General features: G+C 32.5%; 2 protein-coding genes and 1 pseudogene across 7 annotated transcripts; 2 read left to right on the top strand and 1 right to left on the bottom strand.

Annotated features, from left to right (window-relative positions):
• Nucleotides 1-28,673: 28,673 nt before the first annotated feature.
• LOC110265021 (zinc finger BED domain-containing protein RICESLEEPER 2-like) lies at nt 28,674-32,419 on the top strand. Its single transcript, XM_088494589.1, has 6 exons — nt 28,674-28,681; nt 29,221-29,690; nt 30,204-31,452; nt 31,498-31,828; nt 31,909-32,227; nt 32,316-32,419. Exons 1-6 carry the CDS (start codon nt 28,674-28,676, stop codon nt 32,417-32,419), a joined length of 2,481 nt encoding a protein of 826 aa, XP_088350715.1.
• A 3,393-nt stretch (nt 32,420-35,812) lies between these two features.
• LOC107606953 (uncharacterized) lies at nt 35,813-43,304 on the bottom strand. Of its 6 annotated transcripts, none has more exons than XM_088494223.1 (15): nt 42,836-43,304; nt 42,117-42,640; nt 41,458-41,826; nt 41,305-41,376; nt 41,051-41,131; nt 40,861-40,898; nt 40,653-40,740; nt 40,436-40,582; nt 39,603-39,788; nt 39,448-39,527; nt 39,269-39,341; nt 39,048-39,149; nt 37,548-37,653; nt 36,747-36,834; nt 35,813-36,308 (listed from the first exon to the last, which is right to left on the bottom strand). In XM_088494223.1, exons 1-15 carry the CDS (start codon nt 43,074-43,076, stop codon nt 36,122-36,124), a joined length of 2,382 nt encoding a protein of 793 aa, XP_088350349.1. In that variant the 5' UTR covers nt 43,077-43,304; the 3' UTR covers nt 35,813-36,121. The 6 variants fall into 6 exon arrangements, with proteins under 6 accessions (XP_088350349.1, XP_088350347.1, XP_088350346.1 ...); XM_088494221.1 differs by having other exon boundaries at nt 42,117-42,646; nt 42,836-43,212; XM_088494220.1 differs by having other exon boundaries at nt 41,458-41,847; nt 42,836-43,190.
• Nucleotides 43,305-47,239: 3,935 nt separating this feature from the next.
• Nucleotides 47,240-49,254, top strand: LOC148550712 (large ribosomal subunit protein uL4z-like; annotated as a pseudogene).
• Nucleotides 49,255-72,089: the final 22,835 nt, after the last annotated feature.

Genomic DNA, 72,089 nt, shown 5'->3' on the forward strand with positions numbered 1-72,089 from the left:
AATTGGGATTGTTTAGAAACATGTTTTAGGTTAGAATTCTAGATAGAGAAGCTCTCTCTTCTCTTTAGAATTAGGATAGATTTAGGATAGATTCCTCTTAGATTTAGGTTTAATTGTTGTTTTGATTTACTTTTCTTTGCAATTTATTGTTCTTACATCTTTGCTCTTCTAGTTTTACTTACCATTCCCTTTATTTTGTTGCCTTTATGTTTATGACACTTTGTTGCTTTTAATTTCAATTAATGCAATTTATGTTTTATGTTTTTTAATGTTTAATTGAATTGTTATTATTATTATCTTGCATTTGGTAGTGTTAGATTTTATATTTCTTGCACTTTTACTATGCTTTCCTTTTATGCCTTCCAAGTGTTTTATAAAATGTTTGGTTAGATTTTAGAGTAGATTTTTGTACTCTTGGCTTGTGATTGAGGACTTAGGTCCCTTGAGATTATTGATGTCCAGTTCCATTGGTGATTTAGGGTTGTTAATTAGTTCTAGGACCAATTATGTCCACTTGACCTCCGATGTTAGAGGACAACTAAGTGGAATTAATCATTTGTAATCACCATGTTGTGGTCATTGGTCCAAAATAGAAAATCTTGACTCTTGATCCTTGACATGAGTATATTTTAGCATTTATAATTTCTTAGTTGTTAGTTTAATTTTTTTTTGTCTATCAACCCAAAACCAAAAAATACTTTCCCATAACCAATAATATGCACACTTCCCTGCAATTCCTTAAGAGACGACCCAAGGTTTAAATACCCTCGGTTTTTATTAGGTTTGACTTAAGTGACAAACAAATTAAACTTTGATTGAGGGTTTTCTATCAGTTTGGAACTATACTTCGAGGAGATTATTTTATGAAAATTTCTAATAGATGATTTCCCTTCTATCACCTATGTGATTATTATGCTTACCTGCTATAATTGCTACCTCCCGTATCTATATCCTACTTGTGTTTGCTTTGTCTGTATTGCTTGTCTGTGCACCAGAGTTGTGGAGAATTGGAGGAAGGTAAGAAGTTGAGGGAAAAGTAGAATTGAGTTAGACATAAGAACCTTAGATAGCTCACATTGTATTACAGCTTTAAACTTTAATTCTAATCTTTAAACCTGAGTGTCGGAGTTCTAGGATTGCCTCTGGCTTTCCCGGAACCTTATATCTTATATATGTAGGCACCATTATCATGCTGAGAACCTCCGGTTCTCATTCCATACACATGTTGTCTTTTTCAGATGCAGGTCGAGAGACACCTCACTAGGCGTCTGGAGTTTCTATTGCAGTGAAGTTGGGATATTGGTTTATGCTTTTTGCTTCGTTATATATATATATATATATATATGTGTGTGTTTAGACTTGTCCTTTTGTGTATGTTTCACTCCTACCTCATAGAGGCTTTTGATGGAGAACTATGGTTATTTTAAGTATTTTGGAAACTTAGGGTTGTATATACTTATGTAAATATCCTCCGGCCAACCTTTGCTTCGCAGGTTGAGCTTGGAGTTTGAATATTTGTATCCTTAACACTCTACTCTTATCATATATGTATATCTTTACCTTTCTTCGTACGCAAGTAATCGTTATCTTGAGAGGTGCGCTTTTATTTTTCACGTTTTGCTTAACCAACCTTTAAGGCTCTTAGGTACAACTTTCTTCAACTCTCTCTCTCCCTATATATATATATATATTAGAGGTTGTAATACCTCACCACCTCTGTTTACAAACTTAACTGTAAAGCTATGTGTGGTACGGTGTTATATTATGTTATCAGAGCCGTTCATTCCCGTAGAGCCTGGGAAATGGACTGACTATGTTTTTGAGCATACTCTGGCTATGTGTACATGCTATTTAGAATGCCTGTTTGATATATATAGCATAGATGTTCATGAGCACACTTGGAAAATTAAAGCACTAGACTTGATATATTAAGACTGATCACCTTAATATCGATTATTCGATGTGGACAAGACCTAAAGGGCGTCTCATGGACGCGAGCGAGGTTATACGGTTGATTTTAAAGCTACTCTGGAGAATATGGTTGCTCCTGTGCAAGCTACTGCTAAAGGGATGGAGCGAACCAACTAGGAATGATGAAGGAGGCGGTAATAGACTTGGTGGTGGAGACAACCAAGCGATTTGAACTCATGCAGCTAGAGTAAAGGTCAATGGCTTTTAGTTAGATAAGTAAAACGATTCAAAGAGATGTTTTGGTGGAAGCGAGTGAAGATTTGAATTTATAGTGATTTATAATCAGAGTGGCACTGCGAAAGCACGATGATTTTGATGGCTCTAGGGTAGTAGTGGCGAGAGAAAGGAGACTTGGAATATGGGATGGTTTTGAGGACTAACGTAGGATCGAGGAATGGAAAGTGTGAGTGTATAGTTTAGATTATAACGGATTGATCCAGATGAAGAGATTGAGGGATTGGTTGGTGTTTGACATAGTCGAGAAGGAATTGATATTTAAGAACTCTTGAAGGGTAAGAAAGTTGTAGTCGTTGAGAAAGAGCTAGACGAAGTAAAGAGTGAAATAAATGGGTATAACTTAAGCTTGAATTGGGAATAGGATGTTAAATTGATGTTGGAGAATAAAAAAATGAATAGTAAGAGGTCGGTTGAATCTAAGGGAGCGTATATGAAGATTTGAGAGCGAATTTTTTAGGGCAAAAATTTTTGTTAGTGGGGTAGGATGTAAATCCCGGAAAATTAATAAATGATTAACCAATAAATTAATTATTATTTAAAAAAATTATAAAATTAAATTTTATAGTTTAGAATGGAAGAAATAATTAAAATATAAATTTTGACACTAATTTTAAAGATTTTAGCCCAAGATTGGACCGAACAGACCGAACTGATTGAACCGGGCCCATATTGGGCCCAAAGCCCAACCCAACTCACTAATACATAAGAGAATAAGCTCTTCTTCTTTCCCAAATCAAGAAAACACGCTGAAAGAAAATGAAAGGGGGGAGAACACGAGTGAAACACCCAAACTCTCACTCAAATTTATATCCCTCATAACTTTTGATCCGGAGCTCCGATTGACGAGCGGTCAGTGACCACGCATTTGTCTAAGAATTTTCTAAAAAATTCACTAAATAATTTTTTATTAAGTCACATTTTCTCACCTAACTGCTCCTCCTATAGTTTTGAAATTATTGAGCTTTGGTGTTGAGATTTTGTTGAATTTTGATGTTTAGGAGCATTTTGACCTTATGAATTTGTTGGGTCTTGCTTCAATTTCTCTTTGGTAAGGTGAGAATTTTCAAACCCTTGTAAAATTATTGGAATATCAAACCCTATGTTAATTTATTGGTATTTATATGGTATTAGATTAATTTATGCAATTGTGAAGGAAAACTGACGAACATTGGAAGCTTGAGAGTGTACATTGGAAGCTTGAGTTGATTTTTGGTGCCTAGATTTTTTGTTCGTGTTTGTATTGAGCCTTGGATAATTGCGGAATGGTGATGCTTGTGGCGTTCCAGGCTTAGGGAGAAATCAGTCAAGGTATGATTTTGGTTTCTTATAGATAACATGTAATGTTTTGTGAAAACTTAGGCTAGATGATCCTAGGATAAGTCGGATGATATGTTTGATTGAGGATTAGAGACTTGTGGTTTGAATTGTTGAGTGAGTGATTGATATGTGTAGTGAATGATAAATGATGATTTGAGTTGAATAATTATGTTAATGAGATTGTGCCATGATTAATGATGATTATGTTGAATTATGTGTTTGGTGCATGCTTAGTGGATAAAGTTAATGGATGTTTAATGTATATGAATTGTAGTTGAAATGAGTAAGTGATATTGAAGAATTATATGTTGAGTTGATGTGGTGTAGTTTGAGTTGATGGAATTATTATGTATATGCATGAATATGGTAAATAAGATGTTGAGTTAATGATGAAGTGTTGGTATTTTGGGTACTTAAATGATTGATGATTAATGAGTTGGGTTTTGATGAGTTATGATAATGGTTGAGATGGTTTTGTTTAGGATTTGTTTAAATTTGGTTTGGAAAGCTTGAGTTTTGAAGTTTTGCTAAAACTTGATTTTTGGACCAAATTCAGTGAGCTATAACTCGCGACTTCTGGATCTTCAATTTTTTTCAAATGTTTCCAAAAGAAAAGTAGGTTCGTGAGCTTTACGCCGTTCAAAAAATGGACGAAAAATATTTTAAAATGAAAGAGTTATGCGCGTTTGAAGTTTTGTGTGCGAAAAGTGAAATCTGCAACTTTGCTGTTTTTAGAAGAAAAAGGAGGCATGCATGCGCGGACCATCATATGCGACGTGGATAGAGGGCATTGCCCAGACGTCTCGCGTATGCAGAGTAAGTTCTGCGTATGCGGACCATTGGTTTTCGGAGGCTCGTATACGCAGACACTATGTCTCGTACGCAGAACCCTGTTTCGGCAGCATAAGTGATTTTTTTTTAAGTCTTACTAATTCTCTAGTTCCCCAACTTCTTTTAATTACCCGTTAGGGTTTGATACCTAGTTTTGAGCTTAGGAAGGATAGTAGAACCATAGAGGAAGTTGAGAAAATAAGAACTTGAATTTGGAAGTTGTAAATGAATATGTATATGAGGTGAATAATAGTTAAGTTGATATTGAATGAGATGAGGAAGTGTGGAAGGCTAAGTATGAGATGTATGAGGCTGAAATGATGCCGATAAATTAAAAATGATGAATTATTATTGAAATATGATTGATGATTAAATGATTATGGTTAATTGAGGAAGTGCATAAATGTTGCGATATGCCGGAGATGCATATATAAGTTAATGAATGAATATGATAATTGAGGCCTGATTGAGATTGTTGATGTTGATTATATTTAAGTTTTCTCTCTGTTTGTAAAGTGTGTCAGACACTATATCGAATGAGTGTGTCGGGCATTATATCCTAAGAGCGTGGTGGGTGCTATATCCCAAGAGTGTGGGAGCACTTTACCCTGGAAAGTATGTCGAGCACTATATCCCAAGAGTGTGACGAGCACTATATCCCGAGAGCATGGCGGGCGCTATATCCCAAGAGTGTGGAAATACTTTAACCCAGGAAATGCGACAGACACTATATCCCGAGATTGTGACAGGCACTATATCCCAAGAGTGTAGAGGCATGTCAAAGAGACAATATCTGGGTTAGCTACTGGGTGTGTCGGGTTCTGGTAAAGTAACTGACACGTGAGCTCACGACCAGTAGGAAAGGCATACATCATATGCGTATCTGTGTTTTGTTTGATTGTGCATTAATTGGGCTTGTCTATGTGATTATTATGCTTACCTGCTATAATTGCTACCTGCCGTATCTATATCCTACTTGTGTTTGCTTTGTCTGTATTACTTGTCTGTGCACTAGAGTTGTGGAGGATTGGAGGAAGGCGAGAAGCTGAGAAAAAAGTAGAATTGAGTTAGACTTAGGAACCTTATATAGATCACCTTATATTACAGCTTTAAACTTTAATTCTAAGCTTTAAACTTGAGTGTCGAAGTTCTAGGATTGCCTCTGGCTTTCCCAAGACCTTATATCTTATATATGTAGGCACCATTACCATGCTGAGAACCTCCGGTTCTCATTCCATACATATATTGTGTTTTTTAGATGTAGGTCGAGAGGCACCTCGTTAGGCGTCTGGAGTTTCTGTTGCAACGAAGTTGGGATACTGGTTTATGCCTTTTGCATTGTTTATATATATGTTTAGACTTTTCCTTTTGTGTATGTTTCACTCTTACCTCATAAAGGCTTTTGATGGAGAACTAGGATTGTTTTGAGTATTTTGGTAACTTAGGATTGTATATATACTTATGTAAATATCCTCCGGCCAATCTTAGCTTCACAGGTTGAGTTTGGAGTTTGAATATTTGTATCCTTGACACTCTACTCTTATCACATATGTATATCTTTACCTTTCTTCGTACGCAAGTAATCGTTATCTTGAGAGTTGCGCTTTCATTTTTCACATTTTGCTTAACCAAACTTCAAGGATCCTAGGTACAACTTTCTTCAACTATATAAATATATATATATTATTTTAGAGGTCGTAATACCTTACCACCTCTGTTTTATGAACTTAAGCATAAAGCTCTATGTGGTAGAGTGTTACAACTAACGTTCTATCTTTCTCCCATGGAAGCGAATCAAAGACAGATATTAAGTTTTCCCTTTCAACAACCTCAACCAAATACCCTATTATACACTCACTCTAAGGAGTTATCTCTTCTAGACCTAAAATTTGTGGCTGGGAACACCAAAACAGGAGAAACTTCTCACTTAAATACTCGTCCTAATACAAGGAAAAATACTCGTTGACCGACTTTACTTTCAAAAATATTTTCTTAAAATCTTTAAAGGATGACTTATAAAGTTTGAAAACAACAAAATCTGAAGCATTATTCAGATTAACCCAAACCCCCTTCCAAACCCCTTTAGCTTGAAAAACATTTCCATAAACTCTATCAAAATTTTAAAACATCTCAAAAAATCTAATATTTGGGTGAAGTTTAAAAAGGCACACAGTTTAGTTGTTTTAACATATCACATTCAAAAACGATAAATGACAGTTTTACACAAATTTCTTCAAGACCATAGTTATGCTTCAAAATTTATTTTTCTAAGAAAAACACGATCAGCCCTGGTGTATAGCAGTAGCTCAACCCTCACTCCAGAATCTTTCCTAACTATTTTTGAAATGTCAATCTCACCCACACTACCCGTATCCACAAAAAGAGAACTTCGAATTTTAACATCCTCGCTAACCCACTTGTAAGAGCCATCATCATCCTTCAGTTTCTTCTTTTCCTTTTTCTCATCCATAATTTTTTCGAAAGAAAAATGAAAAAGAAGAAGAAGAAGAAGAAACGGTAGAACAGAGAAACAAATAAAGCAAACTAGTCTCTTTTACTCATAATTTTATGACTTCACAAACCGCTTCAAAGAAAGTAAAGTTGTCTTTATGAATCCCTTCAAGATTCTAATAACAACTCAAAATACCATATTTAATGAAACCATTCAGTTCTATAAAAAAAACCCTTACTGCTACTCCCTTTTCTACATCAACGGACCAAATTGCATTGGAAAATATAAACAGTACAATCAATGAAAAGACTACTACACTTTTTTGTACACGTTAACTTCAATCATCTCTCATTTTTTAATTATTTTATTTTACTAAAGTTAGTTGATCTGGAAGCTCCATACATATAACTCATATCGTCGAGTTATAACTTAAAAAGTTCAACCTACTTTATCAAAATATCACCAGGCCAAACTTGGAGGTTATGATGTGACCGTTATAACTCGGTTAAAATATTATAACTCGACTATAAACACTATAGTTCGGTTATGAAAATAACAAAACGTATAATAACGTTCTAAAACGTTATTATTCCTCATTTAAGTGAGATTTTCGGAAATATAACCGAATACATCTCATTCCAAATATAAAAGAAAGGTAAGAAAATCATTTTGAGATATTGTAATTTGTAAAGCTTATTTTATTCACTTACTAACTTGAGCGTCGGAGTGTCTTTTGTAGGTACTTACCCCCTGTTCTCTTATTACCGAAGTATAATTTATCCCGACGAAAAAACTTACAGTTACTCATCGACAGACGCGTTATACAGCGACCAACCTCCACAAGAACAGTTTTAATAATATTAGTTATAATAATGAGAAACTCTATGTGGTCATCATTTTTTTATAATTTTGGTCTTCATTTGACCATCATAAATACTAAATTATCATTTATACATGCAAATTCTGAAAAATATGGGTATAAATTGTATTGATTCATGTGTGTTGGTAAATATAAGTGTAAATTATATATTTTTTGTATTCAAACACTTGTAAATATGGGTGCAAACTATTGTTGTTAAGTGCTTGTCCAAAATCATGTGTGCAAACTTTATAAAATATAAGTGCAAATTATATTAATTCGTGTAAACTTTGATAAATATAGCTGCAAATTATATATTTTTTGTGTGTAAATACCTACGAATATAGATATAAATTATTGCTGACTAAATAATGACAAAAAATAATAAATTTTAATAGTTCTCTAGTGCTCCTCTATAATAATAGTTAAACTTGCTAAATGGCGGAAATGGTTATATTAAACTATTAAATAAAATAAAGAAGCGTGATTATTATTCGTTTAAAAATTAACAAATAAAATTTATTTGTAACAAACAAATTATAGTAGTTTTTTTTTTTTTTTTGGTCTTAAATTATAATAGTTTGATACATACTTTACCATTTTTACATGAATTCACAATTAGAAAGGGGAAGAAAAGAGCAAAAGAATGGCTTCTCTTAAAATAAAGCTTGTTAGGAGAGGTAATTTAAGAGGAGGCCAGGGAAGAGGGTTTCAACCCTTCTCATTTGAAGTTCTCATTAATAGAATCCGAACTACCATTTCCACATCCACCGTCGTGATATTTATTTTACGACTAGTTTCGTAGTCGTTTACTTGACGTCTAATTCTGCTCAATTTAATTTTTATAACAAATTTTAAATATTTAAAATTTATTAATTGTTATATCTTTAAATTAAATATTAATTATTTAACTTTTTTTGACAACTAAACATACATTAACGTTTAGACATTATAACAAATACCTAATTTTATATTGTACAAATCGATAAGGCTTCAAGAGTTTGTAGAGCAGCACAAAGAACAAAATTAATGCACCTGTTCCATTTTTTCATAAATTAATGCAAGGTGGTAAGTAAGCATTGATTAAAGCTATGGGCCAAACAATCCCTACACACTCTAAGTACTTTTACATGAAGTTGGAAATTTGTTATGCAACTTTTGTTGATCTTGCTACTTAGCAAATAAAGAAAGGGTGATGACTTGTATGCTATCTTGATTTGCTAGTGACATTAATAGTGGGAAATAAAGTTTCAATACACCTGGAAGAGTATCATGGAAGGTAAAGAAAAACTTTAAGAATAGAATATGGAAGGTAGAATCTGGCCATACCTTCGATATCTTACACCTACCCATCAACTCCTACTAAACAAAATCTTACAGTTGCCGAACTAAAAAGCCAAAAATTTATTTATAATAATATATTACATAACCAACCAAATTTATTATTCTTTTATCAATATTTGACAAAATTTGTTATTTTTTATCAATATTTGACCAATATATTCTAAGTATTAAATTTTAAATTTTAAATATTAAAATTTAAAATTTAAATTTTAATAATATAAAAATAAAATACTGACTAAAAATATTAATAAAAAATATTGACTCTTAGCATTTTTCGTTTATTTATTTGTGTGTTTCCCAATTAATGCAGGAAAGTGGGACTTGATATTGAACAAAAAAATTGTTTATTAATCATCAAGATGCCTAAGCTATCTTAAGCATTCCATTAAAAGGACCCAATCTGAAGATGTGCACATTTTTGGAAGCCTGATTTCTAAAGGTGTGTTTTTGGGTAAAAGTGCTTATATATGGTGGCTTTCTCTCATCGTGCTTATATATATGGTGTCTTTCTCATCATATTTGAGAGAAGCTAAGATTGATGAAGTGAGAGTTAATATATTAATTGACTATATTAAAAATCGTCGTTATCTGGTTCCATAACTACTGTTGCAATCTATCGAGATTCTTGTAATGATATATATTGTCAGTCAAAAATATTATCGCATACAAAAAATCAGTTATTATTTATTTTTATATATATTATTTAATTTATTTTTAATATATATATAATATTTCGTATTTTAATATATATTCTATATACATGACCGCTCATCGTAAACATAAAAAACTTAAAAATATGAAAACTGATGATATGGGAGAGAATTTGGGGCCATGCAAACTTGCATGTGGAAAATACGTGTATTTGCATGGAGTATATGTAGGGATATTCTAATTCCACCAACTCAGCGTGGAGTCTTAAAGCAATGGGGGTCGCAGTTGTGTCGAATGCTACCTTAACCAAGGAAGAGAAGAAACGATCCAGGATCAAATCCTAGAGAGTCTACTTGTGATAGACTCGAGAATGAAGAGGCATGGCATAAAGCTCTAACAAGATTTGTGTTTTCATGGCCAATATTGCTTTTAATTTTGAGAATAAAATAAGATAAGATATTAAATAACATAAAAAAATAAAATTATAAATAATTAATATTTTTATATTTTATTTTTATTTAATGATAAATTAAATATAAAATAGAACAAAAAATAACAAGTTTAATTTACTTTTATTTTTCTTTTCTCATATAAAATTTAGAAAAAAAAATAGATGGATAAAAAATATAATTATAAAAAATTGATAGTGATAATAAAAAAAATAAGTTGTATTTTCGTGTCATTTTTTACAGAAAGAACACAAAATACATTAATTTAGTATCCCAAAACACAATATTTCTATTTATGTCTCATCTACTAAATACGATTTTGTATCTGTGCTCATGTCTTAGTGTCATGTGCTAACAAATACATCCTTAAGAACTAACTAGAAAAATGCTTTATCACAGTGTGACGACATAGCTATGACTAATGCAAAAATAAAATAAATAACCACGTTAGATCGGTCAACAATGGATTCTTTAATAAACCAAACAGAATCAGTTTATTAATTATAGGGAGGAGAGGGAGGCAGAGGGAGACAGAGCGGAGATGGAGGCTGGCGAGCGGCACGGCAACAAGACGAAGGCTGGTGAGTGGCGCAACGATGACAGAGAAGGCTGAGGCTTTGTGCCTCTGCCTCTGTGTTTGAGTGTGAGAGACTAGGTTGGGGTGGGGTATGAGTGGCGCGTCACTGAAACGGAGGCCCGCGAGAGGCGACGGCAGCGATGGTTGAGGAGAGCTCTTGTGAGTGTGAGAGTATGGTTGGGAAGGGGGAGGGCGTCAGGTTGGGAAGAAGAAGGAGAAGGGGAAGGACCTCAGGTTGGGGAAGCAGAAGAGGAAGGGGAAGGAGAAGGCCGTCAGGTTGGGGAAACAGAAGGGAAAGGTGATGACTGCACATCATGTCATATTTTTCTATGCTTTTTCACACAAGAAATTAATGATTAATGCTTAATTATTGAATGTTTTTGTGCTTAAATAGTATATTTCTTTGATCTTTTGATTTTATAAGCTTTGTAGGAAATAAGTGGAAAAAGAAGAAAAAAGCACAAAATAAGCTAAAAAGGAGAAAAGAGAAAATTTGGGGCACACTTTAAAGCTGGAGTACACTTTGGAGCCTTAAGCCATGCTTTTAAAAGCGTGGCCCATGATTTAAACAAGGAGAGGGCTAATTTGCAAAGAGAACGCTACGTTATCTGAACGAGCGTTTTCGAGCAAGCTTCGAAATTGGGATTGAAGATTTGGTATCGACGCGCACGCGTGCATGACGCGCACGCATGCATGACGCGCACGCGTCGATGTGACAAAGTGGTGGTTAGCGCAAACGCGTACATGATGCTGAAGCATAGAAGTGGTGATTTACCATCCACGCGCACGCGCATAGGACGCGCACGCGTGAGGAGCATTCATGGCACGAACGTAGCGTTCAATTAATGAACGCTGCCAAGGAATGCACAAGCATGGATGAGGCAGTAGTATCGACGCGCACGCATGTGTTACGCGTACGCGTCGATGGAGCAAAACTGCAAGGGACGCTCACGCATAGGTGACGTGCACGCATGAATGGGCCAAAACGCAAAACGGACGCGCATGCATATGGGACTTTCTGTTGACTAAATCTCTCTCAATTCACCACTGTTAGCTTAACTAAACTAATCACCTCACTAAAGTTGCTTGATCCATGAATCCTCGTGGGATCGACCTCACTCTAAGTGAGTTTTACTACTTGATGCGACCCAGTATACTTGCCGGTGAATTTGTGTGGAATCATTTTTTCCTCATCAAGTTTTTGGCGCCGTTGCCGATGATTGATCTAGATCGACAATGATTAAGTGGGTGATAAGTCTAGATTAAACATTTTCTTTGTTTTTGTTCTTTTAATTTTCTGTTTTAGGTTGATACCAAGGTGTTTGAGTTATTGCCTCACTAAGAAATTCTCATCTGTAACATGAGAAATTTCAATTTTTATTGGTGATTGTGTTTTACAAAATTCAAATGGAGTTCAATTCATCTTTTGAAGAAAAAAAATTTCATGGGATATTGCCCACCATCACAATATGATTCAACTCATTATCCTAATGGTAGCTGGGAGTATCACCAAGAAATCACAGAATCTAAGCAATCCAATCAATGGGGATATGCTTCAGAGCCACAAGATGAGCAAGACAATTTCATGAGATATTGCCCAGCACCACAAAATGATTCATGTCATTATGCTAATGGTGAATGAGAATATCAACAAGAAATGATAGAGTATGAACACCTCCCAGAGACACAATATGACCCAGATTTTGATGAGTCTAACAACTATTCATATTGTGACTGGGAGGGTCAAAACTTGATGAGGGAAAAACGATTCCAAACAAACTCACCGGCAAGTATACTTGGTCGCATCAAGTAGTAAAACTCACAGAAGTGAGGTCGATCCCACAGGGATTGATGGATTAAGCAACTTTAGTATGGTGATGAATTTAGTTATTTGATTAATTTGGTGAAATTTGATTAACAGAAAGAAAAATTGCAAGTAAACTAGAGTGCATAATGAAAATTGGCAGAATCTTAAAGTGCTGAAGAAGTAAATTGCAGAAACTTAAAGTGCAGAAAATTAAATGAGCTGAAACTTAAAGTGCAAGAAAGGTAAATAACTGAAACTTAAAGTGCAAGAAATTTAAATTGAAGAATCTAAATTGCTAAGAAACTTAAATTGCATGAATGATAAAAGGATTTGGGTACTGGAAATCAAAACAGAACTGGAAAATATAAATTGCAATAAATCAGAGACTCTAAGGTGAAGAACTTCAAGCTTATACCAAAACAGAAAATAAACAATTGTAAAAGAAAGGAAAACAGAAAGGAAATTTAGATCAGATCTCAAATTCTTAAAACTCTGAAAAGGAAAAAAAAAAGAGAACTCCAAGGTGAAGAAATTCAGAAGAATTTATCAATCAGAATTCTAATAATAGAACAGAAAAGAAAAGTTGCAGAAAAAGGAAAAACTGAAAGGAGACTTATATCCGATCTCTAAATCTCAAATTCTAGAAAATGAAGAAAAATAAAAGAGAGCCCCATTAATGAAATCAAATTCTTCTCTATTTATACACTTTCCAATTATGGCATCCCGTATTTGGAGTGGGCTTTTCGGCCTTTTATGAAGTGGATCAGAATGGCACTTGGTTGCAGCTTCCAGGAGAACGTAGCGTTCTGAAATTGAGCGCAGCGTTCATTTACCCACGCGTACTCGTGCTTCGCGCCCGTGCATCTCTCGTATTTTTGCACATCGACGCGTGCGCGTTGTCGTTGTCTTCAGCCTCAGCCATGCTTGCGCGCACCACTCACATGTGCGTGTCCTTGATAGCGTTCTTTAAACGAGCGCTACGTTGGCGCCATGAACGCTGCTCACTCGTGCGCGTCCTTTGCGCATGCTCGTGGATAGCAAAGTTGTAATTCCAAGCTTCTGCGCCGACCACGCGTGAGCGTGCTTCATCCCAGGTGCTCCATCAACGCGTGCGCGTCATGTACGCGTGCGCGTCGATTGCAAAACTTCACTTCCAAATTTGAATCTGCCCGAAAATGCTCACTAAGCCAACGTAGCGCTCTCTTTGCAAATGAGCGCCAATCACTTCCACGCATACTCGTCATGCACGCATACGCGTGGGTTTTCAAAATTCGTTGCCCGATGCATAAGCGTCCCATACGCGTGCGCGTCAATTGAGAGCGTGGCGTTCTCTATTTGAGCGCAGCGTTACTCTGCACTGCCCTTCTTTCTCTTCATTTTTCACCTGAAATCAACCAAACAAGAAATCAAAGTCTCACCAAAATCACAAGATTTTTGCATCATTCAAAATAATCACATAATTCTTGCATAAATCTCATGATTTTGTATAAAGTTAATGATGTTTGATTGAATCAAGGTAAACATAAGATTCCACTCCAATTACTTACTTATTGTGCAAGAAAGTGCATAAAACCTAATGAAACAAATGAAAATTGCTTGTGAAACTAGCATAAGATGACTTGTCATCACAACACTAAACTTAAATATTGCTTGTCCCCAAGCAAGCACTAGAACATGAGATGAAATGAAAGAAAACAGAAAAGTATATATGTTCTTATTTAGCAGGTAATTGAATTTCGTTCATGGGGTTTATGCAAACAGATTGCAGCTCAATTATTATCAACTTCCAACTGTGAAATGTCTCTTTGAGTATTAACTAGAGTTGCTGCTATAATACTTAATTGATCCTTGTTAACTTTTTCATTCTTTCTCCTGTTTCAGAAACTTATTTCTCTATTGTAGCTCAGTGTCAAGTGTTACAGGTAGCTTTTTGGCTCAATTTTACTCAACACATTTTCACTACAGACACTTGACTCACAATTCTTCTTAGGAACATTGATGCACAGCACCTCTTTGGGTTACTAAATGCTTTGTAACTAGGTTGCTCTTGATAATGGACTTTCGGTTGGTAATCCCGGATTAGTTAATCCAAGTTAGCAAATTTTAAAAAGACTCCTTAGAACCTAATTGTCCAAGCAGATCCTAGTACAAAAAGCACCACATGCATATGTCCTAAGGTCCAAGCTATTGGTGTCTAGCCTTATTATTTGTTTCTTTTATTTTTGCTGCCAATTCTTGGCTTTTCTTTCTTTCCTTCTTACTTCTTCTTTTTCCAAGGATAATTATTAATTGAAGGCTTTACAACAGCAACTAAGTCCATACTTGAAAGAGGTATTCTACCTTGTAGCTTTTATTATTGAGCTCACCAACTAATCAAGCAATTACCACTACTGAACTTTATTTTTATTCCTACCACATTGGACAATTACTTTCTATTTCAATCATCTTCTCTTATTTATGCAAAGGGGAACAAGCCATAAATTCAAGTAGGATGAGTGAAGCAGACATTCTGGCTAGATCACTTAATTGAATAATAAAAGGATAGTAAACTAACAGAAAGCAGACAAGGGTAAGCTAATCAGAAAGGGGTACAATTAATCTTCCAACTAAAACACAGTAAGATATAAACAGTTGAGTTACAATACAACCTTTTGGTATCTTCTTGCTTAGTCCTTCATCCTCCTTCTTAGCTTTTGTGCTTTTCTTGCTGATGATGTACAGTCCTTCTAAAAAGTTAAACAGTTTTCTGCAATGGTAGTGGAAGTTGCTTGTCCCCCAAGCACTTGAAAAATGGTTAGCATGCATGAATGTTTGTGGGTTTTTGAACTTACTTTGGTGTGTGAACACCAAACTTAGTCCCTTGATAATACCTCTTATACAACAAATTAATCGTATACATGAAACATTGTGCCTTTGCTAAAGGGAGCAAAACTAAAAACTAGAAAACAGACAATGGTTGAGTAGTTTTCCAAATTGTTTGGAGCTAGTAACCATTTATGCAGAGGGTTGAAATGTGTTTTTAAATGAAATTTTTGGTGGGACACCAAACTTAGCATCCTTCATTCACCCTTAAATTCTTTTGGTGTGCAACACCAAACTTAGCTCCTTGCAATACAGATAATTCTACTTAACCCTTTTATTGAAATAGTTAGGAAAAGAAAACTACCTTTGGTTGGGTTGCCTCCCAACAAGCGCTTGTTTATCGTCATTAGCTTGATGTCTTCCTTCTTTGTTCATCCCAACTCCTGAACATTCTCTTCTTTGTTCCAAGATCCTCCCAGATAATGCTTAGCTCTTTGGCCATTTGCTGTGATTATATCCTTTGTGGCTTCATTCAGAAGTTCAAGGCTTCCATGTGGGAGAACCTTAGTTATCAGATAAGGGCCATTCCATTTGGACTTGAGTTTGCCAGGAAAAACCTTGAGCCTGGAATTATATAGGAGCACTTGTTGTCCTGGTTTGAACTCTCTTTTCAAGATTTTCTTGTCATGCCACTTTTTAGCTCTCTCCTTGTATATCTTTGCATTCTCATAAGCTTCTAATCTAAATTCCTCTAGCTCATTGAGTTGCAATAGCATTTTCTCTCCTGCTACTTGAGGGGTCAAGATTGAGGAGCTTAGTGGCCCAGTAAGCTTTATGTTCTAGCTCCACAGGAAGGTGACATGATTTTTCATAGATTAGCTGAAAGGGTGACTTTCCAATTGGGGTTTTGAATGCGGTTCTATATGTCCATAGAGCATCATCCAACTTTCTGGCCCAGTCCTTCCTTGTGATCCCAACTATCTTCTCTAAGATTCTCTTTAGCTCTCTATTTGCCAATTCAACTTGCCCATTAGTTTGAGGGTGATATGGTGTAGCCACTTTGTGAATTACTCCATATTTGTGGAGTAATTTTTCCATTTGTTTGTTGCAAAAATGGTTGCCACCATCACTAACAAGGCCTTTGGGCACCCCATATCTGGTAAAGATGTGTTTCTTCAGGAATTAGAGGAAAATTGGTGCATCACATGTGGTTGTGGCTATAGCCTCCACCCATTTGGAGACATATTTCACTGCTACCAGAATGTATTTGAAGGAATAGGATGGAGGAAAGGGGCCCATGAAATCCATACCCCAGAGATCAAACAGCTCCACTTCCAAAATGAAGTTTTGAGGCATTTCGTTCTTTTTTGTCAACCCTCCAGCTCTTTGACATTCGTTGCATTGATGCACAAACTCTCTGGCGTCTTTGAATATAGTTGGCCAATAGAATCTACTTTGAAGTACTTTGACTGCTGTTCTTTCTGGCTCAAAATGTCCATCATAAGCTGAATCATGGCAGTGCCACAGTATGTCTCTCATCTCACTTTCAGGGATACACCTTATAATCATCCCGTCTGGACATCTCTTGAACAAGAAAGGCTCATCCCACAAGAATTTTTCGGCCTCATTATGCAGCTTCTTCACTTGTTGCTTGGTAAACTCTTGAGGAATCTTTCTTCCCACCTTGTAGTTTGCAATGTCAGCAAACCAAGGTGCTTGCTGGACTTGGAGAAGATGTTCATCTGGGAACTTTTCATTCACTGGTTGTGGTGTATCCTGGTTGGCCTCTTGTGGCAATCTTGACAAATAATCTGCCACTTGATTCTTGCTTCCCTCCCTATCTCTCACTTCAATGTCAAATTCTTGTAGCAGCAGCACCCACCTGATAAGTCTTGGCTTTGCATCCTGTTTAGACATAAGAGTTGCTCTATCTTGAAACGAAATTTTTTCTTTTTCATGCTTGGTTTTGAAATCTTTGAAGACTGTTCGAATAACTTGAGTTCTGAAATGTTGGTTTAACATACACAAGTGAATTTGAATAATCTTTGGACTTGTATTGATAATAACACTTGAATCATGATCTGGTGCTTGATTTCATTGCTTGGGTACAGTTCAATGCATGATATTATTTGTACAAGCATGTGTGCGTTATCTATATGGATATATGAACAGGGAACTAAAGATAAGCACAAAGTCAGGGGAGCAACCATTGAGAAAGAAAGGGGGAGCACATTAAAACTACTAGATGTCATAAAAGGGAAGTGCCTAAATTTTGTCTAATTAAATCCTTTATTCCGTCTTTTAAAATTATGTTTGTCATCATGGGAGAGATTGTTGAGTTGAGAAATTAATTAATTTAATGATGATGACAAACATTGTTTTATTGGGTTAAATACTCAATTGGGTTTGATTACTTTATTGTTTGATGCAGGCCTAAAAGAAAGATTGGAGCAGCCCAACCATTTGGAACAAAGAAATTAAATGTGCTGAATGGAAAATTAATTCAAACCAAGCCCAAGTCCTTCCAACCAAAGGAAATCAAATCTCAGCTGAAGCTCACAAGTGCTCTTCGATCAAACAAGAGAGAGAGAGAGAGAGAGAGAGAGAGAGAGAGCTTCATCCTCAAGCTCACAAATATGCATATACATATACCCAATTTCTTATACAAGTAACTTACAAATGTTAGATACATACACATCATACAGCTCTTATCCCTCTTACAAAATTATAATGACAAAGGCGAAGGAAAACTATGACGAATATATGTACAAACAAAAACAGTACAGTTAAGGACTTATCAAAAAACGTCATCAACTTCCTCGTCCGTCCTAAAAAAAGAAGTCTGTAGGGGAGTGAGAACATCGTCCTCGAAAGGGTTCTCAATAAGGGGTTTTTAAGAATTGTCGAAAGAAGATATTTTAAATAAAACTATTTTCAAAACGCAGTGATTATCAGTTTATTATTCAAATCTAAAATTTGTATTTTCTTACAAAAATTTCATGCAAAATAACATTTTAAACAAAACTTACCATTGATTCAATTATTCATGGCCTCCAGTGTAACACCCTAATACTTTTAAACTGAGTTAAGCTTTATTTGGATTATATTTAGTAGTTGATATTCAAAACCTTACGAAATTTTTCTTTTAAAACAAATGTGAAATAAAATAATTTATAAATAAAAATATTGAATAATTAGTTTTTATTAGAATAGTTACTAGTTGAAAAATATAAGTGGATTTGAAAATATTAACATGAAAAAACCGGTGTGCTAAACTATGAAGGCACAACAATGACAAGCTTTACTCATACCAAATAAAAAAGGAAACATAATAGTTACAATTGCAATCAGTCAATAAGGATAAAACAAGACACATAGAAAATCCTAATTCTCTTAATTTGTTTAACTATGGATAAAACAATCGCATATTCTTCTTTCTTAAGGTAAACGTTTAATGTTTTGTATCTACGTTCTCGATAGCTTGCTCCCACTAGTGCACCTGTCTTTTCACCTCAACTGTATTGCTTCGTACTGCATCGTTCCTGAAGATGGTACGGAGAGAAGGGTGAGAAACAAAATTTTCTCAGTAGTTTTTATCTATATGGTGTCATCGTATCCATCCCCAGCCACTCCGAGTTTTAAAATAAAAACAGTGATGATGCAATGTTGTTCAATTATTATTTTCAAAAGTCTTGATTAGTCGGAACGGTGTGACTTTTAGATGCTTCTCATTTACTTATGTTATGACATGTGTAATGCATACAAGATGTCTATAGCGTTAAAACATATAAAGGTAACTCATAAACCTTGGTATGATGTTCTCATAGGCCATAAAGCAAGACGAAATAAATAATAAATAAGAGAAGAATAGTAACATTGCCATAGATAAGTCAAACAGAATAGATCTGAATAAAATAAAGATCTTAACCAACCAATATCATACATCATACAAAAGGAACTTTGGAAAAAAAGAAGGATCTTTGAATGCAATAATAAACATAATCATAAATAAAAAAAAAGATAAAAGAAGAACAATCATGATCACTCTTTTCATTGTACTTTTCATTACTTTTTTTCGTAGCTTTTATAGAAGGTATTGAGCTCAAACCGGTATAAAAGGTGGGAGTCCCCTTCCCTTACCGAAGGTTCTTATCCCAAACGTTTTGGCGATCACCTTCCCATACCAAAAGATCATATCGATATCTTGTCTTTGGGGGTCACCTTCCCTTACCGAAGGATCATTCCCTCAGTTCAATTTAAAATCAAGGTTATTTAGACATACACAAGAAAAGAGTTATATCAACAAAGATATCTTATTATATAAATTTGATGGGAGTTTCCTTCCCTTACCGAAGGTTCCCAAAAGTTTGCCGATCACCTTCCCTTACCGAAGGATCATCTCGATTATCTTGTCTTTAGGGGTCACCTTCCCTTACCGAAGGATCATTCCCTCAGTTCTTTAATGCACATAAGACTGTTATTACAATGCATAACATGTATGAAGAAAAGAGACATTATATTGTGACATACAATGCTAACATATATATTCAAAAATATTTAAAATATGACATATAAAAATTAGCACAAGAACCCCCTACCTCGAGTGAAGTTCTGCTAGGTATTCCGATGCAAATAGATGCGCTTTGTTAGTGAAGAGAGACTTGTTTCATGGCTAGACTTTGTGTATACTAGAATGTTTTGTATAGAAAAATGGAATAGAATGAGAAAGGAAGGATCAAATAGCTCTCAGGCATGTGCAGATTATGTTAGGAGGCATTTAGGTGAAATCTTCAATCTGGATCGTCACTTTGTGAGCCCTATAACTTTTTTTACGTTTGGAATTTGGAATTAGCTATTAGATATAAATTTATAGAGAATTAAATTAGCTTTAAAACTATTTTTAAACGAAGTAAATCGGATAACCACAGCTTGAGATATTCCCAAAATACTGTTAGCATATTAGGCTGGCTGATAAGAGCGCGATTTTCTACTCTGAACTCGTAACCGATTTATCTATCTAATTTAATTTGAATTTGATTTATAATGAACTTAAGGAATAGAGCTAGTATTCTTATCTTTTTATATAACAAAATATCATTCAAATCTAATAAATGTAGAATTAGTTATGACTATGTTTTACAAGGTTGTTTACTGTCGGTTAGAGATTTACTACCACTAGTGCTTTCATATGTTTACATTTTAAATTCAAATCTTAAATCATTACCATTTTAATTAATTAATTAGTTATTAAAAAAATGACTTGATTCAAAAAGTTGGGATGTTACATTCTCACCACCTTAAAAAAAATTTTGTCCTCAAAATTTGTGTCTCCTAAGAAGATACTAATTCAACCTCACTTATCCTAGTAGATTTTATCTACTTTTTCTTTCTATAGGGATATATCATATATGATAGTTCTAACATAAGTAAGTTCAATAAAGAAAACACAAAGACATGCATGTACTCTCGGTAAAAGACTTTAAAAAAATGAATTTGCATATGAAAACTTGGATGATAAACATATTGTATGCATGTAAAAGAAGGGAAGAAAGGAATAATGCTATAAAGATAACAGGGCATCATACGACAACAATATAGATGATAAATAATAGAATAGAACATGACGAATGCCAAACATATATAAAAAGGTAATAAAACATAATTTCCTACTATTTTTTTAAATAAATATATATATATATATATATATATATATATATATATATATATATATATTTTGGAATGTCTCATGTGTATTTTTTATGTCTTTAAATATGAGTAGGGTGTTCTTAGACAATCCATATTTTGACCTTTAACACATGCACATTTTGATAAAATAGTTATGGCAATAAGGCTCAAACAAAAACTTTTAGGGGGCACACTAACATTGACTATTAGATGATTACATATCACATAGAAAAGATTTCATTGTATAATACTAATTATAACTAAATGATAATAATTTAATCTGGCAAACATAGAATATGGCCCTATGGGATCGAATGGCTCTGATACCAAAATGTAACACCCTAATACTTTTAAACTGAGTTAATCTTTATTTGGATTATATTTAGTAGTTGATATTCAAAACCTTGCGAAATTTTTCGTTTAAAACAAATGTGAAATAAAATAATTTATAAATAAAAATATTGAATAATTAATTTTTATTAGAATAGTTACTAGTTGAAAAATATAAGTGGATTTGAAAATACTAACATGAAAAAACCGGTGTGCTAAACTATGAAGGCACAACAATGACAAGCTTTACTCATACCAAATAAAAAAGGAAACATAATAGTTACAATTGCAATCAGTCAATAAGGATAAAACAAGACACATAGAAAATTCTAATTCTCTTAATTTGTTTATCTATGGCTAAAACAATCGCATATTCTTCCTTCTTAAGGTAAACGTTTAATGTTTTGTATCTACGTCCTCGATAGCTTGCTCCCACTAGTGCACCTGTCTTTTCACCTCAATTGTATTGCTTCGTACTGCATCGTTCCTGAAGATGGTACGGAGAGAGGGGTGAGAAACAAAAATTTCTCAGTAGTTTTTATCTATATGGTGTCATCGTATCCATCCCCAGCCACTCCGAGTTTTAAAATAAAAACAGTGATGATGCAATATTTTTCAATTATTATTTTCAAAAGTCTTGATTAGTCGGAGCGGTGTGACTTTTAGATGCTTCTCATTTACTTATGTTATGACATGTGTAATGCATACAAAATGTCTATAGCGTTAAAACATATAAAGGTAACTCATAAACCTTGGTATGATGTTCTCATAGGCCATAAAGCAAGACGAAATAAATAATAAATAAGAGAAGAATAGTAACATTGCCAAAGATAAGTCAAACAGAATAGATCTGAATAAAATAAAGATATCAACCAACCAATATCATACATCATACAAAAGGAACTTTGGAAAAAAAGAAGGATCTTTGAATGCAATAATAAACATAATCATAAATAAAAAAAAAAGATAAAAGAAGAACAATCATGATCACTCTTTTCATTGTACTTTTTATTACTGTTTTTCGTAGCTTTTATGGAAGGTATTGAGCTCAAACCGGTATAAAAGGTGGGAGCCCCCTTCCCTTACCGAAAGTTCTTATCCCAAACGTTTTGGCGATCATCTTCCCTTACCGAAGGATCATCTCAATCGATCACCTTCCCTTACCGAAGGATCATTCCCTCAGTTCAATTTACAATCAAGGTTATTTAGACATACACAAGAAAAGAGTTATATCAACAAAGATATCTTATTATATAAAATTGATGGGAGTTTCCTTCCCTTACCGAAGGTTCCCAAAAGTTTGCCGATCACCTTCCCTTACCGAAGGATCATCTCGATTATCTTGTCTTTGGGGGTCACCTTCCCTTACCGAAGGATCATTCCCTCAGTTCTTTAATGCACATAAGACTGTTATTACAATGCATAACATGTATGAAGAAAAGAGACATTATATTGTGACGTGCAATGCTAACATATATATTCAAAAATATTTAAAATATGACATATAAAAATTAGCACAAGAACCCCCTACCTCGAGTGAAGTTCCGCTAGGTATTCCGATGCAAATAGATGTGCTTTGTTAGTGAAGAGAGACTTATTTCATGTCTAGAATTTGTGTATACTAGAATGTTTTGTATAGAAAAAGGGAATAGAATGAGAAAGGAAGGATCAAATAGCTCTCAGGCATGTGCAGATTATGTTAGGAGGCATTTAGGTGAAATCTTCAATTTGGATCATCACTTTGTGAGCCCTATAACGTTTTCTACGTTTGGAATTTGAAATTAGCTATTAGAGATAAATTTATAGAGAATTGAATTAGCTTTAAAAGGAATCTTAAACAAAGTAAATCGAATAACCAGAGCTTGGGATATATCCGAAATACTATTAGTATATCAGGCTGACTGATAAGAGCGCGATTTTCTACTCTGAACTCGTAACCGATTTATCTATCTAATTTAATTTGAATTTGATTTTATACTGAACTTAAGGAATAGAGCTAGTATTCTTCTCTTTTTATATAACAAAATATCATTCAAATCTAATAAATGTAGAATTAGTTATGACTATGTTTTAAAAGGTTGTTTACTGTCGGTTAGAGATTTACTACCACTAGTGCTTTCATATGTTTACATTTTAAATTCAAATCTTAAATCATTACCATTTTAATTAATTAATTAGTTATTAAAAAAATGACTTGATTCAAAAGTTAGGATGTTACATCCAGCCCAAACCTAACCAATCACGGCCTCCGGGTCAATATATAATCAAATCACGGTCTCTAGCCCAAATCAAATCACCTCGTCCTACAACCCAATTCAAAACAATTCACCATCTAAACTCAATCTCAAACAAAATCGATCACAAACACAAGCAAATTCAAGGCAAACACATATAAAGAACAGTTACAGCAAGTATCACAGATACCAGTTGAACAGAATTCATCAGATAGGCAAACCAAAACACTTAAGCTCACCCAAACAAAGCACAGCAATACAACATGATGCATGCCTGTCCTACTGGCCATGAGCTCACGTGTTAGTTACTTTGTCAGAACCCGACGCATCTAGTAGCTAACCCGGATATCGTCCTCTTAAAAACTGGTGAGTGGTACAGTACCACGATACTCACCTGGTGAGAAGTAAACCACCTCGATCCCCACCATCTGCGGGCAGTAAACCACCTCGATCCCCACAGACATTTTCAATTGGAAAACAGCACACATGTGGGCGGTAAATAATGATGATCCCCACCATCTGCGGGCAGTAAACCACCACGATCCCCACAGACATTGCGACACTGGACAAGCGGTACACCACCACGATCCTTGTCAGGTCAAAATTCACATTCAGAACCACATCTTTCTTAAAATCTTGACCCGGAGCAAGTGGGACTAAGCCACAACCTTTGCGTACTGTCCAGGTGTTTCAAATATCAAAATTTCTCTTTTAAGAACAATTCAGATCCATTTCTTTTTTATAACACTTCTTTTCACCAAAACAAAAGTCTCAAATCAACCTCACAATAAATCATCTTTTCATAATAAAACCAAAATCAAATATTATGATTCTTAAACCAAAGTTTCCTTTAAATAACACTTCAAACAAAGTCTCAGAGTTTTATAAAAATTTCGGCAGCATCTCCTCTAAAACTCGGACTTTGTCACCCTTCTCGGATCCCATCAAACCATTTCTCAACCTTTTTTCAACCATTTTCAATAACTCAAACTAATTCCAATATCAGAAATCATTTTCAAATCTCAATTCATTACTAAAAATTCAAATCAATCCCAATGTCAAAATCATTTCCAATATCTCAAATCATTTCCATAATCAAATCATTACCACAATAAAACCTACGAATTCGATTTTCAATAAACCATATTCACAATAACTCAACTCGAGAAAAATCAACAAAAATCCTGAATATAAGCAATCAATTCCATCAATCATAATAATTCAGCCACAATTATCAAAACATGTTCAAATACCCGATGATCAATTTATCACAATCCAAAAACCAATCCAAAAATCACCAACTCAACCAAGTCAATCAGATAAATATTCACCTCCATCCAAAGCAGTTCAGTTCAATTTATAAAATGTACGAAATCATAACAATATATTTTTCATATTAATATCAACTTACAACAATCCTTGACGTACCTCGATTAACCGAACTCAGGAATCAAACGTGACACACCCACTTATTCCAAATTAACAGCAACAGCGACAATGGCATTAGAACCAGCAGTAGCAACAGCAGTAACATCAATACTGAACAACAACAGTTTATTCTGACATAAATTAAAATTAACATGAAATGGACATTAGGAAAACAAATTATCATGGTGAAGGAGGCAAAACAAATTCAGTCTCACCATGAAGAGCAGAAAACCCTAATGGAATAGGGGCGAGGCAGAATGGAGAATGGATCTGAGCTTAACAGGGCAGAACGCAAAGCATGATCATAGCAGTGGAAAGATAGCTCCACTCAACTTCTGTGACGTTATCCTTGAGCTCTACGGTGACACCCTTAATCAACGGCAATGAGATTCACTTGATACTGCTGATAAGTATTGACCAAATTTATTATTCCTTAAGTAATTTGGTTTATTTATTAGTTTATTTTGGTTTATTTTGTAGAATTTAATGTTGGGGAAGTACAACCATGAATACATTGATCCAAACACCAAGAAGGCCTACCAAATCAATGAATTTAAGGACTACCTGTCTTTTCTTGACAGAAAAAAAAATCACATCGCATCCATTTATAAGTTGTAATTTCTAAAACTTCTTTAATAATTTTGTCGTTTGCTATCATTTAGACTGAAAGATTCTATCCTTTTCCGAAACTTCATCTGTTTACACCATTTTGCAATAGAGGCCATTGGTGGTTGTGGATTGGTGATGTTAAGAAGAAGGTCTTTCATGTGCTTGATCCCATCAAGAAAAAAGATATAGCTAAAGAAAGAAAAGCTTTGAATAAATTTGTTGTAAGTTATTTACTTAATACATATTTTTATTGTAAGTTATCTCTTATTTCTAGCCATTCTGCTCTGATTAAATCATATCAATCACTCTTTGTGCCTCATTGAGCATTATTTGTGGGTTTAGTTTCGTTCAATTATTACTAAATTAAACTACACTTTTTGTGTTCTTTTCAAGCCTTAATAATATCCCAAATAAGGGTCAATGCTGGGGTAACACTTTTGGTGGACAACGAAGAGGGCGTTGAAGTACCATATATTACGATCAGTGGTCAACGAACATTGTATAAATCTTCCTATTATCCTTTCTTTGCTATAGTACTATTATTAATGTGTTTTACTGTGCATTTCTGTATCTCTCCTATTAATTATATTTTACTTTCTTATTTATTTATTGGTTATGATTGTGAAATATATGTCATGAAATGGTTGAAAATAATTGATCCCCAAAAAGATTAAAAATGGGAAATACAAATGTAAAAAATTGAAATAGGTAAGTATCATTAAACATAGTTGATCTTCTACTTCTAAATTAATAAATTCCGGTTCATTTCTTATTTCATTTAGGTTCATATTAAGTAATTTCTTTTAATTGAATTGTAGGAAGAAGTAGATACTTTCAGGTAGGAATATAGTCCAACCATTCTCTTAGACAAGGTAAATAAATTGAGAGACAAAGTCATTGAGATATCTAAGCCATAAGAATCCCAAAGCCATCTGCTACCCTCTCAAATCCTTTTTGAAAATTCTCATCTTGTGATATAGAAAGTAAATAGGTTCAATTAACATTAATTTGTAATTAATACTAATTTGTAAGGAATTGTAAATAGACAAACACTTCTTTGACTCGTTGTAAATGTTAATTTATATATTTGAAAATCTTTTCTTAAATTCTTTTTGATTTATTTGTTAGAAATGTCTGGGCTGTATTGAGATCACACTAATTTAAATGAATCTAGGCTCACACTGAATAGGTTAAATGTATTTATCAAACCTCAAGAGCGGCAAAAATACAAATGAACTGAAATGTATACACGAAATGAACCAAAAAATGAATCCTTATTATATGACTATTCAATTACAGAAACACCTAAACTGTTTTTTTGCCACAACACAATTGCAAAAGTTAATTTGAAAAATCAAAAAGTGACTATTCAATAAAACATAACATATATCAAAAATTAACCCTCATTATATGACTAGAACTCAAATGAACCGAAATTACATGAATCAAAATATATTCTAATAAACACCTAAAACTATTTACCACAACACAATTATAACAACTATTTTGAAAAATCAAAACGTGACTATTCAATAAAACATAACACAAATCAGAAATTAACCCTCATTTTCATCAAAGGGGAAACATTATATTATCAAAATTTATTTTAATAAACACCGAAACTTCTATCATCCTCTCCGGGATAATTCATATCATGTGCATGATAAAAGTTGGAGCTTGACTGAATCATTGATCCACATCTAAAAGGTTCAACTGCAAAAAGAAATAAATCATATATTAGCAAAATGCACAATAGTATGTTTCCTAATCAAAAGTAAATCAATATTACCTCACTTAGAGTTGGCTTTTTCTTTTTCTTTGTTGCATTTGTGATCTTTTTTTTCATACCTGACCCTAGTCTTTTCTTAGGACGTCCTCTTGTTCTAACACGTGGGGTCTTTGAAGGTCGTTAACATCATTCAACGTAGCGTCTTCATGAGATAACGAACCTTTACTTTTACTTTTTGTTTGATATTCTTGTATCTCAGTCATAACATTATAAAAAAATCCCAGTGCAAAATTCCAGTCAGCTCCTCGGATTCTGATACAAATTCACAAATATTGTGGGAGCGAAACACCAAATTATCAAACACTTCTTGGCTCTAATAGAGGCTCATCTTGTCTGCTCTTGATATCTGTGTGCTTCCTCTTTACGTTCTTACTCCAGCGCTCCAATATATTTTTTGGTGCCACTTTATCTACTCGTTCAAAGCTTAAGGCACTCAGAGAATGACGGCACAATATATCCCTTGACTCAAACAACAAGCATTGGCACTTTACTTTGCATGATATTGCATCGTATGTAACAACAAACTTGTTGAATGTTGAGTTAGAAACCTGCTCTACAACTTCATATGCTGTAAAACCTAGAGTGAAATGCCTTGATCTTGTGATGCAATTCACCTTTCCTCTAAATTGTGCTTGAACTTCCCTGAACTTCTCGTAAGTATACATGTGCTGAAATGGAGTCTCTATTGGTGATTTTGTTGCACATGATATCACAGTATGAAAATTTGCAACATCAAATTTGCTCTATCTTTGCTCTCTGCTTCCTAGGCAATTATCATATTACTTCATAAATTGAATCAAGGAGCTATTGCGTGTGATAAAATTGTTAAAAATAGTATGCATGCTCTCACTCCTTTGTGTGCTTCTCATCCCGGCCCATAAGTGGTGATCGAGATAAACTGGAATCCATCAATGATGATCTTCTTATAACTCTGCAAAAATAGGACACAATTCAAAAATCAGACAAAAAAATGAACCGAAAGTTATACCATTTCAAACCGAAAAAATAACAACATCTCTGTTTCAACTCAAAATGCATATTTGATATAGTGATCAACTTCAAGGTTAAGCTCAAAAAAGAAATTTTGATTCTTCTCTTTCATTCTTAATAAGTACTTGCCAAATTCTTTGGCATCATCTTGTTCAGAAATATTCTGTACATCTCTTGTAATGTAAATTCTCACATCTTTTTCAATAAAATTTAGTTCACGATGACCACCCGCTACTGTTACAAATGACTGATATGTTTTACTCGGTCTGATTTTGGCTTCCTCGTTATTTTCAATGGTACGACGCACAAACATGGTTAGGTCCCTATGTTGTTTAAGCATCTCTGTTTGATTTGGACATCAAGGGTATGAATGATTCAAAACAACTTTAGAAATGATCTAAAGACCAACGTCCTTCAATATATGTAGATAAATCCTGGTTGGACAGTTTATTCCTGCTGAGGGGTTTGTCTTCAGAGTTAGAGATATCTTGGATTTTCACTTCCCCTCTCTACTACATGTAGGCGTGGTAAACGGGCCTTAATCCGCCGGGCAGGCCCGCGTAACTCGCCAAAAAAGGCGGGTTGGGCTGGAAATTTGGGACCGCCAAAAGACAAAAGCCCGCCTAACCCAAACCGCTTAAACCGTGTGCTTTGGCGGGCTTTGGCGGGGCGGGACGGGCTTCCCCGGCGAGCTGATGCTTTTTTTTTTAAGGCTGAACGCCTGAACCCATGAACCTAGACCCAGAACCCATAAACCCACCCACCCCCTACCCGACCCGACCCAATCCCCATTCCCCAGCGAAACGGCTGAAACCCTAATGAATCCCCAAGACGGCAAGACCTAATCCCTAATTCCAGATTTGCAGCTTCCTCACTCCTCAGTTCCTCGTCAGTACTCAGTCGTCACTCTCACTCGTCTCCAATCTCCTCGACGGCTCTCAGCCTCTCACTCGGTTCCTCAGTTCCTCAGTTCTTGCGTTTCTCACCGTCAGTTCCTCAGTTCCTCACCGTCACTCTCAGTCTCTCACTCGGTCATCCTCAGCTCCTCACCGTCACTCACAGTCTCTCACTTCCATCGTCCATCGACCTCAGCTCGAACTTCAGAGTTCCGTCCTCACCCCTGACGGTCTCTGAGTCGGAGTCAGTTCCTCACCGTCGATCTTCGGTCGTCGTGGCCTACTGGGTTATAGCCACCGCTGCTGCTCCGTCTGGCCGTCGTCGCTACTGCCTGCTGGTCTCGGTCCTGGGCTCCTGGGTCTTGTCCTCTGACTCTGCTGGTCTCGCTCTCCGTCACGGCTGCTCCTCGCCTCCTCTGTGGCTCTGTCCTGGTCCTCGCCTCCTCTGGTTAGTTTTCTGGCTTAGGGTTTGAGATTCATCAATTTAGGCTTGTTTGTTGTGTTTTGTGCTATTTGATATAGGTAAATTAGGGTTGATATTTGGTTGAGTTTTGATTATGGTTGATATTTGGTTAAATCTGATTATGGTTGAGTTTTGATGATGGTTGATAATGGTTGATATTTGCCTATTTGGTTAAATCTGATGCAAATTCAGAAATTGTTTCTTATTTTTTGTGTTGTTTGATAATGGTTGAGTTTTGAATATGGTTGATAATGGTTGATATTTGGTTAAATACTTGAATCTGATGCGGATTCAGAAATTGTTTCCTATTTTTTGTGTTATTTCATAATGGTTGAGTTTTGATTATGGTTGATAATGGTTGATATTTGGCTGAATACTTGAATCTGATGCGGATTCAGAAATTGTTTGCTGTTTTTTGTATGGTTTGCTAATGGTTGAAAAACCTAGTTCATATAAACAATTTACATTTACTTTTATTTCAGGAAATATGAATTCTGAAACTGTGAGTAACCTTGTTACTACTGGAGTTAGTTCTGAGGCTGCTCCGGTCGAGGTTGATGAACCTAGTTCGAAAAGGCTGAGACCAGCAACCTCCGATGTTTGGAATTTTTTCAAAAAGCTCGGTCCAGATAAGGATGGAGTAGAACATGCTGAGTGTAAAGGATGCAAGAAAGTGTTTAAAGCTGGAGGTAAGCGATATGGCACTTTTACTATAAAACGGCATCTTGATAGTTGTACTCAAATTAAGCATGAAGATATTGGTCAGACTATAGCAGAATTACAACTTAAAATGGGTTCACTTAAGATTGATTCAGGAGTGGCTAGAGATATGTTTGCTGGGTATGTAGTTGCTGGGGATAAGCCTTTTAATATGGTTGATGATAGAAGATTTAGAAATTGGGTGAAATATATTAGTCCAACTTTGAAACTTCCTTCTAGGAATACGGTTAAGGCTGACATAGTGAAAGTTCACAAGAGAGAAGCTGTGAAACTTAAAAAAAATTTAGTTTCCATTCCAAATAGAATTTGCTTAACATCTGATCTTTGGACTTCCAGTACCAATGAAGGGTTTATATGTTTGACTGCACATTTTGTTGATGAGAACTGGAAATTACAGAGTAAAATTCTCAATTTTTGTCATATGCCTCCTCCTCACACAGGATTTGAATTGTCTTCTAAAATCTTTACGCTTTTGACTGAGTGGAAAGTTGATAAAAAGATTTTTTTCATTACTTTGGATAATGCTTCTTCTAATGATACTTGTGTTGAACACTTGAAAAGTACTTTGGATGTGCATGGTTCATTGTTGTGTGGTGGTGAATTCTTTCATGTTTGTTGCTCTGCTCATATTTTAAATCTTATTGTCCAAGATAGAATGAAAATATGTGGTGATGCAGTGTATAAGATTAGAGAGTCTATTAAGTTTCTGAGAAAATCTGAAATTCGAATGGTTAAGTTTAAAGAATGTTTTGAAGATATTGAGGGACTTGAGTATACGACTGCATTATGTTTAGATGTTCCTACTAGGTGGAATTCACTTTATGCAATGCTTGCAAGTGCTATTCCTTATAAGAAAGCTTTTGAAATGTATAAAGTAAAAGAAGCTGGGTTTAGGGAGTATTGTCCTTCATCAGATGAGTGGAGAAGAACTGAAAAGATATGTGATTTCTTGTTACCATTTTACGAAACTACCAAGTTGATGTCTGAAACTTCTTACCCAACATCTAACTTGTATTTTTTATGAGTTTGACAAATTCAGCTTATTTTAATGAATAGTTTGAAGAATGATGAAGTGCTTATAAGGAACATGAGAGAAAAAATGATGATTAAGTTCAAGAAATATTGGGAAGAATACAGTGTTGTTCTTGCATTTGGGGCAGTTCTTGATCCTAGATTTAAACTCAACACTTTGATTCATTGCTATAATGAGATTGATCCTATTAGTACTAAAGACAAAGTAGAGCATGTGAAGAGTAAGTTATACAAGCTTTTTGAGGTTTATGACCAAAATTCCTCTACAACTGTAGAGAGTTCTTCCCAACTTTCAAGTAATTTTTCTCAAGCAACATCTTCTGCAATTGGAACTCAGCTTATTAAAATTGTTGGTGTAAGTATTTTTATCTACTTGATTATATGTATTTTTTATTTTTCATACTTTTTTATTCATATATTGTTTGTAATGCAAAGGATTTGATGTCCCGTAATCAAGAAGTTGAAGTGAAAAGTGGAAAGAACCAACTGGATATTTATTTGAGTGAGGCAACATTATTTTACAATGATGCAATCATTGATGTTTTGCAATGGTGGAAAGACAACCATTATCGTTTTCCAACACTATCACTAATGGCACGAGTTTTGTTGAGTATTCCTATTACTACCGTGGCTTCAAAATCTGCATTTAGCATGGGTTCTCATGTTTTGAATAAGTATAGAAGTCGTTTGTTGTCAGATAATGTTGAAGCAGTGATTTGCACCAGAAATTGGATACGTGGATATGATGATTTTGGTATATTATATTTATGACATACATACTTGAGTGATTTTGAACATTATTATGTACTATTTTGCTAATATATTTATTTACTTTTTTCTAGAGGAAGATAAATATCAGGAAGATATTGCAAAAGGAGAAGGCTATTCTTCAGGAGTTGGTTCCAATGATGTTATTGACTTATATGAAGATGAAGATGAAAATTAAGTGTATTGAATTAAGTTTAATTTGCTTTGAAGACTATTTATAATTATGTTTTTGGACTTTGGATTATATATTTATTTTATCTATGGGACTATTTATAACTATGTTTTTGTATTTTGGATAATTGGATTATGTTTATTTATTTTGAAGACTATTTATATTTAATATTTGTATTTATATTGATTTTTTTTGTGACTGTATTTATATTGATTAAAATAGAAGATATTAGATATGTCCTTATAAAAAAAATAGGTGGGCTTAGCCCGCCAGCCCGCCAGCTCACCATTAGGCGGGGCGGGCCAGCCCGCCAGAGAGCGGGCTTCCGGCGGGACGGGGCGGGCTTCCCCGCCTGACACCCCTAACTACATGTAATTAAGTGATTCTTAATTTCATCTCCCTTCCGAGTGGTGTTTCTTATTTTCGTAGAAAAACCAGCAAGTTTGGAATAATCTTTATAGAACTTTCCAGCTTCTTCGAGTGTCTTGAAAGTCATCCCAATCTTTGGGACAAATTGTTCATTGACAACACATTTAGACTGTAAAATGAACCGAAATATTTTCATAACAAGACCATTGTGTAATAATCAATAAACCGAAATATGTGCATTCTATAAATTCATAAATTCCTGCATTTTATCCAAATTCTAATTCATAAACAATACCTATTTTAGCAAACAAAGACGAAATTATTCATTATCACTTTATTCAATTGTATTCCATTCCATTTAATTTAAAATTGTTGAAGAATGAACCGAAATACTATCATAACAAGACCATTGTGTAATAACAAATGAACCGAAAAGTGTCCATTATATAAATTCAAATTCAGAAACTCCTGCATTCTAGAATGAAGCGAAAATATTATCAAAACAAAACCATTGTATAATACCAAATGAACCAAAAAATGTGTTTATAAACAACACTGGTTTTAGCAATGAAAAATAAAAATATTCATTATCACTTTATTCAATTGCATTTCTTTTCATTCAATTCAAAATTGTTGAAGAATGAAACTAGATAAAATGAAGACCGATCCAAACCTCGTCCAATTGATTCGATTCAGAAGAATAATCCAAATCACTCTCATTCAATTGATTTGAACTTGAATCATTCATTGTTTTGATACAGAAGAATAATATGCTATTCGATTCAGAAGAATAATATGCTATTCAAATGCAAATCAAAATCTGAAGAGAAAGAGAAGAAATCAGAGGAGAAACACAACGAAAACGAAGAAAAGAACGAAAATCTGAAGAGAAATCAGAGAAAACAAAGAAGAACGAAAAAGCTTTACATTGAAGAAGAACGAAAAAGGAAACTTTACGTTGAAGAAGTTTACATTAAAAGTCTGTTATGAAAGCATGAAAAAAAAGGTGACACAGCCATGAAAAAAAATAACATGGTTGAACTTGCTTAGAGAAATTACCTAGATACAGAGCATTATTGTTTGCACAATTCTAACTTGCTTGATTTGTCATCTTTGATTGATTCCTACTTGCTCATTATAATGATTAGTTATACTAGAAAATAATCAATTATGTTTGTCACAAGGTAATTAATCAATACTTAACTCAACAGCTATTATTCTCTAAGTAAAGTTCATAAATTGACATGGAACTAGATTGAGAGTTTTTACTTCCTGGTTTATGAGAATATAATAAAGAGCAGAAATAGTATTATTGCCATAATATTCTTCTTCTTTTTAATACATTGTTATATTATTCTTAAGAGAAAATTATATTGAATTGTTTATATATGAGTGATTTTTGGACAAATTAATTGTAATTTAAACTTAACACCGTGTAGTTCATGTTTAAAAAATAATTGTCAAAAAAATAATAGAAGACATGTGTTATTATGTCCATGTTTTCGAGGTAGTATTTAAAAAAGAGATTGAAATTAAAGAATTGAGACTAAATTAAGTTTTTGTATTATATTTGGTATAAATTATACATATATCTTAGTATCCTGTTTAATTCAAAATAAATATAAATATAAAATAAAAATATTTACTAAATTATCATTAGTTATTAAAAAAATATTAAAATTTTAGTTCACGTCCACAAAAAACTCCAATCTCTTGGATTGCATTTAGTTTTAAGAATAGGACAATTGAATATTGAGAACAAAATACAAAAGATAGAAACATAAATTAGTATTTTTATACTTTGTTTGGGAATAAACTAGAATAAATTATGAAAATTTAATTTATTCATTTTTTATTAAAAAAAAGTAAAAAGAAAAATATAATGATAAAAAAATTATGAAATTTTGATAAAAAAAAATAATGAAAGAAAAAATAAAAAAAAATAAGTTATCTCTTGTTAGTGTCTTTGTATCTTTCGTATTAGAAAAAATACAAAATACACTAATTTAGTATCTCTAGACATAATGTCTCTATTCATGTTTTATTTGTTGAACATAATTTTGTGTCTCCACTTTGAAAGTACTGATGAGACTAACATTTTGTATCTCGGAATTAAAATTTTGTATTTTAATACTAAAATTTTAATTTTAATCTCTGACCGTCAAACATAATACTGCGTCTAGTCTCAATCTCTAAAAATAAACACTACCTAAAGGACATAGATACTAACCAAACACTACCATATTTGTTGTCCGACTCGTGAAGCAATATTACAGAGATTAAGGAGCACAAATACCGCTTTTATTTTTTAGATAATCTTGGCAATGGTGATTACCATCAACATGACACAGTAGAGATGAAGTCCAAATTTATAATGTAATAGAAGCCGTTTGTAACTATTTCTTCGAATGTAATCTTTTAAAAATAAAAATCGCTAGAAAGGATTTTCCTTTTATAGAAATCAATGGTTGTGATCTGTGCTTTACAGAAATCGCTAGTAGCAATTTTCATCATGAAAATATTTAAAATTTTAAAATCTAGAGATGATAGCAAACAATTTTATTAGATTCTGACATAGTCAATATTTAAAGAGATTTTACAAAAAGTCACCGTATTTGATGAATTTACACGATACATTTCAATATAGAAAATAAAATAGCCACGAACACAAGTGGAAGAGTTCAAGTGAAATTAAAGTTATAAATAAAAGTAATAATGTAAAAGTCTAATTATGCATACCTAAATCAATTTGACCAATTTATGGTTTCAAATTTATCAAATATATATCATCATAAAGTTAACGATTTTTTTTTTTTACAAAAAGGTAATACCACAATAACAAAAAGTAAACGCATTAAAAATTTAGAATTTATTTTTAAATTACAGTTTTATTTCAATTTTAAAATTTTAAATCATAAACCCTAAACTTTAAAAAGAAATAAAGTTACTAATTTAAAAGTTAGTTGTTTATCTTTATCCTTATTCATACGAGAAATATGAAATGTGAAGGCGACATGTGTAATCAGAAAATTGGACTAACTGCATTACTGCAAAGAGACTAATACTAGCATAACACATCAAGGAGAAATTTATAAAGATAACGATCTATAAACTACGTGGGGACCCTACCTGCATGGTGCATTTAAATTTGACAAATCTCACCCAACAACTAGCTAATTAATTTCATGATTTGTGGGAGACCCCGTGCTTGGCCTTCTATACAAAAAAACTACAATCAAACCACCATATAATGTAAAAATACACATGGCAAGATCTATTGCCAATCTACCAACATCCAAAGATTTCAAGATTGGATAGGAGACATCCAAAAAGTGATGATCATGGGGATAAAATGCAAGCATGAACCACCTGGGAAATGCACCGAGAAAGCCTCATGATTCTTGAATACCCAACACTTACAGTTTTAACTGCAGTCCTTATTTCAGCTACAAGGGATGGTGACTTCTGCTCCCCACTAGCAGCATCATGTATCCGGCAAGGAAGGATACTTACAGGATAGACCCCACTGCTTGGAAACATTTTGTCAAACTAGTCAGTGTCCTTGGCATATAAAGCTTATCTGATTCTGTGGTACTATTTTGGCCACACACAAAAAATGTGAAAAACTAAAAATAGCAATAAATTTAATTATATAAGATGAACGCTGAATCACTCGGTTTGTTAAGGCGGCCATAACATTAGATCATACCAAAATAATAACATAAAACAACAACAATGAAATCTTATCCCACCATGTGGAATCGGCTACATGGACAAAAAAATGCCATTGTGCCCTATCATCATGTATCATGTATGTAATAAGATTTTTTATACATAGATTTTGCTTGACCACCAAATGTATAGAATATTTTCAGCAAGTATGAATTATGAAACATTATTAACAAGGATGATCTTGGATGAATAAGACATTAGATAACTAAAGCACAGAAGGAGCAGGATTTACCATCTCAAGCACGTCATATCAAGGGTTACTTTCACCTTCTTGCCACTACGAAAGTCAATAAAAAATAGCAGCAAATCCAGCTGCTCATCTACAATATAAGGAAACATTAGATCAGAGAGGAACTCTAGCTTTTGTCCTTATCAATATCAGACAAAAGTAGCGATCATATTCGAAAAGTCATTAAAAATAGTGCAACTTAAGTTATCTATTGTGGCAAAAAAGTAATAGTACCCTATTTTATCCCTCAAATTATGCATTTAACATCACAATAATTTTCCAAAGATCACTGTCACCAGACTCAGATTCAATATCATTAGACAACAGGTCCTTTTTGAGCCACTAATTCCGACCTCCATAAAGATGGTGGTGTTTCATATCTTTCTAGGACTTACTAAAATTAGGTTTTACTATGAAAATTAAAATCCTTGTGTTGCAGGGAAGTTTCAATCTGCTCTGCAGACTAATATGATCATGTCTTCTCCCTGATCCCCATCTCTCTCCTCTCCATTTCAATAATTTTCCTCCCAGTCTATTTTGTTTGCTTTTGCTTTTTCTTAAATAACTATTCAAATATTGTATGCTTCTCCAAAACGATAGTGAAGTTTCTTCAATTTTGACCAAGCAAAAATATTTACAGCTAAAAACCGGAAGAAACACAAGACACCGAGAATCAACATAAGCATGTTAGAAAGGGGAAGGCAGGAACAGTTTTCAGACGAACATTGGAACAATTCCCAAAGATAATTTAGGATCCAACTCTATAGTTCAAAGTAATGCTGTAAGGAGTAGAAACTTGCTCACCTGATTGAGAATAGAATTTTGCTTCAACCATATTTGTAGTCTCTATCTGAGCTAACTGAATCTCCTCAACCACATCTAGCAAATTACTCAACAAAGAACTTGTTACCTGCATAGAACAACATAGTGAACAGCAACATTATGGAAAACACCCCAGTACTTAGTAGTCAATTATTTAATGGTTAACTGGAAACAATGAGTGCCATTGCTAATTTGCTATTTGCTTGCTTTGCATAATTGCATGCTAAGTTGTTATATGTGCATACAAAATTTTTTCCCCCTTCTTTGGAAGATATTATTAAAAGGGATGCAACTATCTATTCATGTAACATACTCTATCTAGTGAAATAAGGCTTTCTGTTGTTGTTGTTGTTATTATGTTTTCTTTTCTTTTCTTGTTAAAATATTTTATCCTATCTTCAATAGTCCCTTATATTCATTTGACTAGGATTGGAATCTAATAACCTAATTACCAGGATAAACAGAGGTTAGTGCTTTGCTTTTTGCGGCCTACCATACATCATTCAATCTAGTATCCTATAATCCTAATGTTAAGATTCTCTATTTTATCTTTTCCTCCTTTATACACTTCAGATGAATGTAAAAAATACACAGATAAAACAGACATAACAAGAAAGAACGAACGGCCATTGTCTAACTTATGCTTAACAAGGACACAAATATGATATGACAAGCTTACATACAAATTAAATGAACAAAAAAATACAAGCACATTGTGTGTTGCGCGTAATTTCATGAAAAGCTAGAATCCAACATCAAATGGAAATGGCAAGATATGCTGTTCAACCCACTCACATACAACCATTAGTGACAGCTTCAATACACTTTTTTTTATTGAAAAACAAAGGATAAAAGAGAAGGAAAAAGAATTGAAGTTTCCATGCTCGTTTGACAAGAAGCAACCCAGGCATACTCTAGAATATTTACTTTCTCCTATTTGTCAGCCTCTATCTAACAGTTATATACTAGAAGGTATAGGTATAAGGGGTTGGATTTTAGTTTTTATAAAACTCCTGCTCCATCTGAAGCAATTTTTGCATATCTAATGCTCTGGGTCAGTATTTGGGTAGATTTTCACAGTAATCCTGGTTTTTGTACTAAAATAAATGCAGAATTCTAGGGATCTCTCTAGCTTCTTCACCTTGCTTGCCAACAAGAATGTCATTTGGAGTCAGAATCTAGTGCAAATTTTTTAGCCAAATAAGGATATTTTAATTCCGAGAACTCATCCTTAAGAGCAAATTTCATAAAACAAATATCTGACTGGATCACTAACACCACCACCATCATCATCTACAATATAAATAGAAAATTTTATGAAAAAAAAAAAACGCTTGTGAAGATTGGGATAATTTGACTTAGAGAAAATAAATAATTAGTGATGGATATGGAACCGAGAAGGAAAATATGAGAAATTCTACTCCTACAGAAATAAATTTGCTAAATGCTAAGGCAAACAACATATGAAGTGAAGTAACTGACCTGTGTTTCTTGCACCAAATCTTTTGTATGAGCATAACTTTTAGTGGTATGAGGATTTAGGACAAGCATAAATGCAAAAAGAGCATCCATGTCTGGAAAGGTCTGAATACCAAAAGAAGAAATAAATAAATAAAAGAGATGGAAAAGGTATGTTTTACCCATGGAAGAAAAGAAAAAGGTATGATCACATAGTGAAACAGTGTAATCATGTATCAAGCTACCTTCACAATTTTCATATCATTCAATTTACTTGAAACTACTATGCTTGTTGATGGACAATCGCTTACTGTGAACCTACACATTTCACCAAAATAAATAGGCACGTGCAACACTCAGTTATCATATAACTCCAATACAAATATCAGTAAGGATTTAGGAAGCAGATAAAGATCCAACTAACCTCTGCATAACATAATCATAATAGTTGAGAAAAACTCGGTAACTACCCTCCACAAGCTCAAAACCATCAATGTTCCACAACTAAAATACAAAAATGTCAATTAGAAGAATATTTTATTTAAAAGCATTCACAAGAATTACAGAGACTTGAAAGACCTGCAAATTCTGGAATATACACTTGCACGATATTCTCCTCTTCAAATAAAGATGAACAGATCTTATGGTGTCAGCAAAGCTTTGATGACTTTCCATCTTGCAATACGTACAAAAGTACTCTTTTAAGGATTTTGCTTTCCAATCTAAAATTTCAATCTCCTTCCTCATTGTAGTGAGACTAGAAACCTATCATTATCCAATAAGAGGTTCATAATTATCAAGAAACAACAAACAAACCTTTCATAATCCATTGTTCCTGCTGCATCAACCAACTATGAACAGGACTATGAATAGCAAGAAATGGAAAACACATCTTACATACAAGAGATTATTCATGCAAAAAATACAGAAGACAACTACATGTTAAATAGGAACTGTTTTAAGCATAATTCACAAACGACAAAGAAGACCTACAAAGTGATTGCCAATGTATTCAGTACATTATTTCATAAGAGAAACACTTTTTTATGTAAATCATTTCTCAGATATAGAAATTTGCTTGGACAAGATTTTGGAAGGTGGAATAAGATTTTTTTAAAAAAAAACAAAAGGCAGTTCCCTGCATTTTATGAAAACTATAAATAATTTCTTCCCAAAATAATTAATTAATGAGATATGCGCGTAAAAGAGAGATGAAGTACGAGAATTTTGCAACTGCACACTACTACTTTTCATAGAAGATCTCTCATAAACTCAATTAGTTAGGCTATCTATTATATATGTGTTTGAGTAAGTGTGAGTGTGAGTGTGAGTGTGACTCAGATTATATTTTAAAATAAATAAATAAATAAAAAGAACAGTAAAGAAAAGAAAAAGGAGAGAGGTGGAAACACCTGAAACTTCCCCCCAGAATTGAGCAAGATGGAATGGAAGTGGCTATCACTCCCTTGATTTATAGCATCATGCTTAGACAAACCGGGAGTGCCACTTAATTTCATCATTTGAAACTCCTGGAGTCCACTGCTCAACTGTAACTTTTTCTGTGAATAATGAGAGTGCATGTCATCATCTGCAAGGCATTGCTAGAAAGCAAACATGATTGAGAAATACCAGTAATCTCTCACGCTTAATATGCATTAATTGTAGTTTTGCTTTCCCATATGCTATATTGAACAGCAAACTTCTTGCTTCCACAAATCTACAAAACATTACTTTACAATGCCAATAATCATTAACCCAAACAATTTCATAAAGTTACCTGCATCAAAGAATATAATTTACATTTTTTAACTGACTCAGTCAAACAACATAAACATACCTTTTATGCCCAACAACTTTCAATTGGTCAGCTGTTTTCTGCAAGAACAACATCAATTATGTTGACAATGAATAGAATATCAGCCTTTGATATTGTCTCAGGTGAAGTATTATGTTCTAATCACTATAAAATCATTAAATGTAAGCTTGATCAAAATGTATAACTAGAAAAGTGAAACCATCCAACAGACCTGACAATGAATTTCAGAACAAAAGGCATCACAGATGTTAACTTTCTGCAATTGAACCAAAGTATCTTCCAGCATGCTAATCTAAAAATTGACGTAAAATATGAATGAATTATTTTATATGATAACCAAATAAGAGGAAATTTAGAAGTGTTATAAATTTTGGAAAGACAACATCCACAAGTATTCAGATGATATCACTTTCAAATTCTACAGATGTTTTATGAAACTAAATTGCATGAAAGTAAGGGACATACCATTCTCAAATTGAGCTTATCAATTGAAGGAGAAAGCAACAGGTTTGTAGCACATGAGAAATTTTTTACAATCTGCAAGGCAACTAAAATATTAAGATTTAAGAGGCAATAGACTCAACTGATTTAACCCTTGAAATAAAACAGTGATCATACATCAGCCCATGTTTTCCTTGTTTGATTGTCCAGCTTCCCTTTTTCACTTCTCATAACACCTGTTTGCTGCAAAACCAATTGTTGGTCACTCTTCCAACCATTATGGAGCTGTGGACTTGCGTCAATCCTCCCTGATTCATCCATGATCTTTCGACCTCTTGGCATCTCAAAACTTTTTCTTTTCTTCTGAGCAGAAATCCGGGCACTAAAATCATCTCCATCTAAGTTGCCCTCATGAGACAACTCTTGCATATTACCATGGCACAATTGTAATCCTCTCAGGCGCTCTTTCAGGGAATTCATCGACGGAGTTGACACTTCTCGGATACAGTTGGTCGCATCTATAACTCCCTTAGCAGGACTCTTATCCTGTTTCCTTTCCAATACACACTATAAGTCACTCAAAAACCAATATCAGTATAAATTGCAAATCAACAAGCTCTAATGAGGGAGATGCTATTGCCATTTTGCTCAAAAGGTTCTGGAAAAAAAGGAGGGTAAGTTTTTCAGTTTAAGAAAACATGTTCTAGCTTTAGGAAAATTGTTCCTAAACTAAGAATTAAGATACATCTTCCTTTCCCTCTCCTTTCCTTCCAAAACAGCCAAACCCTCCACCAATTCTAAATCTACATCAACTACTAACACAAGATGCTCCTTACATTGATCAAAGAATCAGCAGTTCTAATCGAAGCATCAGCACCAATACCAATACCAGCACTATTGTCATCATCACCTTTGCTGTATACAAAGTCTTCTTCTGTTGATAAACCATAAGCGCTCCTGTTTGATATCTCCAAGAAAGAACAGGCATCCTTGCTTCCTTCAGCTGAAATTGCACCTAACGAAGGAGACATTCTGTCATAATCATACCTAAATGGATAATCTTTATCCTCCACCACAGTCATGTCGTTTGAATCTCTAGCTCCACTCGCTGAATCGCCGTCACAAATCTCGTTCCTTGCGTCGCTGAGCGTCATGAAGCTTCCTTCAGTAGTACTAGTAACAGCAGGGATCCAATTCTGGCTTGGCGTTCTGAGATCATCGGAATCTGACCTCGCGAGGCTCCGATAGTGCATCGAGAACGCAGTTGAATCCATGGTGACATCGTCGGAGAAACCGGGATCAGGACCCGACAACCGTCCAGGTTCAATGAAACTAGCCAAAACGGGACCGTGAAAAGCTTCTGCTGCTACAAAATTATCAATAACTGAATAGTTTCATATTACACTACAAATCCTATGGCAGTTACAGGTACAGTTGGACTGCGATTATCACAGTTACGAAAACAAAATTACAAAAAAAATTAAATAAATAAAGAGAGATGCAGTTAAGTAGAGCAGCCACAGAAAATAAAAAAAAAAGGCGAATCGGAACTTGCCATCGTCATCGGTGGAAGCAGTGGCGGTTCTGAGAGGAGAAAGAGGCGAAGCGGTTGGTCTCAGGAAGGGACTAGAAACGACGTTGTTGTGGTCATCGAGCGGAGGAGTTTGTTCGGCGGCGTCGGAGGGGAAGAGATGGATGGAGGTGATCTCGTTGTCGGCGAAGCTGACGCGGCGGGCGGTTTTATTCACCGGCGCGGCGGTTCCGTCTTCCGTTTCGGTGTTGCCGAGGGGCTCCATCGCAATTTGAAATTGAAAACAGTAGTATACTCTATTCCCTCTATTCTATTCTGTCTCGTTCTGATTCAAATATTTCGGATTGGGCTTTTTTTTTTTTTTCTTTGCGCGAAAGATGATATTTGACACACACTTTTATATGAATTTCAAGTAATTGAAATTGCGAGTTTCCTGCGAGGCGTATTGGGCTTTTAGCTTATGCTCTACCCATTCCTCCTCGGCTCGAAACTTGCGCTATGGCTTCGTTTGGTTTCTTGCTAAACATAACGAGGTATTACAAAATATCTCTCTTTTTGTTTTAAAAAATATGTTATTAATAATTTTGTTTTAAAAAATATGTTATTTACAAAGTTGTAATATTTTCTTTTGACATATTAAGAAAAATATTTGGTGCTATTTACAAAGTTATGAGAGTTGAATTAGTTGAAAATTTGTTCAAAGTCTCAAACATTCAATAGTCCAACCTCTATAAAATGAATTTAATTAAAGAGTTTATTTTGATATATATTAATAGTATAAAATATTTTATATCGTTGTCATTTTATTTTACAGAATTAAATATATGTATAAAATTATTTTATATTGACAGTATATTAAAATTAAATTATTAATTAAATATATAACGAAATAAAAGATATTAAGAATCAACATTTTTCAATCAATAAAATAGTCATTAATTGATCATTAAAAAAAATATCTAAAATTAAAAATAATGAAAATATGCAAAACTTAATGAAAAAATTAAAAGTGAAACAAAATATAACTAATTTAGGATATAAAATTTAGAATTTAAAGTTTAAAATATAGAATTTAGGTTTAGAATATAAGAATTAGGGTTTAAGTTTAAAATTTTTGGTGACCAATGATGAGTAGCCGGAGGCAGCTGAAGATGATTATTGATAGCTAGTAGTAGTAGGTAAAATTATAGTGTTGAGAGAAAAAAAAATAGAGTGAAAGAATAATTTTAAAAAAATGTTACTTTTAATTTTGTTTTATTAGACTATTTTACAATCCAATACTTGTTGGTTGAATGTTGTTATTTTTCTAGCATTGTTGATAATAAAATTATTAAAAATATAAGAGTATAAAATTAAAATATATTTTAAAGATTATATTTAAAACTTTATATTGATATTTTAAATATTGTTAACATTTTATTTATATATATTGAACAAAGGTCAACTACAATAATTATATGTATAATAAGATACTGTTTTACTCAAATTTTGTTGATGTTTAAAAGAAACTATGGATATTTCAATATTGCAATGGTAACGTCAATAGAAATTAAAAGAATGAAATTAATAAATAAGCAAAGAAATAGTTAATATTTAAAATAAACGGTGAATATCTCAATATCGCAATTGTAACGTCAATAGAAATTAAAAGGAATAAAATTAGTAAATAAACAAAGAAATATAAGGTGCCAAAGGCAAAGTAAATTGCAAAAATTAAAAGAAATAGAAAATTAAAGAAAGGATGAAGAAGAAAAGCTAAAGGTAAAAGAAAAGAACACGTAAAAGTAGAAAAATTTTATTAATAAAAATTAGAAAGAAGCAAATTATAAGTGTTTGAGTTTAAAAAAATTATTTAAAATTTTCAATTTTTACTCTGTGATGTCAACGGGTTGAGAATATTTTTAAGTATTTTTCAAAAGAACTAACCTCCCTACAATGTTTGCTTAAAACTCTATTTATAAACTAACCTAATGCTTAATTGACAGTTATTTCTATAAAATTTTTACCAGTTTTTTTTTTCTAAACTTGAATTAACTGTTCCCGCTCTAATTTCTTTGACGATCGTTCTGCAATCTACTTTAACATTCTATGTTGATAGCTCCTCCTGCACATAGCATGTCCTATAATTCAGGTCTAATTCAAATTTTGAAAAAAATTGCTCCTTTTAATAGTGTCAATTTGAACCCTCTCCTAATATATTGAAACTGACTTCATAAATTGGCAATAATATCTTATATTTATTTATTTAAAACAATTTTTTTAAATAATAATATTTTTTGTCTAATATAATGTCCTCCAAAATTTCTCACTTAAACATATATCATAATTGATAGTGAGAAAATATTGTAATTTATAATACCAAAAACGCTATATATGTGTTATTATCACCACTTCTTTATTATTTTATTATTATTATTTATTTATTTATTTATTTTATTGACTAAACAAAAAGAATTAGTCCAACATGGATTATAGCATAAAGGGTAAATTGAAAAGACAAAAATTCATAAGAAAAGAAGAAGACACTTTACTAATGGAAAGAATTAACACTAAGAACTTTTTTCTTTTTCTTTAACCTAGCGTCTTTCTAACATCCATTTATATTTCATAGTTTTCCTTATTTTAACTATATTTGAATCATGTCTTTTGAATAGAACAGGAACAAGTGAGTTTAGAATGAAGCGGGAACCTCTATAAAGAGGTGGAGTTGGATTCAGATGGGTGGGTGTTAAACGCTGGAACATGGCGTTTGGCACCAAGAAGCACATAATTCGAAAAAATTGTTGCTACCATCCCGGTGTCTAGTGCCAACCTTAGCCATTTAACGCCAGGGGTGGAATTTTTGTGAATTTTACCTCTGGCACCCTGGCGTCTAGCGCTAGCATAGGGCGTTTAGCACCAGGGGTGTTTAAAAAAAAAGGGTGGAGCTAAATGCCAGTGATTCGGCGTTTAGCGCCGAGGGCATATACATGCGTGGGATGGACTCGGGAGGGGTGGCGCTAAACGCGGCCTGCAACCCGCGTTTAGCGCCGAGCACGCTGAAAACCCTCCTCGTTGTATTTGAATTCAAAAGGCACCTAACCCACTTGATTCTCTCCCTCTTCCTCGTTCCTCACACCCTCCTCCACCATCAAAGCACTCCACTTCCCCATAACGTCTCCCACCATCCAATCAAACACCCCACCCCAAGATTCTCTCTCACCAATCTCATCCCTCCCTCTTTCCCATGATTCCCTCCCATTCCCAACCCTCCCCTCCCCCACCAACCCCATCATCCCTTTCAACCTGTAACCCTCTCCCTCTCTTATTTTCTTTTTCTTTCTCCAACTCTTCCCTATAAATACCCCCACCTTTCCCATTCTCTTCCCACAACACCTACACTTCTCTTTCTTCTACTCCTTCATTCTTCTTTCTCTTTCTCTTTCCTTCCTTTCCCACAGCCATCCCCCACTCTTTTCCTTCTTATCTTTTAATTTTTCTCTTCTTCCATTCTCTCCACTACCCCCCACTTCCACCTTTATAAGGGTGGATATTGTTGTTTGTTTGAAAATTTTCGTAAGAAATAAGATTAAAGGCGAGTGAGATTCAGATTTTCAAGGTGTCAAATTAGGTGATTTTAAATGGATGAAAGTTATATGATGATTAAGGTAAGAATTGGGTATTGGTTGCAAAAGGAAAAGGTTTTGAGAAGGGTTATTTTAGGTGTTGTAGAAAAATGTGTTTTTGATAAATTTTGGTCAACTTCAACGGGTTATAATTTGGCACTTGGAACTTAAAATTGTGTGAAATTTGTGTTGAAATAAAATTGGGAATGTCTATTTTATTGTCATTAAAGAACGGAGTTAAAATTAATTTTGTACTAAAAGTTATGATCTTTTGAAAATTAGTGGTTAAGATTGAATCCTGCAGATTTTGCAGCAGGGGTAGTAGAACTGGGTTCTGTACGTACGCATCATTTGCGAACCCTCAAAGAATTGAGACAAATTTTGTGCGTACGCACCATTGTGCAGATTTTTTAAAAATGCTGGTTTTGAACTGTTAAGCCTTTTCGGCAAGTCTGTAACCCTTGTAACCTCCATATGGAGTCTAATAACTATCTTAAAGGCTTTGAATATGATGGGGGTAGATATAATGAATAATCATTTTCCGATAAAACTTGTTAACTGAGATATAAATATTGCAGGATGGTGGTTTGTCCCACCCATGGTGAGGTCGGTGACTTTGTCCCGCTCACGGATTGGTGATGTTGATTGTTTTAATATTGGAAGAGGTTATGATTGAGGATGATGATTATGTTATTGATGATATGATTAGTGATGATTATGATTATGTTTATAATTATGATGATGATTTTGGTTGATGAGGATTATGATGAATGATGGTATTGGCAAAAACGGAGGTTTCGTCCCGCTTGCGTAATTATGAGATATGACTATTGATTGGCAAGGATGCGAGTTTTGTCCCACTTGTGTAACTGATGAGACACTTGCACCTGGCAAGGATGGTGGTTTTATCTCGCTTACGCAGTATTGCAATGAGACACCTGCACTTGGCAAGGATGATGGTTTTGTCCCGCTTGTTCAGTGTTGCGATGTAGATGTGGGGATAGTGATTTTGTCCCATCCACATTCTTTCTGTTCGTAAGTGTGTCCGGACACACAATCCTCAGATTAGCTAGCCTCCAGTGAGAAGGTGACATGGCACTTTTCTCCTAAGACCGGATTGTGATAAGTCCAGGATGTTCCTCCTGGGGATGCACGACAGAGAGAGTATATCCGAGATAGTTATCGGATGTGTCGAGTCTAGCAGTATAACTGACACGTGAGCTCATGGCCAATAGGACAGACATGTATCATGTGCATTTGTTTGCAATTGTTTGGTGTGCATAATTTCTTGGTTTACCTAATTGATAATTTGTTTAACTGCTAATCGCACTACAAGAAAAAAGGCCACGCTTTTTTCTTGCCACGTTTTAAAAGCGTGGCCAAAAATGGTCAATAGCCACGCTTTTATGAGAGTGGCAGTTGATCAGAGATTTTGTTACGTTTTTTTTGCTACGCTTAAAAAGCGTGACAAAAAGAGTCTATGGCCACGCTTTTATGAAGGTGACAATTGATTCGAGATTTAGCCACGCTTTTTTTGTCACACTTCAAAAGAACCCCAGCACTCCGAAGAACATCGCCGGCGTTTGCAATGCCTCCGTTGGCGCTCCCTCTTCCGGCACTCCCACCATCCCTGGTCCCTCTGTCAGCACTCCCTCTTCTCGTTGGTGACTCCCTTTGGCAGTGATTCTGACTGTCCCTCGCAAACCCTCCGTCGAAGCTCCCTCCGCCGCCGCTCCCTTCCGTCGCAATGCCCCCGTCGGCGCTCTCTCTTCGGACACTCCCACCATCTACTTCTACATCCAACAGAGGCTTTTCTTGGTGAGTTCAGCTCCTTTATAGTTCTTTTTTTCCCTTTCCCTTAATTTTTTTGTGGAATTTGGTGGTCGAGATTGCTCGTTTAGGGAATGAGGAACCGCCGCTACATTTTCCCGCAAGGGACCTCTGATCGTGTATGGAACCGAAGGCGCGAAGGCCGTTAAGGCTTTCAAGAACATTCCCGACGTGGAGGTCGCAAATGTGGAGAGGCTGAACCTTCGGAAGCTCGCTCCCGGTGGCCACCTCGGCAGGTTGTGATTTGGACCAAGTCAGCATTCGAGAAACTCGATTCGATCTATGGAACCTTCCAGAAGGCATCAGAGAAGAAGAAGGGTTACATTCTTCCAAGGTCAAAGATGGTGAATGCTGACCTGGCTAGGATTATTAACTCTGATGAGGTTCAGTCTGTTGTGAGGCCCATTAAGAAGGAGATTAAGAGGGCCACTCTCAAGAATAACCCTCTCAAGAACTTGAATGTGATGCTGAGGTTGAATCCTTATGCTAGTTGCTAAGAGAATGGCCCTTCTCATTGAGGCACAGCGTGTTAAGACTAAGAAGGAGAAGCTCGACAAGAAGCACAGCACTATTTCCAAGGTATGATTCTCTGTCTTATTCTTCATTCATATCCATATTGCCATAGTGATAGTTTTGTTTTCAACTATTTAGGTGTAGGGTTTGATTGTATGATTAGTTGCACTGTACTTTAATGAGTTGGTAAGTTATTCTGTGTTCTTTAAATTTGTGTTGCATTGTTTTTTGAAACCTTGAATCGATATCTTGATGGTAGGATGTTTGATTGATAGGTTGATAATTTAAGAGTTGGCAATTGTTTAAACGGATACTTACTATGAATGTTTATTATTCCTCGGCAGGAGGATGCTTCTGCTATCAGAGCTGCTGGAAAGGCTTGGTACCAAGCCATGGTTTCTGACTCCGATTATGCCAAATTTGACAACTTCTCCAAGTGGTTGGGAGTTTCACAGTGAACTTCATTGACTCCTATTTAGATTTTTCTTTTGTTACTTTGCCTTTTTTTTGGATTAGATTTCTTTGCAGTTTTGATAAATAAGCTTGGAATTGGAAGATTTTAGTGAAATTCCCAATTTTATTTGTTTGTATTGTTATGTTATGGTATTCTAGATCTGTTTGAAATCCATCTTCAGGGTCCCTAGGAAGCTTCTACAAGCAAACCAGAAGGTGTACGTCCCTACTAAAGTGTCAGAAGGTAAAGATTTTCCCTCAACTAATTATTGTTACTTTGTTGCTGAATTGAATATCAGATTGGTAGGTAGATCCACTTAAATGACCCAAACAAATTCTCAGTTTGTTTTTATTGTTTTATTTTTGGAAGAATTTGTGTGCGTATTGATTGTATAGAGTTAGTGTAGTTTGTGTTTTTGAACAATTTAGTGTAGTTAGTGTACTTATTGCTTGTAAATTGCAGTGGCATTGTAGCTTGTAGGCATTAATTAAAATTGAAGGGAAGGGGTCCATAAAGGTTGAAGTTAAAAGGAAAACAGAACTGGGTCGTCATCGCGCTTCCAATCCCTCCTTCGGCGCTCCCTTCATCGACACTCCCTCCTTCTAGATGCTAATGACCCTCCGAAGACCTTGGCTACCATGCAGTTAATTGGTTCCATCTTTTCAAATGTGAGCTTTCAACTTTTAGATATATTGGATAAACAGCTTTTTATTACTACAAAGAATATTTAATCGGCCCACACTGTAATTGCAGTTGGCCTTATTGGATGATAAAATTGATGACTTGTCATTTATGCCGATGATACGTTTCTCTGAATGGCTCGATGAGTTATTATGCCATCTCTTTTCCTTACTTCTACACTTGGAACCCAGTAGTGTTATGTAAGTAAAGGTGCAATATGTTTCTTTATTTGGCAATGATATTGTTTAAATGTATTTTGTGTATGTTCCTTATATAATTGGATAAATGGTTTTGGTATATTAGAAATGAAGGTCTGCACTCTTCAGCAGCATCAGGGACTTTTCTGGTTGATGATGTTCCATACTACTCCTGTCTGCTTGAAATTCTACTTGGGAGGCTTACAGAATCACTTTATAAGCAGGTTCTTAAAAGTATTATAATACCTACTTTTTGTGGAGGAATATATTATTGGCTTACACTTAACTTTAGAAGTAGTTAGTCAACCCCAGAAGAAGCAGTTAGTCAACTCGTTGAGCCAATATTAGCATCTGTGATATCCTCCTTGAAAGGAACACCACACACTGGATTTGCAGGAGGAACCTTTTATGCTTCTTCAACCAAGGTATCCTTTTTTGTTTGAAGTGATTACTTCCTCTGCAATTTTGCTGCAGGATTTTTTTGAAATCTAAAACAGTGAGAATTCTCTTCTCAGAATAGATCCACAATTTCACCAGCTCTTGAGGCTGCAATCGACTATCAATTAAAAATATTATCAGTTGGCATCACTTTTGGCGGTGTGGCAATACTTCGTTATAAGGATCAATTTAAAGAAGCTATCTTCTTGGCTTTTGACTCACCATCTTGGAAGGTTTTATTCTCTCACAACCTTGTTGATAATGGTCTACTAGTACATATCTGACCTTGGTTATTCTTATTCTCAATGACAGGTTAATGGGGCTGTTGATCATCTTCTCCGGTCCCTTCTTGGAAGACAGGTTCATTATTATCCAATAGATCAGTACAGGTATGTATATAGCTGGTTGTATGAGTTTTGTTGTGTTTTATTAGGGTGTGTTTGCGAATTCTAGGGGAAAGGAAAGTGCATATTTGGTTTTCATTTCTGTTTCTATTTTCAGTTTTAATTTTCAATCTTCTCTATTTTTAGAATTTGTGAAGGAAAAAGTGAAAGCAGGAAATAAGATTTTAGGGCCTGTTTGGTTGCAATTTCAATTCTATTTTCATGTTCTGTTACATTTTCAGTGTTTTTTGTTTTTAGAATTTTATGAAGAAAAAAAATGAAAACATGAAATGGGTTTTATTATTTTCACAAACAGACCCTTATTGTTTTCACTATTTTTTATTCATTTTTCACAAATTTGGAAACCAAACAAAAAATATGAAAACAAAAAATAAAAACATAAACCAAACAGGTTTAGAGAAGTTGGGGAAGTGAAGGAAAGGCAGCAGGTGTTTAAACCTCCTTTTGTTCATGATTTTAATATAAATAAGGAGAAAAATGAACAATTTTATCATAAATATCTCTCAGTTTTTAAAATTGTGGAGTTTTTTGAAATATAATGAGAGATTTTAATGTTAAATAGTGGTTAGTAGTTTAGATTGTGCGTTTATTTGAGTAGATGTTCCACATTTATTAGTCTTCTTTCTATATATGTTAGCCTTCTCTCATGTAACAATACAATCAGCATACAATCTGTACACATCACATAGGAGGAATGTATTTTTTCTCTCATTTCCCGAGTTAAATCATGGATTTTAACAGAGTTGCTATTTTTACTCCTTGAGAGATGATGCTTTGCTGGTCACTCGACTTGATTGGATACTGGTGATTGTTATGGAAGTGGCTAAGAAGTGTATCTATTACTTTTTCCATTGTTATCTTGAATGTCATGTCTTGTGCAGGGGATGAGAAAGAGCACTTGAAAGTGACTCTGTTACGAATTGAGTCATCATTGCAAGGAATTTTTTCTTGCTTGCCTGATTTTGTCCCAAATTCAAGGAATGGGATGGCTGATGATTCAGATCATAAGTTTCTAATTGCTGGAGCAACAGGATGTACTGTTGGCAAAGATAAATATAACTAGTTTGTAAAAAATTAATTTTTTATATATATTTTTTGCACTGCTATATGTTTAATTTAAATAGAGCTTGTAATCATTTGCACTGTTATTCGAACTCGAGATTGATTTTGTATTTAAATATTAGTTTTTTAATGTATAAAACAATTATAGCAAAAAATCAAAAATTATGTTACTAATTACTGTTTGATTTATCTTGTAATAAAAATTGCATACTATATTTATAGGTTTGGTAATAAAAAAAACTGAAAATTTATATTGTGCAGCAATGAAGGTAAAGTCAAAAAAAGAATTTTTTTTAATTTGACAAGGCTATTGCCACGCTTTTAAAGCGTGGCCGTATCTCTCGCTATTGCCATGCTTTAAAAGCGTGGCCATATCTCACTATCGTCACGCTTTAAAAACGTAGCTATATCTCTCTATTGGCATGCTTCAAAAGCGTGGACATATTCACATATGGCCACGCTTTGAAGCGTGGCCATATCTCTCACATACGACCATGCTTTTAAGCGTGGCAATCTATAAAAAGCATGGCAATAGGTCACCAAAAGCGTAGCGATAGAGCAACCGCCACACTTGCAGACGTGACCCTTTCAAAAGCGTGGCGGTAGCTCAAAAAGCGTGGCAATAGAACTGTTTTCTTGTAGTGTCGTGCTACTTGTCATAATTGTTCTCCACTTGTGATTGCCTTGTATTGATTATTATTTGTGTTTGATCCCATTGAGTAGACTTGAGATTGAAATTGAAATTGAGATGAGGAGCCTTGAGAATTGACGAGACTAGTGACAGTCAAAGTACTCTTATCTTAGCAAATTAACTCTGTACAGATTAGTTAAGACCCTAGACTCGGATTCCTGTGAAGTTGGAGATCAGGATTGCCTAGAGGATTCTTATTTTCTTAGGTATTCTTTATTTAGAACTGTTATCCTATTGGAAACCTTCGAGTTCTCACCCATTGTTGTCATCTTGTTTTTCAGATACGGGACGTAATGCACCTCGGTGAGAGAGTGTGGAATTCAGGAGGTGAAGCAAAGAGGATTGCTTTTGGGATATTATTTTGACTTTAGACTTCTCTCCCTTTTGAAATCATATTGTACACGATTTTAACTTCCTCTTAAAGGCTTTTTATTGGAGAGATATGTTTATATTTTGTATTAGCTTTTTATTGGAGAGATATGTTTATATTTTGTATTAGCTCTAATGATGTATAATTCTAGCCGGCCTTTTTTTTTTCGCGAGTCGAGACTAGTGATTATTATGTATATATTTTGTTATATATTTCATTTTGAATTTTCGACAATTCTGCTTATGTCTACGAGGCTTAATCGCTTTAGTAATGTCCATATATGTTTAATGACTGACGATTTTTTTTTAAGTTTTTTTCACAGACTCCTAATTTTAATATTATCCTTCTAATTACATACGTAGTTCTAAGTCTAAGTATAATAATGTCTTGCTACCGTTAAATTACGACTTAAGTATAAAGTTTTATGTGGTAAGATGTTACAACACGCAGTGTTAGCATCACATGCTTACATCCATCATTAGCAGTAGAGAACTTTTCTTAATCTCTTGGTGCGATAATGTACTTGCTTATATCTTAGCTTTCTCTCAACTTGACGAAAGAATGAATGCCTTTATTTTATTTTATTTTTAAATTTTATTTCTAATCTTAATAATAGAAATAAAAAATTATTTGCTTGTTGGTTTACTTTTGGTTAAAGGTAAAAATGTGTTGAGCCCAACCGAGTCGAACTTTAACTTTTATGAGTTTATCTCATGTTATAAATACTAGTGTATGTTCCTGTGTCCTACGGGATAATACATAAAATTATATAAATTTTTTTATTAAAATTTAAATAAAAAATATACATAGTAATTATTATTATAAATATTTTATAACTTAAAAATATTAAAAATAATTAATATTATTTTAATCAATTTAAATTTATTAATGGTCATCTCATTTGTCCGCTTAAGCAAATATTTAGTTCGAATCTCGTCTTGTGTGTATCACAATCCATTAGTTAGCGACAGACCATTAATAAATAGAGCATCAATATATAGTGGATTAATTCTCGACTTGCCAAGTTAGGAAATTCATAAAAAAAATTGTATTTGTCTTTAAAATAGATTAATTTTTCATTAATAGAAATACTTATGAATTTTTGTCTTTGTTGAAATTTACTTGGGACAATTTTATTTATTACTATCCTATTCATTCTTGAAATCAAAACAATATGATCAACATTATTGTTACTTATTAAAATTTTACATTTTATGAAATAATTTTTAAATTTTCAAATTCATAAACTTATGTCATTACAAAAGTTATTAGATCGATTAATATATTTTGGTAATATGGTGTATCGAAACACCATCGTTAAGTATTAGTTAGTGTGAAAAGAAACCGATAACAACTTTTGTTATTCAATATATAATTTATTCTATTGAAAAATAAATTAATATTTTCTAAACTTGTAAATACATTTTCTTTTAATTTTTTACACCATTTTATTTGACAATATTTACCATTAAAAAATAGCAAATAACGATACTATCTTACAATATATATGATGTACAAAGTAATTTCTTATCTTAAAATTAATTTTGGTTAGTAAGATAAAATTTAAAATATTTTTCTTATTTTCTTACTCAAATTTAAATTTAAATTTAGAATTGATTAACAACTCATCATTTTTTTAATTTCAATAAAAAATAAATTGGTTAGATATAAAATATTTATCATTTAATAATTTCAATCATTTAAATTTTAATTACCAAAAATTGGATTAAAAATTAATTATAAATTTAATAATCGATAATATATATATATATATATATATATATATATATATATATATATATATATATATAATATCCAATATATTAATTATTTATTTTTTTACATAATTAATGTATAATCTATTGAGGATTGATTTATTATCCAAATTTTTTTATAAACTTTGTAATATGTGAAAATAGTAATCTTATTTTTTATTCTTATTTAAGAAATTCCTCATAATTTTTTAATTATGTAATTAACTTAATTAATAATCTTTATTATTATTTTTATACTAAAAAATATCGATGTATATTATTTACATATTTTTTCACTACTAATAAATAAATAAATATTTGCACTATTATACTTATTGTTTTAGATGATAATTTAAGTTATTTATTTTGTATGTTAAATTTATTAAATGTATGTTAAGATGAAAAATTAAAATTGTTCAATATATTATATAAATAGTCATTATAGAAAAGAAAAATAAAATTATATATCATATATAATAATCCTTGATATATATAATGTCATGTATATATTAAGATTCTCTATTTTAATTATGTGAGTGATTATTATTATTTTTACTTTTTCGTTACATTAGAAAATAATATTTAAAACTAAAAAAAAAATAATTAATTTTTTTAATTTGAATTAAAAAATGTCTTGCAAATATATCTAACTTTTACATATACTAAGTGTTATAATATTAAATAGTATAGTATTTGCTATAACAATTACTCAAAATATTAATTAAGATATATTTGGGCCTAGTAAGACTCTCAACTAAAATCTATTATTAGAGTCCCAAATCTGACTTAGGTTCATTACCTTAAAGGCCCAATGCAGATGAAGTCCACGCGTTCCCTCTTAAATTGGCTCAGATTTGATCTCCGTTGCTAATTAGATATGATAATGAGTAGGGGTGGCAAAGCGGGCCGCCCCACCCCGCCCTATAAACGGGGCGGACCGGCCCGCCCGCAAACTAAAATGAGTTCAAAATGCTAGCCCGCCCCGCTTTATGGTGGATTGGCGGGCTAGCCCGCTTCTTTTTTTTTTTTTGAAAAATAAAATTTATTAAAATTAACCCAAAAATAATAATTAAAAAATCAAATACAAATAAAAAATAGTCAAATTATAATATAAATTTTTTTATTATTTTTTTAGTTTTTAACTTCAATAAAATTGTTCAAAATAATATTTGTCAATAATATCATCTTTATTTTAAAAAATAAGTCACATAAGTTGAGCATATATACGAAATTATAAAATAAAATAAATAAAGTTAATAACTAAAAAAAGAATAAAAACAAAAAATGAAAAAAAAGTGTTTAAAAATTCTATAATTATTAATTTTATAATAGTAATCACTCTTTTGTTTAATAAAAAAAATAAAAATAAAAATCTTCGGCCCGACGGTCCGCCCCGCCCCGCCCTGCCAAAACTTGCCAATTTGGCGGTGCGGGTTTGGCGGATTTTTTTAATTTGGCGGGCTCCAAATCTTAGCCCGACTCGCCTTTTTAGCGGGTTTAGCGGATCGGCCCGACGGGCTCGACCCATTTTGCCACCCCTAATAATGAGGACTCAGGGGAGCGTGAGAAACCCACTTTCCATCCCTCATTCCTATTTAAAAAAAAATGTCTCCGTTCTTTCTCCGTCATTGCAAGTTCCTATTTAATTACCTCTCAGAGAACATAGATCTCTTCGGGTATCTACGAATATTCTTTGAAAATTTTTTAAAAAATTAACACAAAAAGACATAATATAACAAATCATAAAATAATCAATTCAATATAATTCAACACAATTTATAACATATTCGTTATGAAAAATAACATTTTAAAAAGAAAAAACATAAAAAAATAATCCAACATAATAACATAACATAATTTTTTAGGACGATACTGAGTGACGTAGTGACGGACTTGATGAGAGGTAGAGAAAGTAAGTTAGAGAGAGAGGATCAAGGCTAAGAATGAGCCTGGAAAAAAAAGCAAAAATTCGAATTGGAGGCCGAAATTAGGGTTACTAAATTCAAGAAATGGATTTACGTATATATAAATTAGGATAAATTAATAATTTTATATTCGCGTATATTTAATAAGTTTCATAGAGCGGGTACTTATGTCCGTGCCCCTATTAGGAGTGGCAAACGGGAAAGTCCGCCCTATCTTGCCAAAAGCCCACCCCACTTAGTAAGACGGTCCTGAATTTTCCCCCACCCGCCTAATGGTAGGTTGGCAGGATCTCCTTTTTTTATAAACCATTAAATATTAAACAATATATATAATTTTACAATAATTTCAATAAATTTATAATTTCTAAAAATATAAAAAAATTATAATTTTTAAATTCACGCACATTAACGTCTTTATAATTATAAATATGTAATAAATATAATTATAAATCAATTTTTTTGAAACAAAATAATAAAACCAGCATTGTCCAAAGCAAAGAAAATATTATCCAAAATATATAATTAAATATCTTCAAATTTATAATCAATCAAACATAAAACACAATCCAAAATATAACTTAAAACTTCTTCAATTATCATCTTCATCCTCTTATAGATCAATAACATCATAGAAATTTGTAAAAAAATGGCTTTACCAAAACAAAAGCTTGGCCCAGCGGGAAAGCCTGCCCCACCCCGCCGAAACCCGCCAAATCTCGTCGATTAGGCGGTGCAGGGTAGGCGGGATTTTTAAGTTTGGTGGTCATAAATTTCCAACCCAACCCGCATTTTTTGGCGGGTTATGCGACCGGCTCAACAGGTTTCGACCCGTTTGCCACCCCTAGTCCCCATCTATTTTCGCATGGTAGGTCGTGAGGATTTCAGGAGTCCCCATCTAGCTTCAAAATGCGAGTAATCCCTACAAATATCCGTTTCGGCTGTTTTTGTGATCATCCTTATTGCTAGCATTCATTGGTTCGTGATGTGGAGCTATTCTAGCCACTCAATAAATTCTCAGATAATCAAAGTTTAAGTTATATCATTTTTATAAAGTTACATGTATCCTTATTATAACAATATTAATAAAAGATAAATGGATAAACACTAAACTATTGTTTGGATATAAGATAAAAAAATAAGAGGAAAGAAAATAGAAAGAAAAGTATATTTTTTTTATGTGCTGTTTAAATGAAAAAAAATGAATGAAAAAAAAAATAGAGGAAAAAATTTCTTTTGCTTGAATGGAAGGAAAAGTAAGAAGAGAAAAAATCATAATAGAGAAAAATTATATTAATATTTTTATATATTATATATAAATTATAATTCAAATGGTAACTCTGTATTTTTATCCATGTTTGCACTTTTGAATCAGTTTTCTTCGCAACTTTGAAGAGAAAAAATTTACGTGAGCTCTATATACACTTTTATGTTTTTCATTCAATTTCTTTGTTGAACCAAATAATGAAAATTTGATTTTTTCATTCATTTTCTTCTCCAGCATGTTATTTCTCTACAAATTCTTCTAATCTAAACAATGCATAAATATGTCATCTATTCTATTATATATAACAATAACTAATATCACATATTAAGCTAATTTACGTTGATAAACCAAAGTCATCCTAAAATTACATGAATCCCCTAAACCCAATAACGTTACCTAGTTGTCTCCATTTATATTTCCATATAAATCGAATTTAATGAATTCGAATTAGGGTAATAAGTAGTAAATCTAATTTATATTTAATAATTTATCTCTAACTTATGGTAAAAATATAAGATATAATGCAAAAAAAAAAAAAGACTAAAGCAACATAATTTTTTTACTAACAAAAAAAATATTTTTTTTATTTTTTAGACATGGATCTATCTTTTTAAGTTATACATTTTAATTTATATAAATTAATGATAATTAAATGTACAAAAAAATACTAATTAATAAAGAAATAAAATTTAAGATAAACATGTCCTGAACAAATTGAAATAAAATAAAGACTTTTAATTATGATCATTAATTATAATTACATATATTTACTTCAAGATTTATACTTCAAAAACACAGTATATTAATATTTTGTATTTTTATTTTTTAATTTTATACTATCACAAACATTAGTTACTCTCCAATAATGACAATACTTTTAAAAAAATAAACATAACTAAATGATCTTAAAATTATATAATAATTTTTAACATAACAAAAAAAATATACAATTACCTAAAATATAATATTTGTGTAGTAACTGAAATTTAATTGTCAATATAAAGAAATATATAATATCATTTCGTAATCAAATAAGTGTTCAATCAAAAAATTTAATATTTATATAATAATATGACAAAATAAATTAAAGTTTGAGTTTAATCATAGCAAGCATTCAAGTTTAAATTTTTATAAATTAATTTATTTGTGTTAAAGTGTATTGCGCAATAAAAAATTCATAAAAATTTCTAATATTGAAGTAGACAACAATTTATTTATAAATACAAAAAGTGTATTTAATAAGTAAGAAATTATTTTATTTTAATTTGGTCCATAATTCACATGATTTGAATTTAGCTCAATATATATGATTTAATTTTATTTGATTTAATTATTAGTTGAAAATATCTCAATTGCCTATTTTATTCATAGATTTATTATTTTAATGACTAATAAATTAATCAAATTAATTAATTAGTACACACAATAAATTTGGATTAATAAATTAAAAGAAATAAATTAAAAATACTAACAGAATATTAAAATAAATAAATTAAAAAAATACTACCAAATTAAATTGATATAAATTACAATAAATTATAATAAATTATATAATATTTAAATATTTAATCAAATTAATTAGTTGATATAGTTAATTTATCGTAATAACTTATAGTTAATGAGTTAAAAGAAATAAATCGGAAAACATTCTCAGAAGCATGCTACGTCAACTTCATCATTAAGTACAAAAATCCGATTTTTATATAATAGAATAGATAAATTTAAATGTGTAATATTATTCTTATTAAAATTATCTAATTATATTTATGCAACTTAAACTTTTGGAGAAGATTATTAATGACATCTTATTGGTCAAAAAATTTATTAACGACTCTAGAGTCTAAATAACTTGATGTGAGTTTCTTTTTATTTTTTACATTAACTTTAGATAAAAAAAAATTAGTTCTCACATATAATTGAAAACTTAAAATGCAATTAATAAAAAAATTTTATCTATAATTATTAATGAGATGTAATCTAGATATAATGAAATAGAAATAAATCATATAAATAGAGATTTTGTATAATAGATAGAGTTAAATTTAAGGATAACGATGTTTTTTAATTAATTTTTTCTAATTTATTCAATTACAATAATAATAATAATATATTTGTCTAACTTAATTTAACTTTTTCGTAGACAATTCCTAATCTATTTTATATTCATCTACATTAAAAAAAAAAAAAGAAACGAAGGATATACAATCTTTAACACGGTGCTCTTTTAGGTATTTAGAAATCTAGAAAAAAAAAAGCCTTAAACAACCAAATAGCCACCTAACTTTCCTTGCCCTCAATTCTATGACCTCACTCCCAAAAACCCAGAAGAATAGAATATTGCTTGACTTACTTTCGAATGCAATAAAGAAGAACATGCAATTTTCATCTCGTCGCCGTTATTCCATCTGTCTAGTCATTACCGTTGTTACTCCGCCGCCGTGTGCGTTGCTATGCGTCATCCAATTTAATGAATTTAATTAGAATAAACAATAAATTATTTATTTTATTTTAGATTTTATAAATGAAATAACCAATTCACTGATACAATGAATTACAATTAACGTAGTCTAATTAATTAAGTAATATAAATTATAATAAATTATATTAATATTTAAATATCCAATCAAATCAATTAATTGATATAATTAAGTCATTGTAATAAATTGTATTGAATGAGTTAAAATAATTAAATCGGAAAACACTCTCTGGAGCATGCTACATCAGCTCCATCATTAAGTGCAGAAACCCAATTTTTATATAATAGAATAGATAAATAGAATAAATAAGTAAGTAAGTATTTGCACTATTATACTTCTTGTTCTACATAATGACTTAAGATATTTATTTTGTGTGTTAAATAATATAAATAATATTTTGTATCTTATATTCATTAAATATTGATATTAAGAGGAGAAAATTATGTAATAAATTTTATAAATAGTAATTATAAAAAATAAATAATTATTTATTATATATAATAATTCTTGGTATACATAGGATCATGTATATATTAGGATATCCATTTTAATTATGTAAGTAATTATTGTTATTTTTATTTTTTTATTATATTAGTAAATAATATTTAAAACTAAAAGAAAGAAAAATAACTAAAAAGTTTTCTTAATTTGAATAAAAACTCTCTTATAAATATAGTAAAAATATAAGATGTGATGTAGAAAAAAGCTAAAGCGACATAAATTTTTACTAAAAATAAAAATATTTTTTTGTTTATTTTTTTTAGACAGATAATTATTTTATTCAAGGTATAAATTTTAATTGATATAAACTAATGATAGTTAAGTATACCAAAAAAAAAAAGCAATCAATAAAAAAATAAAACTTAATTAAGGCAAATATGTTCTGAAAAAAATTAGAATAAAATAAAAACTCTAATTATAACCATTAATCATAATCATATATATTTATTTTAAGATTTATACTTCAAAAATTCAGAATATTAATATTTTATATTTTTTATTTTTTTTAAATTTTAGACTATTATAAATATTAGTTGTTTTCTAATAATAGCAATCCTTTTAAAAGAATAAACATAATTAAATAATTTTAAAAATATATCATGATTTTTAAAATAACAAAAAAAGTACAATTACCTAAAATATATTATTTTTGTGTAGTAATTGAAATTTAATTGTCAATATAAAAGTTATATATAATATCCTATCATAAACAAATAAGTGTTTAATCAAAGAATTTAATATTTATATAATATAAAAAATAAATTAAAATTTGAGCTTAATCATAGTAAACGCTCAATTTTAAATTTTTATAAATCAAATTTTATCATTTTTTTCTCAAAATAACTTATACAATAAAAAATTCCTAACGCATTATTGAAACTCAAATAATAGAAATAATATATTAATAAATAAAAAATATTATTAAAAGTTAAATATACAGATAAAAAATTATAACTTGCAAAAATATTTTTAGAATTTATTACACAAATATTAAAAGTCATGTATTTATATAAATTAAATTATATTAAATTGTAAGATATTTAGATATTTAATTAAATTTAAAAATAAATAGTATGTCAATTCAAATAATTTAGATTGGAGATAAAAAAGATATATAATCAAATTATATCATATAACATAACATTTTTATAAGTTTCTTTTATAAGAGATTTAATACAAAAATATTTATCATCATCTGTTTAACGTAACAATTTAAATTTAGGTGAATTGTTCTAAAAAATATTTTTTTTGAATTATTTATTGTTAATATCTGGTCAATTTCATAACATTCAATAATGACATAAATGATTATATTTGAAATACAAAGTTAACCTAAAATAAAATATAGAAATTGATGAGAACAAAATATTAAGGCAAAAAAATGATTAGAAGCGTAAAATTAAAAAAAAATATCAAATTTAAATAATGTCAAAAAGAATCTAATATATAAAGATGTGAATTGTAAAAATAGAGGGATACATATATAAAGAAGAATAGCATGTATGCATAGACATTTTTTCGCTATATCATAATTTCCTCCAGCTATACAATGAATTCAGCGGTAGTCGGCAGTTCCATTGAGCAACGGTAATGCTTAAATTGAGACATTTTTGAGTTATAAACAAACAATCAATGAAACATTATTCATCTATACCTTTTCATTTATCCATAAAAGAAATTTTATATAAAAAAAAAAGAAGAAAAGAAGAGTTGAAATAGCAAGAGCGATAAAAATGATAAGAGGTTTGGCCGTCTATATATAGAAGACCAGAAAATCATGATTATCTAACAAAATTAATTTGTATTTATTGCATTTAATTTGAATAAGCAAGAAATGATCATATTTTAGTTTAGTATTTAATTCACATAATTTGAATTTGACTCAATACATATAATTTAATTTGATTTAATTATTAGTTAAAAATATCTCAATTGCTTGTTTTATTTATAGATTTATTATTTTAATTATTAATAATTTAATCAAATCAATTAATTAATATACATAATTTATACCTAATTTGATTTAATAAATTGAAAAATACTACCAGAATATTAAAAGAAATAAATTAGGAAATACTATTAAAACAAATTGATATAAATTATAATAATTATGTAATATTTAAATATCTAATCAAATCAATTAGTTGATGTAATTAATCTCGTAATAATATATTATATTTAATGAGTTAAAAGAAATAAATCGAAAAACACCCTCAGAAGCATGTCACGTCAGCTCTATCATTAAGTGTAGAAATTCGATTTTTATATAATAGAATAGACGTTACTTCATATATAGTATATAAACAAATTTAATTAGAATAAATAACAATTTATTTTATTTTAGACTTTATAAATGAAAAGACTAATTCACTAATATAACGAATTATAATTAATGTAGTATAATTAATTAAGTAATATAAATTATAATAAATTATATTAAGAAAAGAAATATTTAAATATCTAATCAAATCAATTAGTTGATATAATTAAGTCAGTGCAATAAATTGTATTGAATGAGTTAAAATAATTAAATTGGGAAACACTCTCCGAAGCATGCCACGTCAGCTTCATCATTAAGTGCAGACATCCGATTTTTATATAATAGAATAGATATGGTCTAAGTCTAAGTCTATTATATCTGTAGACCTTTTTTTTTAGGCTAGAACTTAACTTGGTTAAAGTCCAACAAGTTGATAAGCCTATTTAAAATGCATGTTTCATAAATTATAATTGAAAACAATAAACTTAAAAATTCTAAATTGACATTAAATGCATGCTAAAATTTATAAATTCATAATTGTAAAGCATAATTTATTTATATATTAATTGTTAGTCAAATATCATAATTATACTTACAATTTATAATTTTTTTTAAATAAAAAAACTATAATCTTAACTAGTATTGACTATTGATTCGTTTTAATTTTGTTTTGTGTTTAATATAAGTAAATAGTTAAAAGTTTAAACAAAAAATAATTTAAGTTTTAAAAAAAAAATTCTGACAAATTAACCCAACAAATTTTATAAACTATTTTTAAAGTCTATGACCTAATCTTTTTAATTAATAGGCTTTACAAAATTTAAAAATTAGCCTATTTAATAAAATAAACCGAACCGAACCTAAAATAAACTTAGCCATAAGCTCTTGTTGAATAGTCTGACCCACTTCTATCCTTATTTACCGTTATAAAAGTGGTTGGTTAAATAATATTTCATCTAATTTAAATTATTTGACGATTTAAGTGCTTTTCAAAATAGTTATAAGCGCGAGTTTCATGAGTGGCGAGTTGGTTTGGACCCTTTAGTCCAACCCTCTTCCATTCAGTTCGAAACTTGCATAAGGCCTTGTTTGGTATTGAGAACCTTCAGAGGAAATTATGAGGTATTAAAAAATACCTCTCTTTTGTTTAGATAATTGTTCCATTAAAAGTATTGGATCTAAAATCTGTTTACAGTTTGTTTGAATAGAGTTTTATTTAGGTTTAATTTTGCTGGTAGTTTTTATAATTTTATTAAATTTTTAATTGAATTTTTATATATTTTTTTAATTCAATCTTTATACTATATTATTAATTACAAAATCTGATTATTGATTACAAAAATATAATTAAATTTAATAAAATTATAAAGATTAATAAAATAATTAAACAGTACTTATGTAAAAAATATATTAAAGCTTATCTTACAAATGAGTTGGTTTCTCTTTAAATACATAATAGAAATAGAAATGTTATGCAGCAACAAGTGAAATTAGTCAAGTAATAATTATTTTGGTTTTAATTTGTTTTTTTGGTGACTTGGTTTTAATTTGTTTAAAAACAGTGATATTGGTTTTAAATATTAGAAAGTAAAATATAGATATGAAAAATTATTTTGGAGACATTTACTTTAATGAGATTTTGCTTTAACTAGATTGTTGGATTAATTAGATTCCTAATAAAATAAGACTTAAACGAAGATAATTCAAAGACAGTAAAAAATGGTTTGTAAAATAAGACTCAAGTAGTTTAAAAGCAGTTAAAAATGGTTTTTATATATAAATTGACAAATGATTTAGAAGATTAATGGATAATCCTAATTCTTTTATTAATTCTATAAAATTGACACTTGTCAAAATTTTACATAACCTATTAACATGTATTTTTTTTTCTTATCATTATTTTTTATTCGTAATATACCCACACATTTTCTTTCATATCATTTTCTATTCTCTTAAACTCTAAAAATTTTAATTTTTATTTCTCAAATACAAATAATACCCATTATCTTCTAAATCCAATTGGGAACTTCTTGACATTGCTAGGATCAATGCACCAAAGCAATCACAAGAGTCATTTGACACTACTTTGATTGACCCATGGAAGGCACCACCATAAAGTGGACATGACAAAGATTTTTATTTTTACTTCCTTTTGTTTTTGGGTTAATCGATACATTAGATATGTGATTTTACTTTTGTTATTTATCGTTGATTTGGAAGTTTTTATTCACTGTTACTTTATTCTTCTCTTATACATTTAGGATGAACTGAAATTTTGAATCGAATTATATATAAACAATGAATATTACCTTTTTTTAAAAAAATATTTTATTACAATTAAAAATCTAATAAACTGTAGTTGATTGGTTTCGGACAAGATAGAAAGGATAAAGTATATTTTTTGTCCTTAAATTTGGTAAAAGTTTTAAAAATACCTATAAATTTTATTTTGTTTTAATTTTGTCCTAAAAATTTTCGATTTGCATCAAATATATCCTCGAGGGCTAAATTTTCAAAAAATTTAAGACCAATCTAACAATAATACATAAAAATTATGCTTGATTTGCTTGTGTTGAGGATTATTTTTATGAAATTATTGTTGAATTGGTCTTAATTTTTTTGAAAAATTAGCCGTCAAGGATATATTTGATGCAAATCGAAAACTTTTGAGACAAAATTGAAACAAAATAAAACTTAGGAGTATTTTTGAAATTTTTGTCAAACTTCAGGGACAAAAAATATACTTTACCTAAATAGAAATAAAAATTGATGATAAGAAAAGAGGAACACACAAATGAAATAGATAATTTTTTTTTGACAAATATTAATTTTATAGAGTTAAGAAGATAATTAGATTTATGAATAAACTACCATTTTTACCAACGAAAATTAAAAACGCTGACACACCTATCCATAAAAGAAGAAAATTAACATTTGTACTCATGAAATATGGGCTTTGTTCCAAGGGTTACCTGAAACATTGGTTTTGGACTTGAACGTGAGGTCCAGACTCCGCGTGAGGCAGCATCTAACTTAATCTTGTGCCGAGGTTCCGCCGTCCGAGTTTCTCGTGAGGAGGTGGGGGGGGTGGTACCTGCAAGATATTTTGATACTTAAGTAAGCAAGGGGTTTTAGGCAGGTTTTTGGTAGATTAGAACGTAAATTATACCTCAAGAGTATCAGTGTATTTATAGTAGAGTGTTAACCACCTTTGTTGGAGTAGTTTCACCTTTATTGGTGGATGACCGTTCCCTTTATCTTGGGAGTTGTTGAGATCTATCTTTTAGGGGAGATAGAGATACTTTGAGAGATTTGCGGAGGCAGTTACTTAGTTTGGCAAGTAGAGCTGGGTCCTTTGCAGTATCCGACCTCTTTAAAGAGGTCGGGCATGAGTTGGAGACCTCCTTTATGGATTGGGTCTCCTATCCTTATTGGGCCTGTCTTTATTTATTGGGTCAGGGTATGAACAGTGCCCCAACTTCGGCCTTGAGCTTTCAAGAGGTTGGGCTCAAGCAATTTGTGGCCTTTGTCTTGACGTTGGGTACTTGATGAGAGTTACTTTTGCGTGGTCTAGAAATTTGCGGATAAATCCTCGTTGCAAGTATAGTTTCTAAACCTTCAAAAGTCCTTTCATACAAACGTTTTGGTTGTCACAAGTAACAAACCCCTAAATAAATTGATAACCGAAGTATTCAAACCTCGGGTCGTCTTCTCAAGGAACTGCAGGGAAGTATGTTCTTATTATTGGTTATGGAGATTGTAAATTGGGGTTTTGAGAATGAGGAGTGAATAGTTTAATTAGCAATTAAAGTAAATGAAAAACAAGTAATTTAAATAGCAAGTAAAATAAATAAATGACTGTAAATAAACTTTTGGCAAGGTATGAGAAATTAGAGGTCCTATCCTAGCTATCCTTATCAATGATGATGAGAATTGAATCTTAATTCCACTTTGTTAACCTCTACTAAGATAAACGAAGGTCAAGGGATTAATTGGTTTGATCTTCGAATCCTATTTATTTCCTAAGAAAAGATTGGGATTATTGAAGTTCAGTTTAATTAACAAAGATAACAATTATCATTCATGTTTGAGTTTGATAACTCTTGAGTTACTGATTTCTTAACCAAGACCAAAAGGAGAAAAGTAAATCTACTGGAATAAAAATATCTTCAGATGAGGATAACAATAATGTAAATAAAAGAAAGCAATATTAAACTGAAATACCTCAAATAACATTAATTCAAAAGAGTAATCTGTAATATGGAAGAATTCATAAATTAAATTGCAAAAGTAAAAAAAAAGGAATATTGAACCTGATAAAGAGATAATCCTTGAAAGCGAATAAAATCCTAATTCTAAATCCTAATCCTAAAGAGAGAAGAGAGAGGAGAGAACCTCTCTCTAAACTAAATCTAAATCATGAAAACTAACTAAAGTGGAGACTCTCTCTGAATGGATGCATTCCTCCACTTCATAACCTCTGGTCTATGCCTTTTGGACTTGGATTTGGGCCAAAAAGGGCTTCAGAATTTGCTGGGAGCATTTTCTGCAATTTCTGGTGCGTGGTCTCTGTCACGCGTCCGTGGGTCACGCGGTCGCGTCATTCGAAGTTTTTCTTGTCACGCGGTCGCGTCATTCATGCGGCCGCGTTGCTGCTTCTTCGCGCTTGGCATGCGGCCGCATCGCCCATGCGATCGCGTGGCTGCCAGTTTCTCCAAAAACTCCGTTTTATGCTTTCCTTCCATTTTTGTATGTTTCTTTTCCATCCTTTAAGTCATTCCTGCCTTAGAAGATCTGAAACTACTCAACACACGAATCACGGCATCGAATGGAAATAAAGGTAATTAAAATAATTAATTTTAAAGCATAGGAAACATGTTTTTCACATACATCACATAATAAGGAAGGGAAAGTAAAACCATGCAATTAATATGAATAAGTGGGTGAAGGATTGAATAAATCACTCAAACTAAGCACAAAATATATCATAAAATATGGGTTTATCAACCTCCCCACACTTAAACAATAGCATGTCCTCATACTAAGTCCAAGAGTAACGTTAGGTTAAAGTGGTGGAATGCCATGCAATGCAATCTAATCTGAATGCAACTACCTAGATGCATCATGCAATTCTAATTTTTATTCACTTGAATATAAAGCTTGCATGTAGTTGAATTAATTCACATTTTCAAGGAGTCATATATATATATATATATATATAGCCAAACCTTAGATAGTTGATAAAGTGCCTTTACAATTGAGATGGGAGAGAAAAATATTTTATAAACTTGCAAGACAATTAATAATTTCAACAGAGATATATGTTAATGAGCTATTGAACCCTCACTGGATTTTGTGTTTACTCTCTAGTCACTCAGTGTTTATTGGGTTAATCACTCTATTCTTCTTTTTATCCTTACTTTCTATAACTTTGTTCTTCATCTAACCAATCAACAATTATAGACTATAGACATACCAAAAATCATGAGGTCTTTAGTTAAGGTTGTAATGGAGCCCAGGTAAAGGTAAGGGTATATGTATAAGGCTAAGTGAGCTAATAAGTGAATCCTTAATTAGTCTAAGATCTCACCTAACATACATACTTTGTAAAGCAAAGCTTCTTTACCTATTTTCCCATATTTTCCCATTTTTGATGTCACATGCTCATGTTTCAATGTTTATTATTTTTATCCCATGTGCATTGCTTTTATTTCACGTTTGGGAAATTCTTTTGTGTCCCCTTTATTCAACTATTGAAAAATAACACTTTTTTTTAATGCACATGGTAATTCAATTATTTTAATTTCACATGAGCATGCATACCAAAACTTTTATTTTGAATTATTTTATTCTTTTCAACTTTTCTACCTTTTGTTTTTATCATCCATGTTTCCAATTGGTTTTCCACATGTAAACCATACACAATTTCTATCTTAAGCTAACCAAGGATTCAACTTGGGATTTTTATTTTGTTTTTCTGCTTAAGGCTAGTAATGTGGTTTATAGAATAAAAGGGGATTTAAAGGCTCAAGGGAGCTAACAAGGGTGATGTAAAAGGTAGGTTATTTGGGATAAGTGAGCTAAAATCAAATAATGGCCTCAATCACTCTCTTGGTATGGATTTCTATTCTATAATCGGACATATAGATTAAAACAAAGTAAAGAACATCAGAATAAAAAAGAAGGGCGGAACACACAGGAATAAAATATTATGGTTTGAATATAATCATACAATTAAGCTCAAAACTCACAGGCTGTGTGTTCTCTAGCTCAAAAATCATTTATCACTTATGTATGTCATGCAGGTTTAGTTAAAAATTCCCATTATTCTCAATGTAAAACTTAAGGTGGCTTTAAAGTTCTAGTGTTTCTCCTTGATGAAATGTTGTTAACTAACTAACATATAATGCTATATATACAAGGTGTGTGGATTGTTTCTATTATGTTCAAGTTCCTAGTTTACTTCCTTTTTATATTTTCAATTTAAACTAAGCTATCTTATGCTAAAAAGGGTAAACTATACTAATTAATCCACAATTTCTATAACTTAATAAGTTAGAATTGCAACTAAACTAATTGGCTAAAATATGAACTAAAGTGCAAAATGTAGAAAATAGAGTAAAAATATATAAAAATAGCAATATATATAAGTACTGAGAAAATAAAAATAAAAATAAAAAGAGAAATACAGAAAAGTAGCAAAATAAATAAAAAGAGTATGTAGTGGTTCACCAAAAAAAAAAAAGAACGCCAGAGATGGCGACCTCCCCACACTTAAAATGTAGCATCGTCCCCGATGCTCACTCAAGCAGGGTGTGAAGGGGTGTCATCACTGGAAGGGTGGGTAGCTGGAGTCTCTGTGGTGGTGGTCGGAGGAGCTGCCTGCTGCAGAGGAGGTGCTGACTGAATAGGGATCTCGGGGTCTACAGCCTGAATTTGAGGCGGAGCCTCCTAATGTGATGCTGCCTGCTGGGTGCCTGCCTGCTCTGCCTCGCTCTGTGGATGGGTCTCTGCCTTGTGAGCATCCGCCTCCTCCTCAGATGCCTCGGATGGTGTGTCAGGCTCGGAGGGGATGTCGCCAAAGCGTATCATCAGCTTCAGGTGCTCATATCGTCGCTTGTTGCGACGCTCCATCTGGTCAAACCGTCGAAACAGGCGGTGCACTAGATGATAGATGGGATCTGGGGCAGGTGGAGGTGCAATGGTGGTGGCAGGGGTAGCTGTGGAAGAAGAGGGGCCGACAGATGGTGTGGCTGTGTCAGCAGTAGCAGTGAGGAATGGAGGTCTGGAGCCCAAATCCAGAAAGTTCCTGCTGTGGGGATAATCTTCTTGCATTCTGCAGCAGGTGGCTTCTCATCAGCATCCTCCCAAGGCACGTCAGCTCGACGGCCTAGCTGTGTAACCAGATAAGGAAAGGGAAGAGTGCCTCGGACGTGGACCCTGGCCATATGGTACCGGATAAAGCGTGGCAGGTACAGGTCCTTACCCTCCATCACACACCATAGGAGGGTAATCATAGCGGCTGGTATCTCAGTCTCGTGAGTACTCGGCATAATGAAGTTGCTAAGTATCTGATGCCATAGCCGAGCCTCATCATTCAAGTAAATCCGCTTGATGCCCTTTGGAATGGTGGTGTTCTGACCCATAATCCAAGGAACGGTCGAGTCAAGGGCTATCCGGGCCTTGACTGCATCCCAATCAAATCGCATGAAGCGCATATCCTCCTCAGCTTTCTGATAACCATCCAGCTGATCAGTTTTAGGCAGAAGTTTCAAAACATCTTCAATGGCCTCTTCAGTGCCTAGAATCTGTTTTCCTCTAAGGTTCACTGCATCTAGGGAGGTTTTGAAGTAATTGCAGTAGAAATTCCTAACCCAAGATGCATTGACCTCAGTCAGGTTTCTCTCCAGGAAGAATCATCCTCTTTGTTTGATCTGGTCAGGGTGTATTGCTAGAGTTCTTCTAGGATCTTCAAGGTCCTCTCCAGGTATAGGTTCCTGAAGGTTGCAAACACCGGATACTTCAGCTCACAGTATCGGTTTGCAAACTTTATTGGATCAGTGGCAGGGATTAGCTGGTCGGCCTTCTCCTGCGGGGTAAAATTTTTCTCCCGCAAGAATTCATCGTGCATCATATCTATGATGGACATGGAGGATTTTCCTCTTTTACGTTTGCCAGTAGTAGCCTTGCCTTTTCCTTTTCTCTGGCTGGCAGACATCCTGAAAAATAGAAAACCAGGATATAGTGAAAACAGGAAAACAAATAGGCAAATAATCAAAAGAAACACAAAGTGGCAAAGGAGCAGTAGGATAAGGAAAATGAGTTATGTAAATATGCATTAAGGATTGTATAGGAGTTAAAGGTTCGAAAGGAAGAATTCACAATCCAAAATGTAATAGAAGGCATGTTAATTAGGAAAAATTATCAGTATGCCATGGTTAGAAGGTTAAAAGAAAGTGAAAAACAGAAGAGATGTTTTGAAAGGTTAGTTTGGTTAGAATTGAAAAAGAGTTTAGGAAGTTAACATTAGTGAGTCAGTAAAAAGCGGGTTAAAGTAAGTGGCATAATGAAAATATTCCAAGTAACAAGTATTCATAGTTATAAGCTATAAGTAACTCATATCCAAATAAGGAAAACAAGTTGATGATGATTCAAATAGATATAAAAATAGCAAAAACTGGAATCAAACATCAAAAATGCAAATTATGAACCAGGAAATAAAAAAGAATAAGAAAGCTTGCCCTGGCATTCATGAATTGTTTTGGTTAAATCTAAGGAAAGCACAGTTGAAAATGCCAAAATCAAGACATGAATGGAAACATTTTACAGAAATTTGGGCAGCATTCTGGCTA

The sequence above is a fragment of the Arachis ipaensis genome, chromosome B7 (genome assembly GCF_059453495.1).
Source record: "Arachis ipaensis isolate K30076 ecotype BB chromosome B7, ASM5945349v1, whole genome shotgun sequence".
Classification (NCBI taxonomy): domain Eukaryota; kingdom Viridiplantae; phylum Streptophyta; class Magnoliopsida; order Fabales; family Fabaceae; genus Arachis; species Arachis ipaensis.

Coding starts and splice junctions, on each gene's coding strand:
- LOC110265021 (XM_088494589.1), top strand. Junction 31,829..31,908: donor AGCTTATTAAAATTGTTGGT/GTAAGTATTTTT, acceptor TGTAATGCAAAG/GATTTGATGTCCCGTAATCA. Junction 32,228..32,315: donor ACGTGGATATGATGATTTTG/GTATATTATATT, acceptor ACTTTTTTCTAG/AGGAAGATAAATATCAGGAA.
- LOC107606953 (XM_021107552.2), bottom strand. CDS start 43,076: ATGGAGCCCCTCGGCAACACCGAAACGGAAGACGGAACCGCCGCGCCG. Junction 41,848..42,116: donor CTGCTGATTCTTTGATCAAT/GTAAGGAGCATC, acceptor AGTGACTTATAG/TGTGTATTGGAAAGGAAACA. Junction 41,132..41,304: donor ATAAGCTCAATTTGAGAATG/GTATGTCCCTTA, acceptor GTCAATTTTTAG/ATTAGCATGCTGGAAGATAC.